Consider the following 72089-nt stretch of genomic DNA (forward strand, 5'->3'; position numbering starts at 1 on the left):
CTCCGGTTGGGGACGTCAGGACGACGCCAGCCCCCAGACCAGCCAGCATTTTAGAGCCGTCGAAGTGCATGATCCAATTGGACTTTGCGCCGTACTCTTTAAGGAGTTCGGTTTCGTCCATTCGGTGACAAAGTCAGCCAATACTTGCGATTTAATGGCTCGCCGAGGTTTGTATGTTATGTCGAACGGGAGGAGCTCAATGGCCCATTTGGCAATCCGGCCCGTAGCGTCGCGGTTGTTTATAATATCATTAAGTGGCACTTCCGAGGCTACTGTAATCGAACACTCTTGAAAGTAGTGTCGCAGCTTCCGGGATGCCATGAATACCGCATAGGCTATCTTTTGATAATGTTGGTACCATGATTTGCATGGAGTGAGGATGGTGGATACATAGTATACCGGCTTTTGAAGAGGGAAGTTATGTCCGTCAGCTTCTCGTTCGATGACGAGCACTGCGCTTACAACTTGATGAGTTGCCGCAATGTAGAACAACATTGGTTCGCCGATGTTTGGCGCGGCTAGGATTGGGTTGGTTGCCAGTATGGCTTTTATTTCTTCCAATCCAGCTGTGGCAGCGTCCATCCACTCGAAGTGTTCGGTGCGCCGAAGGAGGCGATAAAGGGGTAATGCCTTTTCTCCTAAGCGGGAGATAAAGCGGCTTAGAGCCGCCACACATCCAGTTAGTTTCTGGATTTGTTTGAGGTCCGTTGGGATAGCCAACTGTGACAGAGCTCGGATTTTGGCCGGATTAGCTTCAATTCCTCTATTGGAGACAATGAAGCCCAGGAGTTTTCCGGCTGGTACGCCGAAAACGCATTTTTCCGGATTGAGCTTGATGTCGTATGTTCGGAGGTTGTCGAATGCGAGCCTCAAGTCATCTATTAGAGAGTCGACATGTTTGGTTTTAACGACCACATCATCTACATATGCATCTACTGTTTTGCCGATCTGTTTCTCCAGACATGGCTGGATCATGCGCTGATATGTTGCGCCGGCGTTTTTTTAGCCCAAAAGGCATTGTGTTGAAATAGAAGGGGTTGTATGGCGTGATAAATGCCGTTGCATCTTGGTCGGACTCTACCATCTTGATTTGGTGGTAGCCGGAGTATGCATCGAGGAAACACAATGACTCGTGTCCTGTGGTAGCATCGATAATTTGATCAATGCCGGGGAGGAGGAAGGGATCCTTTGGGAAAGCCTTGTTGAGGTCCTTGAAATTGACACATAGGTGCCAGGATTTGTCCTTCTTTGGTACCATCACCAGGTTTGCTAGCCAGTCCGGGTGTGTTATTTCTCTAATGAATCTGGCCTCCAATAGCTTGGCTAGTTCCTCTCCTATAGCTTGTCTCTTAGGTTCAGAGAAACGCCGAAGAGCCTGCTTGACCGTCTTGAATCCCTTTAGAATATTGAGGCTATGCTCGGCCAGCCTGTGTGGGATTCCTGGCATGTCTGAGGGGTGCCAGGCGAATATATCCCAATTCTCGCGCAGGAACTCTCTTAGTGCGGCGTCCACGGCGGGGTTTAACTGTGCCCCGATGGAGGCTGTTTTTGTAGGGTCCGTTGGGTGGACTTGGAATTTGACTATTTCATCTGCTGGTTTAAAAGATGTGGACTTGGATCTCTTGTCAAGTATCACGTCATCCCTGTCCACTTTGGAGCATAGCATGGTTAATTCCTCGTCCGAAAGGGCTTCGGATAATGCCTCGAGGGCCAATGCGGCTGTTTTGTTTTCGGCGCGGAGTGCTGTGTCCGGATCACTAGCGAGAGTGATGATTCCGTTGGGCCCGGGCATTTTGAGCTTCATGTACCCATAATGGGGTATGGCTTGGTAGATCGTGAACGCTTCCCGTCCTAAAAGGGCGTGGTATCCACTACTGAACGGTGCCACTTGGAATGTAATTTCTTCGGACCTATAGTTCTTCGGCGTGCCGAATACCACATCTAGTGTGATTTTCCCAGCATAGCGTGCTTCCCTACTGGGGATGATTCCTCTGAAGGTTGTGCTGCTTTGCTCAATGCGGTTCCAGTCTATTTCCATTTTTGAAGGGTTTCCTCATAGATGAGGTCCAATCCACTGCCGCCGTTCATGAGTACTTTGGTGAGTCGAAAGCCATCCACAATTGGACAGAGGACCAGTGCAGCTGGTGCTCGGGCTATTCGGAATTTTGGTTCGTCACTGGCATTGAAGATAATAGCTATGTCACTCCATGGATTTACTGCTGCCACGTGGCAGATTTCGGCGAGGCTGCGGAGTGTTTGCTTGCGCCTATTATTTGATGCGAAGGTTTCAAAGACTGTTAATACCGTATTGCTATCCATGGGATGGTGCTCTGTGATATTTGGGATGAGAAGATCCTCACCACTTTTGGCAACCTGCCGGAGTATCCAACATGCTCTAAGGCTGTGTGTTGGTATGGTATCCGATGTACTATGAATTTTGCAGGGTCCGTTAAGCCATCCCTCCAATACAGTTCCATGCCCTAAAGAGGGTTTTTGTTTCTTTGTAACTAACTCGGGTGTCTTATGATAGTGCACCCTTTTACATCGGACTGGGTGTATATTCCGAGCCGGATTATCCCAAAATTTCTTTTCGGTTTTCCAGGCGCTTTCCATCGCACAGTACTTTCGTACTATGGATGCCAAGTCAGCGAAGCGTGATATGTCACGACGACTCAAGGCGTAAAGGATTCCCTTGTCTGTGCAATTATTGCAGAAAAATGAGACCACGTCTTCCTCGCGACAGTCCTTAACCTTGTTCATCACAAGGAGGAATCTGGCCCAATAATGATGTACTGTTTCATGGGGCTCTTGCCTGATGTGGGAAATATCGTTTATGTCTGGGTGGGTGGGTGGAATTGGGTCCGAACCCCTACCCAATCTGAGACCCAGGGGCCGAGGTGTTTCTGATCTTGGAATTTCGGGTTCCGGGATGTTGCCCGATAAGTCTGGCCCGCTGCCTGACTCTAGGTTCAGGACTTGGGTGATGTCCTCCCGTAAACGGGTATCCGGCTCGGAGAGCTCAGGAATCCAGACATAGTTAGTCCTCAAAATAGAAGAAGAATCGCCGCATTGTTCCTCCACCGCCGCAACATGATGGGTGACCGGTGGAGAGTTAATCTCCCTTTGATCGGGTTTAAGCCCAATCCGATCATAGTCCGTAGCGACTCCCAAGGCAGCGATGCGATCCAAGAGCTCGTTTAGTGAAGAGAGCTCCATTGGATCCATCTGCTCGGTGAATTCCGAGCCGACGTGCAGGCTGTTTTCGATGACCTGAGAAGTCATCGTCGGGGCAGCAGCCGAATGGGCAATCATGATGAAACTGCCTAGCCGGAGAGTTTGGCCGATATCCAGGGCTCCCCCGGCGGTGATGTTGTTTTTAACAACGAGACGAGGCATCCTTCCTTATGGTGATGGCACAGAGGAACTCTCAATGAAAGCACCAATGTCGGTGTCAAAACCGGCAGATCTCGGGTAGGGGGTCCCGAATTGTGCGTCTAAGGCAGATGGTAACATGAGGCCGAGGACACGATGTTTTACCCAGGTTCGGGCCCTCTTGATGGAGGTAAAACCCTACGTCCTGCTTGATTATTCTTGATAATATGAGTAGTACAAGAGTTGATCTACCACGAGATCGGAGAGACTAAACCCTAGAAGCTAGCCTATGGTATGATTGTATGTCGTCCTACGGACTAAAACCCTCCGATTTATATAGACACCGGAGGGGGCTAGGGTTACACAAGGTCGGTTACAAAGGAGGAGATGTACATATCTGTATTGCCTAGCTTGCCTTCCACGCCAAGTAGAGTCCCATCCGGACACGGGGCGAAGTCTTCAATCTTGTATCTTCATAGTCCAACAGTCCGGCCAAAGGATATAGTCCGGCTGTCCGGAGACTCCCTAATCCAGGACTCCCTCATCCACCGGGGAAGAAAAGGACGTGCAGCATTGACGCACTCGTCGTCGGCGAGCGAGGTCACACATTGACAACAAGGCCGTCCTCTCAGACCTAGCGCCCGTGTGGGATGGCCTCCGTCCCCAAGCTCGTTGCCGTAGTGCGTGCGGAGGACGACAACCACGAGCGAAGCCACTTCCCGCCGACCCTCAGGTATGCTACCTATTTTCGAACCATACCCTTGTTCTATTGCCCCATCTGCCACATCGCTGCATGTGGATCTTTTTCCACTCCACCATCTTCCCAATTTCCTATCGTCTGCTCTGCTGGTCACACAGACGAAAACCTTAATTTGCATTATTAAAGGAAACCCTACTTCATGCAGACTAATCCATGTCTAGGTTGAATAAGGAAATGAAGGGAGACTGAACTGTCCAAGATAGTAGGCATCAAACCCGCATCTAGGTTGAAAAGGGGAAAATCAGTAGCTAAGGAACGAGTCTCCTGTCTCTTGGTTAAAGAAGGGTAGAAAGGCATGACAACGCAATAGAGAATGCCCAGGTTGATCGGTTTGTTGTCCTCACATAGTAAAAAGGTGGCTAAAGAGAACAAAAATGGGACGTAATCCACATATGCTGCCTGGATATTTCTTGCTCTGGGTAACCATACCTCCCTCACCACTCTGCGTCCGTGGAGGTACATCGTGCTAGTGCGCCCACTGTCCGAATGGGTCTCCCATGCTCTTATTGCCACTTTTTTGTTGTTAGTATAACGCCAGCGGTAAAGTCAACCAATGCTACTGCTTAAGTGATGCCACATTTATCTAATGCCGCACTCAGTCTAATGCCACCGATAAATTTAAGCAATGCCATTTAATGTCTCTGGATTATTTCAGGGTTAGGTGTTGATTGTGGATGTATTAAAGATTTTTCAGCTAAGGCATTCTAATGTTGTTGCACATCTAGTATACCAACGATGAAACTTGTTACTACCTTTAGATTTTTGCACTGTTAATGCTTATAGATTACATACCTCACTTTCATGAGATAAGTCAATTTTTTTGTACACTGTCACCTAAATGCTAAGGCGCTGATGTCATTTTATTTTGGTTAAACTACACAAAAAATTATGAAGACAAGAGGAAAGGTCAAGAGTGTGCACCTCCTCCTTTGGCTATTGTACTGATTCGTTCGATCAAGTTTTTATGTTTGATCGATTATCAAGATTGGGATAGCAATTTTTCATGTCCACTCGAGTTCGAAATGATATTTACCTTGAAGGTACATGGTTTGCAATTTTTTAATACTGTCATTAGTTAATAATGCTAGTTACCGTCAGACTTTTGTATTTGGTTTAATGCTCTTGCACAGCTAGTATACCAATGCTGAAACTTGTTACCTTTACATTTTGTATTGTTAATTCTTATAAAAATCTTCCAGTGCTAGAGCTTATGGAAATATGTTTAGTAAAACCATTGTATTGTACCATATAATAAAATAACTACTCTGCTGTTGCACTAGCCACTGGATTAGTGTATATTTGTACTATTCGAATGGTGTTGCATTAGCTTATGGACATATATAAAGTGTGGCAAGCTTTCCCAGATATGTGCTCCATAAAACTATTACCTATTTTTCTAAATACTGGACGTTTGGGTACTTTAAATTAAACTACGAAAACGTCTTAAATTAAGGAACAGAGCATGTAGAGTTCACTCAAATTATCCTGGTAAAGCTAGTCAGACCTTTGTTAAAATTAATGTTCATTATGTTATCGGAGGAGGTCTGTATGTTTGTCTCTAATGCCTGTCGACTACATACCTGACATCATGATGTAATGTTAAGTCATTTCCTTTTGTACAGTGTCACTGAATTTTTAAGGCAGTGATGGCATTCTATTTTAGTTGAACTGCACAAAATATGCTTAAAAGAATAGGAAAGGTCAGGAATCGATCATTCTTTTAGAAATAACTATATATGCCTTTCTGACATCAGCCGTTGTTGCCTTATTTATTCCTTCAAACAGGTGGTTAGAAACAGTCTTGCTACCTTTTCCCATTAAGAAATTGGAATGCTTATATTTGTGAGTCTATGCTTCAACTAGTGCCACTTTTATAGTAATCACACTTTCAATATCTATGCAAACAGGGATGCTCAATTTTAGTGGAACTGCACAAAAAGTCCAACTGGTTCAACATTAGGAGCATGTTTTCTTCCAAACCTTTATATCCAATTGATGGCACTATGAGCTGTTCATTACGAAGGTACATGGTTTTCTACTATCTTGCTACTCTTTTTGTACTGTCATTAGATAGTAACACTAGTGGTTTGCGTGTGAATTTATTGGCAGGGTGGACCTACATTGGAGGTGCAGGACAGGATTCAATGATTGGATGCTCAATTTGAACGGATCGGCTCTTACTGCTGTGCACAACATGATCCTTATTTTTGTGTTCTCAGTGTTTACAAGTTACTAACAGGTCCTTATTTCTGTTCGCTCAGTGTTTACAAGTTATTGATCGAACACTAGCTAGCCTACTAATGCGCTCCTGGCAGTTTTAGTTCTGACGCAAGATCCGAAGTGGTAGTTTTTTGAATAAAAATGCCTTCCACTGAAGAAACTGACAAGCTGGTCTGAAGAAAATGCCATGCGAATCTGAAGAAAACGTTCATCCGCTAATGCGTTCGTACACATACACCGTCCGACCTACTCGATCCTACACATACACTATCCGACCTACTCGATCCTACACGGATAAATAGTGGATCACTCACGTACTACCTCCTTTCCGGTTTGCAGGGCTCAATTCAAAAAATGACCTACTCGATCATACACGAATAAATAGCAGATCACACATGTACTACCTCCTTCGGGTTTGCAGGGCTTAATTCAAAAATCTAACCAACCAAGGTAGATGATGAGTGGTGGAATCATTTTTTACAAGGAGGGAGTACCTCATCTGGATGATTCGAGTGCACTCGTTTGACCGTCATGCCGGCGTGCGACCCAACACGGACGGGACGCACCACTGATGGGACGGGACGGCACAGTCATAATTTCAGTTTTTCTAGTTTTCCACGGCAAGCTGGCACGCTAAGCCATGCCTGCTTATGCATTGAATTCTGATGACCACGATGACCGTCGTGTTTCCCGCGACACGCTAGTTCGCCTACCTTCCACCTATAATTACTATTTCTCGGGCTTCTCCAGTGGCACCATCACCCAAATCGCCCTATCCTCATAAGCCCCCACCGGCCCGACGTCGCTCATCACTTATCCTCGCTCTCGCCATGTCCGCCATGCCCCCGCCCGTCCGCGATAGGCGACACCGGAGGCGGTCACCGCCGGAACTAGTGTTTGGTTTTTCACCGGAAGGCAGACGGAGGGAGGAGGCATTCTATCGGTCTTTAGATGGCAATGCGGACTATGAGGGGTTGTTGGAGTGCGACCGCCTGGCGAAGGAGCAGCGTATTGCCGATTTGTGCCACCAGCGGGACATGGAGCAGTAGCGCACTGACGCTTTGAGTCGCGAGCAGAGCGCCCGCAACTGGGCCGACTATGTGGAGGCCGACGCCTGGCAAATAGCCCTGGAGGCTGTCGGGCACACACGCGTTCGCGACGCCGATTTTTACTACCAGCTTGTCAAGTAGGTTTCCCGCTTAGAAGCCAAAGCTTCGGTGGACCATGCCGGCATGGAAAGGGCCAACACGCGCGAGCAACGTGCCCTATCGCACCTCTGACAAGTCTGAGGCGAGGTGGAGGACGCCGGTGCCGGCGTTTAGCGTGTACCGCAGATGGCGGCCGGCATCATCTAGTTAGCTAAGAGTAAGTTAGTACTTGTACGCTACTAGAGTATTAGTGGGAGTAGATAGTTAACTTGGCTATGATGGTTGTCAACGTGGAAGTTCGGTACTCTATATGTGGATCAGACCTATTACTTTGCTCTGAATGTTGAACTTTCCGTTTGAACGTATGGAATGGGCTGTTTTTTTAATATAAATGGGTTGTATTTGTCCTCCACGGGTTTAGAGGCTGACTTGTGGGCCTACCAAGTTGACGCGTACACAATCAGGAGATGATTGTACGTGGAGAGGATGATAGCAGGGACCCGCCAAGGTCATGGCAGTACACAAGAAAGTGCCTCCTTATTTCAAGCCAATAAAAATGGCTCCTCCTAATGGATTTCTGACATTTGGGTCCCATGCCATTGTCAACATAGTCAATAAACGAGAGAATTGCACAACGAGCGGCTGACACCAGGGACCCAGCAGCTCACCCAGTTATTTTTGTTTTGGGTTAATTTGATAAATGCCACTCCAAATCTGGTGTTTCCGAGAAATGCCACTGCAATTTTCAAACTTTGAAAAATGCCATTTCATGCCATTTCCAGTGGCATTTTTCGATGTCTGGAGTGGCATTTTTCAAAGTTTGCAAATTACAGTGGCATTTCCCAAAGTTTGCAAAAATTGCAGTGGCATTTTTCAAAGTTTGGAAATTGCAGTGGCATTTTTATGAATCACCATAATTGGAGTGGCATTTATCTAATTTGTTTTTGAGACGTAAGAAGGGTGTCAACTTGGCTGTGCGGGGCACTCTGGCCTGTCTAGACAACCTTCTCTTTTATGTTTACCACAGACTAGCCCAGTAGTTTTTTTCTTTTTGAAAATGGCTAGCCCAGTTTTTTTGTGATTTGCCAAGTAAGTCGCTTTGTCAGGCCTGTTGGGCTGCAAATATTTCAAGACGAGGAGAGCTTCATTCGGCTGGCCGAGAAAATGGCCTATCAGTAATGAGAAATGGGATGTACATTTTTAAAACACATCAAACCGACAATTAGTTTCAAATTTATTATTTTTATTTTTTTCATTTCGAGATTTTAAATTGCATTGATTTTTATGCGTGGACAATTTGTTGGATTTTATATTGATATGCATTTATTTTTAAAATCAGTTTGAATGTGAACCGAAATTTCGGGATTAAAAATAATTCGGACCGCACCGAAATATGCAAAATTTCATATAATTTTTTAACCGTGGCCACAATATGGGCTGTAATGCTAACAAAAAGAATATGTGCTCCAAAAAAAACCTTAAGAATTAGCAAATGGGCTGTATGCTGTTTTCCACAGATTTGAGGCTTTCCTAAAAAAAGGTTGACGCACAAGCAGTGACTGTTGGATGTCCATCCAATGGCCGTCGTGCTTTTTCAATCTCTACTCTTCCTGCTCTAGCCGCTCAAACAAGCGCCAGCGGGACTACCTACTCCCTCCTCCCCGCAGCCGGCTATGCTCCCGCGCGGGCCTCACCACCCCACCGTACTCTCATCGCTGGCCTAGCCATCCCTCTACTCACCCACACCTGCTGTTATTCTCCGGCGACGACAGACGAACCAGTAAACCCTTGTACAGTCGTACTCCCCTCCGCGTGGGAAACAACTACCGAAGTCTTCCCTAGCTCCGTTCCCTTCCTAGGCCTCCACGTCGTCCACCTCCCTGGTGCTCTCGGCGCGGCCTGGTCAACGTGGTCAACGACCGGCATGCATATGAAGTGGACTGTATGTGGAGAGGCTGATAGCTGGGTCCATGGCCGCACGCTAGGAAATGCCTCCTTGTTACGCGCAAAATAATGACTCCTCCACCTGACATCTGGGACCCACCAAAAGGGCCTCTATATTTTGCGAAAAAAATGTTACCGCCGCTGACAGCTCGGACCCACCAGCTATATCTTCACACGCAAGGAAGTTCCTCCTTATTACGCACAAAAAAAATGAATACTCCCCCTGCTAGCTGGGATCCAGTATAGTGGGAGGCTGACTTGTGGGCCTACTAAGTTGACGGGGACGGAGGGCTTTGTCAACTTAGTCAATATGCACGATTCTAGCTCCAATGACCGTACGATGTCCATCCAACGGCCGTAGTGCTTCTTCAACCTTTGGTCTTCTTGCTCCAGCCGCCCAAACCAGCGTTGGTCGTGCCTCATGCTCCTGCCTCCCGTGGCCGGCTGTGATGCCGCGGAGGCCTCCCCGCCCCCTACTACTCCCCCTGCTGGCCAGGCCATCCCTCTACTCACCCACACCCCCTGTTATTCTGAGGCGACGGCAGCCTCACACCGCAGCGAACGAGTGAACCCTCATACTCCTCTATGCGTGGGCATCCATTTCCACGTCTTCCCCAGCTCCGCGTCGTCCCCTTCCTAGGCCTCGCCATCGTGCACCGCCCTAGTGCTCTCGGCGCGGCGTGGTCAACGTCGTCAAGGAACGACTTCCATCGGAAGAGTACTGTACGTGGAGTGGCTGACAGCTAGGTCCATCGGAAGTGCCTCCTTATTACGCACAAAATAATTATTCCTCCACCTGACAATAGGGACCCCCGGACGGGCCATCGTATTTCGCGAAAAAACGTTTCCCCCCTGACTGCTGGGACCCACCAGCTACATCTTCGCATGCAAGGAAGTGCCTCCTTATTAAGCACAAAAAAATGAATACTCCCCCTGCTAGCTGGGACCCAGTATAGTGGCAGGCTGACTTGTGCGCCTACTAAGTTGATGGGGACGAGGGCTTTGTCAGCTTAGTCAATATGCACGATTCTAGCTCCAATGACCATACGATGTCCATCCAACGCCCGTAGTGCTTCTTCAACCTCTAGTCTTCTTGCTCCAGCCGCCCAAACTAGCGTCGGTCGTGACTCGCGTTCCTGCCTCCCGTGGCCGGTTGCGATGCGGCAGAGGCCTCATTGCCCCCTACTACTCCCACCGCTAGCCAGGCCATCACTACAAGAAACATGTTAATCTATGATGGATTTCTGATGACGTTTTTGAATACTGTCATGGACGGACTAGTACAGTCCCGCTCGAGCCCGGCTAACCGTTCCTGGTATAAAATGCTAACCCTAATCCCTTCTCAGCCGCTCCTCTCTCCCTCCGCGGCCCCCATCTCTCCTCCCACAGGACTCCTCACCGCCGCCCCCATCTCTCCTCCCATGCGACACCTCGCCGCCGCCCCATGATTCCGATGACTTTCGGCGGCTATGGCCGACGCGCAGCCTACCCCCATCTTCCCCTCTCTCTGCTCCGTCCTCCCCTCCTACTAGATTCACCACTAGCGCTCTCCAGCAACCCATCCCCATTGCTAGGGTTTCGGCGCCGGCGCGGCACCGGCCAATCCTCTTCGTCTCCTGCCACCTGCTGGATGGTGCTTCTGGAATAGGGCCATGTGAGGCCGACCTCCCGCAGGATGTGCTGATGGGCGCACCCTGCAGCGGCATGTTCGGGATGAGCGCGAGCCCGACGGCCTTGTCCCGCCCGACGATGGCGGCGGCGAACGCCAGTGCTCCTCGTCTCTGAACCCGTCCAACCATCCGGCGATGTACAACTTGTCGTCATGCGCGTGTACATGGTGAGCTTCCTCCCTCTCCCCCCTCTAACCCAAATCTGGATGGCACTTGCATCTGTTACATATATAAATATGAATAAGCACCACGGTTTGGTATGCGTCTATATCGGGATGGTACCTGTAGTAAACGGTCGCTCCCCATCTGTATGCGTCCATGAGTCTGCACACGGCCGCTCCTTGGCTTTTATTTTGAACAAAACTCCTCCCTAATCTTCCTATACTCCATGTACGTGGTTGCTGTCATGTACTCAATGCCTTTCTTGTTTCAAAATTCCAATACCTGAAAGAGGCACATCATATTTCTAGTGGTGGTCCTGTTTACATGGCTTTCCTGATTTAGTTTCAGTCAAGTTTATATGAAATATAATCTCCTTTTATCTGATACTTTGGTCTAAATATTTACATTCTAATTACCATGTACGTACTAGCGCAGTATCCACATATTTTGTTGGTGTTATCTTCCAAAATAATAGTAAATGCAATCCTGAGATAGAAGTAAAAGTAGCATGTCCGCAAATAGAGTTGTACATGTAAACTTACTACAAGTGTTATAGATGATTGCTTGGAATCATAAAGATCTCAAATAAATATACAAAACAGATTCTTAACACAAATAAATATAGACTCATCAAATGTATATATACTTTGTCCTTGGTCAACTTGTGATGCCAAATAATGTTCAGTATAATAGCAACCTCTACTAACAACAGTTTACAGTTCTATGATCATTTCCCTCCTACAGTTCTAAATATCATGTGAACATACATTGCTTTATGCAAGAGAAAGAAGTATGTGTACTTTAGAAAGCAAAATGTTGAAGAAACATGTAAAAAAGATGTTGCATGGCTTTTGTTTAGGTCACTTCTTTAGAGGTTATAATCTCTATAAATCCACAAATTATACGGTTGTTTCATAATCATAACTTCTATTCAGGTCACTTCTTTATAGGTTAATACTTGATTCATCCATTTATGAATGTGCAGGAAGGACTGTAGAATAGAGAAGGGGTTCATTGTAGAACAGAGAAGGGGTTCATCATGCCATTTGGGTTGGTTTGGGCTAGCTCCGGTGACGGTGTTGTCGGCCTCAACCACAAAATTTGAAGGTATCCCCCTCCCTTCTTCCCTTTGGTCTTGTCATGTGTTCATTTTGTTTGCTTTCCACAGGATACTATCCTAGCTTGTTGGCAAACAAGCTCATTTCATTTGCTTTGCACATATGTGAATTAAGTATGTTTATACCATATAAAGTGAGCTAACCAAAGATCGTTCCCTTATCTGGTAGAGAGACTCGGCTGACTTGTTGTAGCAGACAACAGGATACTAAAATGATAATCATTAGTGCCATTTTTATTACCTTCTCCAAGCAAAATCTTGGTAGCAAATTAACTAGACTGTTTGCTTCTAGTCATGGAAACTAAATAAATTTTATGGTTCTCATTTTTCTTAGTAGAGGGGCTGTCCTTTCCGACATAATGACATACCTCAATAGATTTTTAGAACGCTCTTGGAGCTGGAAATCGCCGTTAGATTCATACCTCTAACACGGTCACTCCATTGAGTTGTGATAAATTTATTTCACCAAGTTGTCGTTCCAATTTTCAGTTTGTGAAATTGGTTGTCTGATATTTGTGAAAATTAGAACTCATGAACCATGGTTAGTAATATGTATATTATATTTTGTGGATCTAGAACTTTCTTAGGCAAGGCTATTATGTTACTAACATCTTATAATGTACTTATGCTAAGAAACTTTCAGGAAATTTATTTGTACTCGTTGTTTCTGCGAGAGTAGACAATATGCATGTTTATGACATGATGTGAAGCTCGCATATGATCATCTAACTAAGATATCTTGATTTGAATTGTTGAAGATAGTTTTGTAAGGACTTCTTAGTAAATGGTTTTTAGGACAGTACCTACCAAGCCCAGAACCATGCTATTTGTTGTGATAGTTTCCCCTGATCTTTAAGGATTTTGTTCCTCCCTGATGTTTTCCTTCCTAATCCATTTCCCTTGATGCTTCTAATGTGGTTAATCATGTTTGTAGGTATTGCATTACATTGAATTTGATGGAGAGCAACTTCTCCGAGAGAACTGAAAGAATGAGCTGTGAGGTGGAACTAAGGGGCTTTAAGAAACTTTTATGTGTTGTTGATGTAAACTGGATTGTGCTAGTTCCTAACTTTGATCCATTTTGTATTTTGTCAACATTTCACTGAGGATACTGTAAACTGTTGTATTGTATATATCGGTGGATGCTTGTATAAATGCTACATGATCTATGTATTATATCTCATTTTGGAAATACTTTGTCTTGGGTCGAAGTTGACATTATGATCAGTGTAATGCATTATGCTAAAAAAGTGCTGTCTCAAAATTGAACTGAATTTAAATGGGATAATTGGATGGACAATACTTAAATAACTTCTAAATCCATGATGGTTCTTGTGACGAAAAATAATGTACATGTAGGCAGCCACGTCATTCCAATCAGTCAATCCAAAATCCTACGTGGCATCTGTCTATGACGGCTTGTTCCATCATAGAGGCACGGGCCAAGTTTGGGCTGGGCGGGCCTAGGGGCAGACCCATGACGGTCAAAATCTGTCATGGAAGGTAAGGTGTCAAATTATGACGCGTGATACATGACAGATTTCTAAACCATCATGGAAGTGCATCCATGATGGTTTTTCCCTTATCGATGATGGAAACAATCTGTCATGGATTAACAGGATTCTTGTAGTGCATCCCTCTACTCACCCACAACCCTGTTATTCTGTGGCGACGGCAGCCTCACATCGCAGCGAACCAGTGAACCCTCATACTCCTCTACGCGTGGGCATCCACTGCCGCGTCTTCCCCGGCTCCTTGTCGTCCCCTTCCCAGGCCTCGCCGTCGTCCACCGCCCTGGTGCTCTCGGCGCGGCGTGGTCAATGTGGTCAAGGAACGGCTTCCATCGGACATGGACTGTACGTGGGGAGGCTGACAGTTAGGTCCACGACCACAGCAAGGAAGTGCCTCCTTATTACGTGGAAAATAATGATTCCTCCACCTGACAGCAGGGACCCACCAGACGGGAAACCGTATTTCGCGAAAAAACATTTCCCCCCTGACTGCTGGGACCTACCGGCGACATCTTCGCATGCAAGGAAGTGCGTCCGGGCAAAAAAACCCGATTCGCCCCCCTGACTGCTGGGACCCACCAGCTACATCTTCGCACGCAAGGAAGTGCCTGACAGTCGGGACCCACCTGGTCAAAGTGCACGTAGCGTTGTCATTCTGGTCGCGTATGTGTATGCACATACCGGTCCATGTAGAGGCGCGTATGTGTCATAGTAGAGGCGCGCACGTAGCATGTACACGTATGTACAGCGGCCAGTGTGCAAGAAAGAAAATACGGCCACGTATGTACATACGGGCAGGGTCTCAAACGCCTACTCGCACATACGTACGGCCAGGGCTCGTGTACATGGCTCGGTGGGAACGGAGAAACAACGTCATCGTCGTGTTCATGGGGAGCCAACCGGCTGGGTCGGAACGAAGTGCATCGTCATGTTCATCTGGAGGGCTTGGACAGAACAGCCGATAGAAACGAGGCCTGGCGTACCGCAGAACGGAGGAAACGGCCTTGTGTTCGACCGGCCACGGTCGAAACGGGATCCTGTTCATCGAGAGGGGTTTGGTGTACCGCAAAACGGAGGAAACGGACCTCCTACGGTCGAAACGGGGGTCCTGTTCATCGGGAGGGGTGTGGCATACCACAAAACGGAGGAAACAGACTTGTCTTGGAGCGCTACGGTCGAAACGGGGGTCCTGTTCATCGGGACAGGTGTGGCATACCGCAAAACGGGACTTCACGGGATACTGTTCATCTCCACCATCGACCCCTCCAGCCTCCACGGGCTACTTTTCATCCACCATCGACCTCCTCCAGCCTCCACCTGCGACTGTTCATCCACAGGCTCCTGTTCATCCAGCCTCCACCGCGCGCTACTCCACCGGCTACTGTTCAACCAGCCCTATCCACGGGCTCCTGTTCAACCACCCCTCCACGGGCTACTGTTCATCCAGCCCTCCACTGTCTACTGTTCATCCAGGCCTCCACGGGGTCCTGTTCATCCAGCCCTAGCCGGCTCGATCGATCGGGGTCCTATTCATCCAGAGGCAACACCACGGGGTCCTGTTCATCCACTCCCACCGGGAACTGTTCATCCAAACCCCCCAGCAACGCTCACTGTTCATCTAGAGGCAACATCGATTGGCTTCAGTTAGCAACAGTAGTGAAGGAATCGCACAATCGGGTTTAGTTAACAGCCAACGATCGATCGCTCGGGTTTAGTAACGCGTAGCCTGCAGTGCAATCGCTCGGGTTCAGTTAGAGCCCAACGCCTCGCACCCACGCGCGTGAGTGTATGAGAGAAACGCGCATCGCTCGGCCCCGACCACCCACCGTAACCAGGAACACCCCGATGTTTTCCTCGCCCTCGCTTCTACCATGGTTTTTTTCCGTCATGGACGTCCCAAAGAATGTCATGCAGCTGCGTCTCCGGCCCGCCCAGGACGAAAAGCCCATTTTCTGTCATAACTTTTTGTCATAGAAGTAGGAGCCCACCACATCTATGATACGGGGTTTTGTCACAATTATCGTCACAGAAGTGTCATAAGTATGATACAAAAAAATTTCGTTGGCCCAAAATGTCACGGATGTGTCTTTTTTGTAGTGTACTAGTTCAATCAGTTTCGATAGTAAAATGCAGTTTCAACTGTAAAGTTCAGTTTCTTCAGTTAAGTTCAGAATGAACAATATTTACAACACCTGTCCGAGTGGCCATGGTGCGGCTAATGCGTTTTACATCTAGCACTTTTTGGTAATGTATTTTACATCATCTATTGCAGATGATCTTAGAGTACCACTTCAGATTAAGATTGTCTGTCTTGTCCTGCTTTAGCCTCACCGCCATACACCTCACCGGAGCTGCTGCAACGACGGAACCATCCATCACAGTGGAGCCGTACCCTCGGGGCCGTTCCCAGAGGCCTCAGATCTTCTTCCCCGCTTCCAACAGTCACACCAGCATCACCATCCTCCACGTCCAATCCAATGATGTTGAGGTCAACAAGGCTATGTCAAAGAGGTTGTACACTCGTCACATCACTTTGTTACTCTGCATTCATGTTGATCCCTCAGGCATCCTTTGCGATGGAACTACTATGGTACTACTATTCGTGCATTTGGTTAGAAGGAGTGGAGAAAAGCAAAACTGGAGTATTTTTTTCCTTTGTTGTCTCTTTCAAAGAAAAAACGTAGGAATTTTAATATCCACTTGGATGTCCTTTTCAAATTAATATGCATGAAGGACATGACTAATTGCATTACTGGCATAATAAGATTCTTATTTTTTTCATATTCATGTGGTTTGACTTTAATTTGACCATGTTTCTCCATTCCTGTGTTCTTCCAATTCATGTGAACCAAACACCCGGGTTGACAGAAATCCTATGTTTCCAAACGCTCTATTTTGCACATGCATTCCTACCCTATTCCTGTGTTTTTCATGTCCCATGCGTTTAAAGAATCCTCCAATTCTAAGGAGCCCTTAAAGATTTACTTCATTTTCAGATAGGCATCAAAGAAAACGCTGTCTGTTATGTCGTGCTCCTGCCGTGTTGTCATCCACCCAACCTGAGGTGCACCATCGATGGAAGCGTTCACTGTAGCAGAGATTCCCCCTACAGACTTTCTTTTGCCGCCTCAGATCATCTTCCCCGTTGCCGGCAGCCACGCCAACTGCATTACCATCATCGACTGAGCAGATGAACCCGAGGACTACACAGTTCTGGACGAGAGGTTGCACTCTTTCGTGTTTGCTTACATTATATATCGGATATTATTACCTACTGCTTTATCATTCAAACTTGAGTTTTAAAATGCCCGTGGGGCACATATCCAGGCAGCAACAAATAGTATATGTCTACTATCTGGTTCATCTGGGGTCTTCTATGTGGTTCATGTTGGGTTGGCAACAAACAGTAGATGATCCATTGTCTCTATTTTTAAATTGAAGCTATAATCTACCTGCTATCATTAGTTTTGGGTCTATCCACTCGTTTGCTACCATCAGTCTTGATTTTTGCATGCACCCCTTAGGCCTTACATAATATAACTATGTTTTTTTATTATGCATGTTTGTTGGAGTTATTGGCCACGGGTAGCCTCATCTGCCCCCCATGGCATTTCAAGACATCGGGGCCAACTGCGCCCCTCAAGTATCGAAGATTGATCGCCGCCTTCTTGTGGCCGGCTGGTCTAACCAGCCGGTTGCCAGAAGGCGGTGAACCCCAGAAGACGACCATGACTTGGGCCGTCTCCTAGCAGGCGGCCCCCAGCTGGGCCATCTCCTAGCAGGCGGCCCTAAGAGCACTCAAAGTCTGAGCCCCCATGAATATGATGAGACAAGGCATGGCTACAGAGAAGCCTGCCAACCTTGAATTCCGGGCAGGTCGCAGCCACAGTGAGTCTGTAACATCCCAAATTTTCAATTTGGAATGTTATACATTAGATCATAAATGCAAATCATATTTTATTTTGCTTTTGGTTTTGATCCTAGAATTTCTATGCAACTCAAGGACCCACGGAGAGAGTTGGGGATTTCGTTATTTTCATATTTGAGTTTTCTCAAATTTTGAGAATAGGATCATTTGATTTTGTTATTTTATCGTCAATTATTTCTATTACAAAAATATGAGAGAGGGAATAAAATGACTTCCCCAAAATAGAGAAATATTTAGGATTTAATAATAAAATCAAATAAGATTTTATTTCGGAGTTTTTCGTTATTTTATTTGCATTTAGGAAAAATGTGTGTTTTTCAAAATTGCATTTAGGCCCCAAATAAATGTTCACCTTGTGCGGATTGATTTTAGAAGCCCGGGAAAATTTATTTCGTGATTTTTGGAGTCCATTTAGTATTTCTTTTTATTTTTCTTCTGCGCATAATTATTTAAAAAAACGAACCGACCTAACAGGCCGTGTCCGACCCGGACTCCGGCCCGACTAGGCTATATAAGCCGGGGGAGGCCCAGCCCCAGCCAAACCCTAGCCGAGCCGCCCCCAGCGCCGCCCCACCACCGCGCCGCCTGCCGCCGCCCGCCGCCGACACGCCGCCCGAGGTCGTCTCGATTTCCGCGCTGTTTTTTTCGAAAAACCGTCCGTTTTTTCCGTTGTTTTTTTTTTAGTTTTGGTTTTTTAAATAGATCGGTTTTTCCGATTTATTTAAATAGCGAGCGTTCGTCCGTTCGTTCGTTCTAACGAACGTTCGGTTTTTCTTTTCCTCGGATTTAATCCACGATTTTTCTGATCGCGATTCCTGATCCGATTTTCTTTTTAGTATAACTTTTCGCTCGTTTATCGGAATCAGGCGATTCAAGCGCCTGGAGTTTTGTCTCGAAACCCTCTATCCATTTAACCAACTTAAACAAGTTTTTGCTACTGTAAAATTGGCCTTAGATCCAGATTAGTAGAACAAAGTTGTTTTCTTTCGCCGTTTGACTTTCATTGCTTCGTTCGATTTGATTCTTTTTGCAAACCGGAGTTCTTAAGTTGAACCTTCTGGTTAGATCTCTTATTTGACTTTTACCTATGCATTAGATGAGTACTTATTGTATGCTTGTTTGTTTGTCTGCGATAGAATACCCGGAGTGCGCCGCTTATTACTTCGAATCGCTAGGTTTCCCGGATCATCAGCAAGGCAAGTAACACTTTGATCATACCTTTCCTACTACCCAGTTTTATTGCATTAGATCAATCCTAACACATTGCATGATTATGATCTAATTAAATTGTGGGATGGGGAGTAGTTGAGGTAGTACCTATTACCTGTTTATTATCAAACCTTTGGGAGTTACTTCTACGTTTGCTTATTATGCCATGCTATGCTAGTAGACGTGGATTGGGTGAGTGATATCCATTACAGATGTGAGTTTGTTAATTAATGGTTTATCTAAGGTGGCAACTTAAACACACATCTGGGTGGATTGAGGCACCTGGGTATTCCAGGACTTGCCTGTTTTCTTTGGACCGCCACCCAGGCTCAAAGGGATCATGAGACTACTCATACTAGAAACTTCCGTGTGCAGCCACAAGCTATTATGGGCTCTAGCATAGTTGACTAAGTCGTGCGAACTCTTACAGTGGTAGACTAGCAGATGTAGGGGATGCAGGTGGTACGGTCTACCCGATCGTAAGGTGCTAGCACTTCTGAAAGACTATGTCGCGATCATCCGTCTTCTCAAACACCATGTAGTGCGAGAAACCAAACGGAGGCGATCGAGTCTTGTGGGGAAAAGTGCGCAAACCTCTATAGAGTGTAATAAACTAATCATGGTTAGACGTGTCCCCGTTATGGACATCTTGAGTACCTAGTACCTGGATTATCATGTGAATCTCAACATGTTACTCTAAATTAATTTTGTTGGGTTTTGTTTAATGATGATGCTTAATTGGGATTGAGGATGCTATCAACCATTCTCAATGTTTAACAACTACCATGATAGTTAAAAAAATTATTCCTTTGTAGTAGGGAAAAATTGGCTTTACGCAAAACAGTAACCATAGAGCTTTCCACCAGCCAAATATGCATATAGTATAGCTGTTTCATTCCATTACTCTCTATGTGTTACCTTGCCAGCATATTCCATGTGCTGACCCGTTTCGGGCTGCAATGTTAATGTTGCAGACTTTTTAGACGATGATTAAGGAGTTTTTAGGTCGTGGTTCTATACTCAGTTATGCCGTTGGAGTTGATGGACTCACTTATCTTCCAAGCCTTCCGCTGTTATCGTTATTAGATGGCCTTAAGCCATATTTATTGTAATAAGTTTTCTCTTGAGACACTCGATGTAACAAGTGTGTGATTGCTACTCTGTTATAAATCCTCCGAGTACTGTATGGTGTCAGCATTACTGATCCAGGGTTGACACCGGAGCACAGAGATCAGACTGTTTGAGGTCTGGTCGCTACAGAGATGGTATCGGAGCACACGCTGACTGTAGGACACGGCCACTAAGCTAAAGACCTAGATCATTATCCTCTCTTTTCTCTTCTGACTCCTCATCTTTTCTACTCTTTTAGGATGGCGGATGCAAGGAACAAGTTCACACAACCGGATGAAGATACACCCTTTGGACGTCACTTGAAGGAAGTCACTAGATACCTGAACATAGGAGTACCAAGCTTCACCGGAACCTACAATGCCACTTTACCTGAAGAAGAGCGCTGGATGATTCAAGTTCAAGTTCCGGGAAGGACGTTCATTCCAGTCACTAAGCCCATAGAGTTTTTTTTGATGCACCAACTTGGAGTCTAGGAATGAGCATGGCAGCTCACATCGCCATGGGACACATTGGAGAAGTCTACTGCAATGATCTCAAGGATACTATCTACCAGATTTGTGGGGGCCGAGATGAGCACTGGGAGATGATCAGCACCAGAAAGGATAGATCCATTGCAGCTTTTATCCAGGAGTTAAACCAGCACATTCGAGGACAGGAGAACCAGATGTGCTCCGACATGATAGATCTGAAGAAGGCAAGGACAAGAATCAAGGAACTAGAGGAAGAACTCAAGGTTACACGTGAAGATTATGAAGAAGAAATTGAAGTATTGGTGGATAAGAATGCCGACCTAACAAAGAAGATCGGGATATTTATGGGAGGCCCTACACCAGTAGATGAAGACAAAGAACCCAAGGAGATACGCCCGGAAGACTACATCATCATTGATGACACCGATTCGGATCCAGATGATAGCGATGATGACTATATTGATGAAGCCAGAGCAGATATCATGGAGTCTGCAACCGAAGAATATTTCTAGTAGACCACCTCATAAGTAGTAGTAGTCCACCATGTAAATATAGTAGTCCGAACACTTTTGTGATAGTTAGATCGATTGTATGCCCTTGTTTGATTGAATGAAGTGAATTGTTTGCTTTTGCCTCATGTGCATATGGGTAGTGTTTTCTCTTTAGACCCCCTCTATTCTTACATCTCATCTTTTCTAAACCCTTAGATGCCTCCAAGACGTGACCCCGGATTTACCTTTCCACCAGAGCTCACCCAGTTGATCCAGCAGCAGAACACATTGATGCAATTGCTAGTCCAGAATCAGAACCAAGGGAACAACAAAAACAACAACCCACCACCACCACCTGTTGATCACTTAGCCCGTTTTCTTAGGCTAAATCTGCCGGTGTTTTCCAGTAGCACCGAGCCGATAGTAGTAGATGATTGGCTCCGCAGGACAGCTAGAGAGTTGACCACAGCAGGATGCACGGATGCGGAGAAGGTGAAGTTTGCCGCACATCAGCTTGAAGGACCCGCAGCATCATGGTGGGAAAATTTCACAACCACTTTCCCTGTCGACACTGTCACATGGGACCAGTTTTAGCAGGCCTTTCGTACTGCCCATGTTTCAGCAGGAGCTATGGCCATGAAGAAGCGTGAGTTTCACAACTTGCACCAAGGAGGACGGACAGTTGGCCAGTATGTGGAGAACTTTAGTAAGTTAGCACGTTATGCCCCAGATGACGTTGCTACGGATGCAGCTAAGCAGGAGAAGTTTCTGGAAGGACTGAATGATGAGTTGAGCATGCAGTTGATGGTAGCAACCTTCAACAACTACCAGGAGTTGGTAGACCATGCTCTTATGATTGAAGGCAAGCAGCAGCAAATTGAGAATCGCAAGAGGAAGTATGGACAAGGAAAGTACACTTCAGGAGCTCAGCAGAGGCCACGTTTTACCCCTAGACCGGGAGGACATTTTCAGCATACCCATGGAGGAGGTAGCTCGCACAATCACAATGGCACCAGGAATGGTAATGGAATGGAGGAAGCAATGGCCAGAATCGCACCAACCCATCAACCCCAGCCAAGAAGGACCTGAGCCAAGTCACTTGTTTTAAGTGTTCAAAGACCGGACATTATGCCAATGAATGCCCTGAAATACAAAATGGAAATGGCAATGGAAGCTCTGGGAAGAAGCCGAACCCTTTCAACAGGGGACAGGTGAACCACGTAAACGTGGAGGAGGTTGAAGCTCGGCCTGATGCAGTAATAGGTAAGTTTTTGGTTAAGTCATTTACTGCACTCGTTCTTTTTGATACTGGTGCATCGCATTCATACATCTCAAGGGGATTTGTGGATAGGTATAACCTGTCAACCCAAGCCCTTAGGTCACCCATGTTAGTAACCTCGCCTGGAGTAGAATATATGGCTAGTCGATGATGTGATCGGTTACCATTAAGGATTGGTAACTATGTTTTTCCCTCAGACCTAATAGTATTGGAATCTCAAGGATTGGATGTGATATTAGGCATGGATTGGTTATCAAAGTATGAAGGGAATATTGAATGTGCTAGTAAGTCAATTTTGCTTACCACCCCAGAAGGGAGAAGGATCAAGTATGTATCCCGACATGTGCCAAAGAGGACTCAAGTAAATTTCTTAACAGGAGTTGTGCAGGAGGAAGTACCAGTAGTGAAGGATTTCCCTGAAGTATTTCCAGAAGAGTTGCTAGGCATGCCACTGGATAGAGATATTGAGTTTTGATTGAGCTATTGCCAGGCACCGGGCCAATATCAAAGAGACCGTATAGGATGCCATCAAATGATTTGGTGGAAATTAAGAAGCAGATTAAGGAGTTACTGGATAAGGGATATATTCACCCAAGTTCTTCGCCTTGGGGGTCGCCAGTACTTCTAGTGGAGAAGAAGGATGGATCGTTAAGGATGGTTGTTGATTATCGAGGATTGAATGAAGTAATGATCAAGAACAAGTACCCACTACCAATGATTAATGATCTGTTTGATCAATTGCAAGGAGCTAAGGTATTTTCCAAGAATGATCTGCGATCAGGATACCACCAGTTGAAGATTCGAGAACAGGATATTCCTAAGACAGCTTTTACCACCAGGTATGGGCTGTACGAGTATACCGTTATGTCATTTGGTCTGACTAACGCACCTGCATATTTTATGAACATGATGAACAAAGTGTTTATGGTGATAAGTTCATCGTGGTGTTCATTGATGATATCCTGGTTTACTCGAAGAATGAAGAAGAGCATAAGGAACATTTGCGATTGGTACTTGGAAAGCTCAGAGAACATCAGTTGTATGCCAAGTTCAGCAAATGTGAGTTTTGGTTGAAGGAAGTAGGATTCCTCGGACACGTTATATCTAGAGAAGGAATAGCAGTAGATCCCACTAAAGTTGATACCGTGACCAAGTGGGAAGCACCAATCACCATTGGAGAGATCCGAAGTTTTCTTGGACTCGTAGGATACTACCGGAGATTCATTGAGAATTTCTCAAAGATTGTGAAGCCTGTGACGGAGTTATTAAAGAATGAAACCAAGTTCATATGGACGGAGGAATGTGAGGCTAGTTTCCAGGAGTTGAAGAAACGATTGGTTACTTCACCCATGTTGATTTTGCCAGACCATACCAAAGATTATGAGGTGTATTGCGACGCTTCACGTCGAGGACTTGGAGCAGTGCTTATGCAGGAAGGGAGAGTTGTTTCATATGCCTCAAGACAACTGAAGCCTCATGACTTGAATTATGCTACGCATGATTTGGAGTTAGCAGCCGTAGTGCATGCATTGAAAACATGGAGATATTTTCTGATTGGAAATCATTGTGAGGTGTACACGGATCATAAGAGTTTGAAATACATCTTCACACAGAAGGAGTTAAACCTCCGACAAAGGAGATGGTTGGATCTCATCAAGGATTATGATATGAAATTGCATTATCATCCCGGAAAGGCTAATGTAGTAGCTGACACATTAAGCCGTAAGAGCCACGTCAATACATTAATGACGGGAGGAATATCAAGGGAGTTAGCAGAAAATCTTCGTGAACTATGTTTGGAAATAGTTCCGAGAGGCTATGTAGTAGCATTGGAGATTCAATCTACATTGATGGATAAAATCAGAGAAGCTCAAAAGACTGACAAGGAGATTGCCTCTATTAAGGAGAAACTTAGCAAAGGAAAGGCTAAAGGATTTCGTGAGGATGAGCACGACACCCTATGGTTTGAAGACCGTGTTTATGTGCCCAATGACCCGGAGATTAGGAAGTTGATTCTACAAGAGGCACACGATTCACCATATTTGATTCATCCAGGAAATACCAAGATGTATTTGGATTTGAAAGATATTTTCTGGTGGACCGGAATGAAGAAGGATATTGCAGAGTACGTAGCAGTTTGTGATGTATGTCAGAGAGTAAAGGCAGAGCATCAGAAGCCAGTAGGATTGTTACAACCATTGCCGATACTCGAATGGAAGTGGGATAAGTTAGGCATGGATTTTATCACGGGATTACCCAGGACTCGTTCAGGCTATGACTCGATTTGGGTTGTAGTTGATCGATTAACGAAAGTAGCTCATTTCATCCCAGTAAAGACTACCTACACCAGTGCAAAGTTGGCAAAGATATACATGACCAGGATCGTATGTCTGCATGGAGTTCCGAGGAGTATCGTATCAGATAGAGGAACCCAGTTTACCTCAAAGTTCTGGAAGCAGTTGCATGAAACTTTGGGAACCAGGCTAGAATTCAGTACAACTTTTCATCCACAGACAGATGGACAGACCGAGAGAGTCAATCAGATTTTGGAGGATATGCTGAGAGCTTGTGCGCTAGATTACGGATCTAGTTGGGACGACAATTTGCCATATGCAGAGTTCTCTTACAACAACAGTTACCAAACCAGTTTGAAGATGGCCCCTTTCGAAGCCTTGTACGGAAGGAGGTGCAAGACACCATTGTCGTGGGATGAAGTTGGAGACCGCCAGTTGTTTGGACCTGACTTGATTAAGGAGTCTAAACAGAAGGTGAAGTTGATTCGCAATAGGCTCAAGGTAGCCCAGTCCAGACAGAAGAGTTATGCAGATTCTAAACGCAAGGAGACCGTTTATGAAGTCAGAGATAGAGCTTATCTTCGAGTATCTCCACTTCGAGGAACAAAGCGTTTTGGAGTTAAAGGAAAGTTAGCGCCACGATTTGTAGGACCATATCGAGTTTTGGAGCGTATGGGAGAAGTGGCCTACAAGTTGGAATTACCCGAAGGATTGTCAGGAGTTCCCCGATTGTCAGGAGTTCCACATTTCTCAGCTGAAGAAGTGCCACACGGAGATGGCTGACATACCGTTGAGAGACACAGTGCCATTGGAAACTATTCAGTTGGATAACGATTTGACCTACAAGGAGAAACCAATTAAGATTCTCGAGTTTGCCAGCTGAGTTACTCGCAACAAGGTTATCAAGTTTTGCAAGGTTCAGTGGAGCCACCACACGGAGGACGAAGCCACCTAGGAACGAGAGGAAGATTTGCTCAAGGACCACCCTCACCTATTTTCTAGCCAACCCGAATCTCGAGGGCGAGATTCATCTTAAGGGGGGTAGGTTTGTACCATCCCAAATTTTCAATTTGGAATGTTATACATTAGATCATAAATGCATATCATATTTTATTTTGCTTTTGGTTTTGATCCTAGAATTTCTACGCAACTCAAGGACCCATGGAGAGAGTTGGGGATTTCGTTATTTTCATATTTGAGTTTTCTCAAATTTTGAGAATAGGATCATTTGATTTTGTTATTTTATCGTCAATTATTTCTATTACAAAAATATGAGAGAGGGAATAAAATGACTTTCCCAAAATAAAGAAATATTGAGGATTAATAATAAAATCAAATAAGATTTTATTTCGGAGTTTTTCGTTATTTTATTTGCATTTAGGAAAAATGTGCATTTTTCAAAATTGCATTTAGGCCCAAATAATTGTTCACCTTGTGCGGCTTGATTTTAGAAGCCCGGGAAAATTCATTTCGGGATTTTTGGAGTCCGTTTAGTATTTCTTTTTATTTTTCTTCCGCGCATAATTATTTAAAAAATGAACCGACCTAACGGGCCGTGTCTGACCCGGACTCCGGTCCGACTAGGCTATATAAGCCGGGGGGAGGCCCAGCCCCAGCCAAACCCTAGCCGAGCCGCCCCCAGCGCCGCCCCGCCGCCGCCAGCGCCCGCCAGCGCCGCCGCCGACACGCCGCCCGAGGTTCTCTCGATTTCTGCGCCAGTTTTTTTCTTTCGAAAAATCGTCCGGTTTTTCCGTCGGTTTTTTTTAGTTTCGGTTTTTTTAAATAGATCAGTTTTTCCGATTTATTTAAATAGCGAGTGTTCCTCCGTTCGTTCGTTCTAATGAACGTTCCTTTTTTTTCTTTTCCTCGGATTTAATCCGCGATTTTTCTGATCGTGATTCCTCATCCGATTTTCTTTTTAGTATAACTTTTCACTCGTTTATCGGAATCAGGCGATTCAAGCGCCTGGAGTTTCGTCTCGAAACCCTCTATCCGTTTAACCAGCTTAAACAATTTTTTGATACTATAAAATTTGCCTTAGATCCAGATTAGTAGAATGAAGTTGTTTTGTTTCGCCGTTTGACTTTCGTTGTTTCGTTCGATTTGATTCTTTTTGCAAACCGGAGTTCTTAAGTTGAACCTTCTGGTTAGATCTCTTATTTGAATTTTATCTGTGCATTAGATGAGTACTTATTGTATGCTTGTTTGTTTGTCTGCGATAGAATACCCGGAGTGCGCCGCTTGTTACTTCGAATCGCTAGGTTTCCTGGATCATCAGCAAGGCAAGTAACACTTTGATCATACCTTTCATACTACCCAGTTTTATTGCATTAGATCAATCCTCACACATTGCATGATTATGATCTAATTAAATTGTGGGATGGGGAGTAGTTGAGGTAGTACCTATTACCTGTTTATTATCAAACCTTTGGGAGTTACTTCTACGTTTGCTTATTATGCCATGCTATGCTAGTAGACGTGGATTGGGTGAGTGATATCCATGACAGATGTGAGTTTGTTAATTAATGGTTTATCTAAGGTGGCAACTTAAACACACATCTGGGTGGACTGAGGCACTTGGGTATTCCAGGACTTGCCTGTTTTCTTTTGGACCGCCACCCAGGCTCAAAGGGATCGTGAGACTATTCATACTAGAAACTTCCATGTGCAGCCACAAGCTATTATGGGCTCTAGCATAGTTGACTAAGTCGTGCAAACTCTTACAGTGGTAGACTAGCAGATGTAGGGGATGTAGGTGGTACGGTCTACCCGATCGTAAGGTGCTAGCACTTCTGAAAGACTATGTCTCGGTCATCCGTCTTCTCAAACACCATGTAGTGCGAGAAACCAAACGGAGGCGATCGAGTCTTGTGGGGAAAAGTGCGCAAACCTCTGGAGAGTGTAATAAACTAATCATGGTTAGTCGTGTCCCCGGTTATGGACATCTTGAGTATCTAGTACCTGGATTATCATGTGAATCTCAACATGTTACTCTAAATTAATTTTGTTGGGTTTTGTTTAATGATGATGCTTAATTGGGATTGAGGATGCTGTCAACCATTCTCAATGTTTAACAACTACCATGATAGTTAAAAAAATTTATTCCTTTGCTGTAGGGAAAAATTGGCTTTACGCAAAACTATAACCATAGAGCTTTCCACCAGCCAAATATGCATATAGTATAGCTATTTCATTCCATTACTCTCTATGTGTTACCTTGCCAGCATATTCCATGTGCTGACCCGTTTCGGGCTGCAATGTTAATGTTGCAGACTTTTCAGACAACGACTAAGGAGTTTTTAGGTCATGGTTCTATACTCAGTGATGCCGTTGGAGTTGATGGACTCACTTATCTTCCAAGCCTTCCGCTGTTATCGTTATTAGATGGCCTTAAGCCATATTTATTGTAATAAGTTTTCTCTTGAGACACTCGATGTAACAAGTGTGTGATTGCTACTCTGTTATAAATCCTCCGAGTACTATGTGGTGTCAGCATTACTGATCCAGGGATGACACCGGAGCACAGAGATCAGACTGTTTGAGGTCTGGTCGCTATAGGGTCGCACCAGCTGGCGATCCCCCGCACAGCGCGACATTGTTGCCCTTCCCCCCGTGACATCACTCAAGTCAGAGGGGACCCCGCTCCCACGACGGGCTGTCGGTACGGCCCGCAGGCGACGGGCCCTACCAGCCCGTGAGAAGCCAGAAGGTGGCAAGCTCGGCCAGTCGGCTTGCGGGGAGGCGGGCCTCCAGTAGGCGGCCCTTCCCCCTCCTAAGATTTTGTGCGCCATCAACCAGAAGAGATGGGGAATGGCTACAGTGGACGACCGCCAGGCGGCGGAACCGTAGCCACGCCTTCCCCGACAAAGCAAGCGTCATTAGGAGCACAACTACAGTGCTTGGCCGCTGGCAGGACCCGCAAGCGGCGGCTCCGGCCCGTCGGCCAAGTACAAGACAGCCGGCAGGGCCCACCAGTCGTCAGGCTCCAGCAGTCAGCAGAGGGGCCGACCAACAAAGGCACCACCTACTTGGGCCCACACCCGGCCAGTTTACCATTGTACCCCTGGGGGGTAGGCCTATATAAACCCCCAGGGCACCCATGCAAATGGTTCAGATCTTTAGAGAAACACACACATATATAGAGGAGGAGAGAGCTAGCCCTACCCTTCTTCCTCCTCTAGAAACACTACTCACGGAGCAACTTGTAGCTACTTGTTGAGATAGTGATCATGAGGAGATCCCGCAGAGCAGGACTAGGGGTTTTATCTCCTAGGAGAGCCCCGAACCTGGGTAAGATCCGCTGGCATGCATATCTTTGCCTCATCCTGTTTCCTGGCATCGGCAACGTCTTATTAGCCCCCTCCATGATAAGCCATCCCTTGGCATATGTCGCACGACAACCTCGACATTTGGTGCACACCATTGGGCTAGGTGCACCGTCGTCCGGAGATCTATTCTGGACGGGAACCCTCTTCCTCCCCAGCGAGCGTAGCCAGCCTGGCACGCCAGACGGCATTTGCACCGACGCGCTGCATGGTGCGGAGGTTGCCTGCGCAGCAAGCTACCTCGCCGACCTTGTTAGCGAGGTCCGCCTCTTCGACGAGCCTGCGTCTGACGTAGGCACAGATGTCCCCGAGAGTCACCTCGTCAACCTCTTCGGCCAGCTCCACATCGCCAATGAGCCGGCCTTCGACTTGGAGTCGATCGGCTCCAGCGACCCGATGCTTGTCGATTCTGACACGACATCCCTCGATGCTTTCCCCGCCAACGTGATGGTCATCAACGATCCGCTCCCACGCGCGGAGAGCGGCAGCAGCACCATCATGGAAGGTGCTTGTTATCAGCCACAATGGGGGCTACGGAGGAGCCGGCCAGGACCCATTACAGGTGGCAATGCGGGATCTGTCCACAACCATTGCTGCGGATGCGTATGCCGAGATGCTGGAAGTCTGCCGCATTTTGCTTGTGGAGAACGCCAAGAAATTGGCTACCACGAGACGCCTCTCCGAAGCCTTCCAGTGTGAGGTTGATCGCACTATCGATAGCACACTGACTGATGTTGGGCCCAGCCGAGCAGGCACGGTCAGGCAGCGAGGCGGAGTCATCGCCAGCATGTTTGGAGTGGACGGCCCGGTCTATGCCACGCCCATGGAGAACATACGCACTGCCTAGGCGGCAGCAGATGAGCTGGACCACCTGGAAGGCGACGAGCGACGCTACATGATAGAGCATGTTCAGCAGCTTATCGATGCGGCTGCTGCGCAGCAAGAAGCCGGCTGTCGTGCTAAAGAGCTTCACCAGCGGGCTGAGAACCCACCCCCTCGCCAAGAGCACGGCGCGACCACTCGGACGCCGACTGGTGGCGCCCGTGACAGACGAGACAAAGAGCCAACTTCCAGCCGCAGCCGGACTCGCATCACCATCGAGTGTGACCAACACGGCCGCCCTCGGGTAGTCGAACAACGGGGCGATGATCCGCTGCCGCTGCCTCCTCGAAGGGAGAGGCGCGCCTCCCCGCCGCCTGTTGATCATCCGACTCTTGTCGACCGGCTGGGCCGCCGAGAAGGAGTCGGCGAGAACGACGCCCGCCACCGGATCGACCGGCTGGCTCGATCCCTAGCGCTTGAAGAAGAAGACGCGATGGGTCCACCTTGTTTTGGCCCCCACATTTGTCACGAGCATTTCCCCAAGGGGTTCTCGCTCCCAAGGGACATTCCCAAGTACAACGGCTCCGTGAAGCCAGAGGGTTGGCTGGTGGACTATTCCACGGCCGTTAGCATAGCAAACGGCAACAAACGTGTTGCCATGAAGTACGTTCTGCTCATGCTCCAGGGTACAGCTCAGTTGTGGCTGAACACCCTCAAGCCCTACAACCTCAACAGCTGGGTGGACTTCACCGCAGTGTTTACCCAAAACTTCACCAACACCTACAAGCGGCTTCCCAAGCCTTGCCAGCTCTCACCGTGCGTCCAAGGCCCCAATGAGTCCACCCGCAATTACCAAACATGGTGGGCAGAGCTAAGCAACTCCTATGAAGGGGTGCACGGGGTCCAAGCTATCGAGTACTTCACCGCCGGGTGCCGAGAGGGCACCTTACTCAAGCACCATCTTCTTTGCTATGAGCCGGCCACACTCGACGAGATGCTGATCATAGCAGATAAATACGCCACAGACAACTCCTCCATGAAGTCAGAACTTTGGGTGGACACTTCTGGGAAGGTGCTCCCCCGGGCCCCTCGAGCACCGGCTGTAGACAATAGTCGGCGCCAGAGCCCCCCAGCCGAAGCCGGCAGGTGGCAATGGTTGAAGATCAACAACCCGAAGGGTAGCCACCCCCAAGCGTCAGAAGGGCGGCAAGTCGGCTTGGTTGCCCGCCTTATCCTTTGAGCAAACCGTCGATGCCCCCTGCAAGTTCCACAGCGGCGCGAAGCCATCCAACCACATGACCCGGAAGTGTCACTGGCTTGTCCGTATCGCTAAGGGAGCACGACTGCCTTCTCCGTCTATTGGCCCGCCGGCTCCGCCTCCCCAGCAGTCGGCCACCCGTCCAGCAGTCGTCCAAGTCCAAGATGATTACCCCGAAGAGCATGGCGCTTATGTCATCTTCACTAGTATGGCCAGCGATAGACACAGCCGGCGCCAGCAACACCACGAAGTGAATGCGGTTGCCTCCACTGCTCCAGAGTTCATGCATTGGTCTGAGAAGCCCATCAGCTAGAGCCGGGATGACCACCCAGAAGTGATGCCCTCTCCAGGTTTCTATGCCCTGGTATTGGATGCCACCCTTTCAACGGAGAGGCGAGCTGCTCGTTTCTCCCAGATCATGATAGATGGCGGTAGTAGTATCAACATCCTTTACCGAGACACCATGGAGAAGTTGAAGATCAAAGAGAAGCAGCTGTTGTCCAGTCAGATTGTGTTTCACGCCCGGCTTGTCCTGCTCACCAATCGGCAAGATCAAGATAGACGTCCTCTTCGGAGACAAGGATCATTTCCGCCGTGAAGCCATTTGGTTCGAGGTGGTTGACCTGGAGAGCCCGTACCATGTGCTCCTAGGCCGGCCAGCTCTCGCCAAATGCATGGCGGGGCCTCATTATGCCTACCTCAAGATGAAGATGCCAGGAACTAAGGGCATTATCACAATCAGTGGAGACTATGAAAAATAGACCGCCTGCGCTGCAGCTAGCAGACGGCTGGCCGAGTCCCTCGTGATTGCGACAGAAAAGAAGCTCCTAGACCGGGTGGTGGGCATGGCCGGCAAGCAGCCAAACATGTCTCCAGAAGCCAAAGAGTCAGAGACCTCGGGGGTCCTTCAAGCCGGCAAAAGAAACAAAGAAGATTCCCTTGGACCCCGAGCACCCGGAGAGGTACGTTGTCATAGGTACAAACCTTGACAGCAAATAGGAAAGCGAGCTCGTCGATTTCCTCCGTGAGAATCCGGACATCTTTGCATGGTCCCCCAAAGACATGCCGATTGTTCCGACGGATTTCGCCGAGCACAAGCTACATGTAAGAGTAGATGCTTGTCGGTGTTTTGGGAACAGGGGTCCCCAGACTTGCCTACCTACGGCCCACGGTGTGGTGCTGCAAGCGGGCCTGTACGGCCCAACTTCACCAACAAGCATTCAAGACCCTCGCGAGGCGGACGACACAAGACCTCCTCAGGAGCGGCCTCACCAGGCTGGCTCGCGAGGGACGGAGAGATCAAGGCCGGGCAAACCTCGCGAGGTTCCAATGACGTGAGCCATGACGATCGAGGCCAGGTGGGTGCCAGACGGGTGCCAGTGCTCACAGTGTCCTTGTTTCCTCTTTGGTGTTAAGGAGGCAAGCACAGACGAAGAGTACCGACGCGTCAAGCAAATGTTTCCATATCGGTGCAACGAGACCAAGACCAGTAGGATGCAAGGACGGAAGTCACCGTGGGGCCCAAGACAGTGTCATCACTAGAGCCTTTGGTAGGCAAAGACTACTTTTGTCAGGATAACTTGTACTAGCTGTCCCCTTTCAAATTGGCCGTTGTTGGCTCCCTTCCCGCTCAATATTTGGGGAGAGGACCAGGGCCTCTATAAATAGGATTAGCCACCACAGTAAAAGAGGGAACCATCTTCACATCCACCAAGCACAAGAACACCTCGCCTCAGGAGGCTATTCTTCCCCTTGTACTGTTCATCCTCAGCCCAAGAGGCAATACAGCACACCACACTGGAGTAGGGTATTACACCGCAATTGTGGCCCGAACTAGTATAAATCTTTATGTCTCTTGTGTTGCGAGTTCGTCGAGCTAGGCTTTGAGATCGCGAAGTGCTTGAGGGTGTGATCGGTGAGGGAGAGATCTTCGTGCGCACCCTAGTGTTCGAACCTTAAGGGTTTTGCCAGAACCCGAAATCTGACATTTGGCGCGCCAGGTAGGGGTGCGCCGAAGCGTTCTTCTTTGTCGACCCATGCTTCGTCACTCCACCAAGCTCATGGCCGACGCTAGCCGAGCTCGCGCTGTGCGCCGGGCCGCCATCGCCGCCCGTGTTGCTCAGACGGCTCTCGTCGGAGGGGCTCCCCATTGTTCTCCGTCACCCGCCGCCAACGCCGTTACCGGTCCGAGGGCGAACGAGCAGCAACGCCAGGACAGCCACACCGCCACCCTGTTGCTGACTCCCACTGGCTTGTCATCTCACGCTCGCTGCCCCCCTGCCCCGTGGATGCGCAGGCCGCACTGCTCGTGGCACGCGAGCTCCTGCGTTATCGTCCGGTTGACGACCTCTACGAGGACTGGCTGGACCGCATCGCCAAGCTCGTTAGCGCCACAGGGTGCTCTCCTGCACCGTCCCTCTCACTGCCTCGCCCTCCACCAGCTGCGGGCGACATGGCTCACAGAGCGCCTCCGCCTCCTCCACAACAAGATGGAACCCTTGCACCGAGGCATGCGTCTCAGGGAGTACCTCAGCCTTTCCCACGCCAAGGCGATGTCCTCGCTCCAAGATGTGCGGTCCAGCGCCGCGACCCACCGCGCTGCGTGCCAGCACATGAGGAAAGAAGCTGCCAAGAGATTCCCCGTCCCCAAGGAAGTGCTCCACCACTCCCAGCTCCGCTATGCCAGGATTGCTTGCTGCGACAGGGCCATGCGCCATGTTCCGCGGCGATGCAGGGGTACCACGACCAGGCTCCACCTCCAAGACAGGCCCCGGTGACCATGGCCGGATGTCGCGCCTTCACCCTCGAGCTGTGTAGCGTCGCCTGGCCAGGCAAGTTCAAGCCAGACCTGCCTCCGCACTAGGCCGGCACCCCCGACCTCGCTGAGTTCTTGCAGCTCTATGAGCTGAGCATCGAGGCGGCCAACGGCGATGAGAAAGTCATGGCGAACTGGTTCCCCATGGCTCTCAAGGATGGTGCCCGCTCCTGGCTCCTAAACCTGCCTCCTGGCTCCATCTCTTCTTGGGACGAGATGCGCGACCGCTTCGTCGCCAACTTCCAAGGCACTCACGACCGCCCCCCGGCCATGGGTGACCTACGCCGCGTCAAGCAACAACCAGGGGAGACCCTCCAGAAGTACATCCAGCGCTTCAACAACGTTCGTATCAAGATCCCCAAGGTGACGGATAAGGCCATCATCTCGGCGTTCTCCGATGGTGGCTGCGACATCAAGATGAAGGAGGAGCTCGCCATCCATGAGGAGTTGTGCACATCCCTGGAGCTGTTCAACCTGGTGACCAAGTGCGCAAGGGCTGAGGAAGGGCGCATTTCCCTTCTCGAGCTCCCGGCTGCCGACCCGGAGGAGAAGAAAGCCTAGGTCAAGGACATGAAGCGCAAGGGAGCGGCCATACTCGCGGCAGAGCCGGACACGAAGTGCGGTAGGGACCAGCCTAAGTCATCCAAGGGCAGCCGACCGTTCTGCGCCTTCCACAACATACACAACCACACCACCAACGATTGCCAAGAGCGCAGAGCCATGCGTGACGGACGCTTCAGTCGACGCCCCGAGCGCAACGACCGAGGCTACGACTGAGGTGGAGGACGCTGGGATAACCGAGGCCCACGCCAAGAGTGGCGCGACCAACCATGTGAGGACCGCTGGTAGGATTATCCTCGCGAATGTGCCTGGAGGGATCAGCCTCGCGAGGACCATCCTCAGGGCAATGCTGGGCTTCCTCCACTACCGACACCAAGAAGGAACGACGACTGAAGGAGTCCTGGATTAGGGGGTCTCCGGACAGCCGGATTATATCCTTTGGCTGGACTGTTGGACTATGAAGATACAAGATTGAAGACTTCGTCTTGTGTCCGGATGGGACTTTACTTGGCGTGGAAGGCAAGCTAGGCAATACGGAATGTATATCTCCTCCTTTGTAACTGACCTTGTGTAACCCTAGCCCCCTCCGGTGTCTATATAAACCGGAGGGTTTTAGTCCGTAGGACAACAGACAATCATACCATAGGCTAACTTCTAGGGTTCAGCCTCTCTGATCTCGTGGTAGATCTACTCTTGTACTACCCATATCATCAATATTAATCAAGCAGGACGTAGGGGTTTACCTCCATCAAGAGGGCCCGAACCTGGGTAAAACATCGTGTTGCCTGCCTCCTGTTACCATCCGCCTTAGATGCACAGTTCAGGACCCCCTACCCGAGAGCCGCCGGTTTTGACACCGACATTGGTGCTTTCATTGAGAGTTCCTCTGTGTCGTCGCCGTTAGGCTTGATGGATCCTACAATCATCGATTGCGATGTAGTACAGGGTGAGACTTTTCTCCCCGGACAGATCTTTGTGTTCGGCGGCTTTGCACTGCAGGCCAACTCGCTTGGCCATCTGGAGCAGATCGAAAGTTACGCCACTAGTCACCAGGTCAGGTTTGGAAGCTTAAACTACACGGCCGATATCCGCGGGGACTTGATCTTCGACAGATTTGCGCCTCTGCCTTGTGCGTCACACGGTCACGATGAGTACGATTTAGCTCTACCATCGGACAATGTTCAGGAGATCGCACCGGCAGCCGCTCCGACCCTCAATTCGGAGCCAATTGCGCCTTCCATGGATGGGTGGATGGACCATGCCACGGAAGCCTTATCCTCATCGGCGATCGAGCCGGACATTGACCTTACGCTGCATGAGAGCCGTGTTGTCAAACTGCCGGATCCTTCTCCGGCCACGGGCTTCGAACCGCCTACGCCCGTTCCTAGCGAACCCGATTGGGCGCCGATCATGGAGTTTACCTCCGCAGATATTTTTCAGCACTCACCCTTTGGCGACATACTGAACTCATTAAGGTCTCTCTCCTTGTCAGGAGGATCCTGACCAAACTATGACCGGCAGGATTGGGATACGGACGACGAAGAAATTCGCGGCCCACCCACCACCCACTTAGTAGCCACTGTCGATGACCTAACCGACATGCTCGACTTCGACTCCGAAGACATCGACGGTATGGACGACGATGCGGGAGACAAAGAGGAACCACTGCCCACAGGGCACTGGATAACTACTTCATCACATGACGTATACATGGTGGACACACCAAAAGAAGATGACGACGAGGAACGGAAGGACGCAACAAAGGGTTGTCCCCTCAAGAAGCAGTCAAAGTGGCGACGCAAGCGCTGCTCCAAATCCCTCCTCGGCAGAAACAACGATCATACAGACCCAGCATTAGAGCAGGGTGAACCATCGCCGGACCACGGCAACACGGAGAATCAAACCGAACAACCCGACTCTGTCAAAGACAATAGTCCGGACGACATCACACCGGACAGACACCCGGAGCAACAGAATGCCCATCAAAGGCTCGTTGCCACCGCGAGGAGTCTAAAAAAGCAGAAGCAAAGGCTCAAGGCTGCGCAAGACACACTCAGAATTAGATGGAGTAAAGTGCTCAACACAGCAGCTAAGTACGGTGGTAATCACCCAACCAAGAGCTACCCGAAGCGGAAGTTGCTACCTGAATTCGATGAGGAGGCCTTAGATCCCCCGCAACCAAAAATTAAAACGGCCATCTGGCCGGATAGACGACCTCAAGGCCAACATAGAGCGGCAAACAACACCGCACATAAGCCAATACGCGATCCACGCGAGGGCTCGCACCAAAAGGACAGCGCAACCAGATCCATCTATGGACCACGCAAGCGCGCTCCAGCATACGATGCAACACAACAAACATCTGAACACCATGGTACACCCAGATACAGGGGTGCGCACACCCCCTATGTTTCACCGATGAGGTGCTGGACCATGAATTTCTAGAGGGATTCAAACCCTTAAACATAGAGGCATACGACGGAACAACAGACCCTGGGGTCTGGATTGATGACTCTATCCTCCATATCCATATGGCTCGAGGAGATGATCTCCACGCCATTAAGTATTTACCCCTCAAACTCAAAGGGCTAGCTCGGCACTGGCTTAAAAGCCTCCCCGAAAGCTCCATTGGAAGCTGGGAAGAGCTCGAAGATGCTTTTCGGGAAAAAATTCAAGGGACTTATGTCCGACCTCCGGACGCGGACGATTTGAGTCATATAACTCAACAGCCCGGAGAGTCAGCCCGAAAGCTTTGGAACATGTTTCTTACTAAAAAGAACCAAATAGTCGACTGTCCGGACGCCGAAGCCTTGGCAGCTTTTAAGCATAGCGTCTGCAACGAATGGCTTGCCAGACACCTCGGCCAAGAAAAGCCGAGAACAATGGCAGCATTAACAAGCCTCATGACCCGCTTTTGCGTGGGTGAGGACAGCTAGCTAGCCAGATGCAGCACCAGCGACACAAGTACATCCGAAGTTAGAGATGGAAATCGGAAATCACGACGCAGCAAAAATAATACGTGCCAGAATAAACAAGACAGCCCGAAGAGCACGGCAGTAAACGCCGGATTCAGAAGCTCTTGTCCAGGTCAGCGAAAGCCGCCCTCTAAAGGCAGTAGAGACGAACTGTCCAGCTTAAACAAAATTCTAGACCAAATATGTCAGATCCATAGCACCCCTGGTAAACCCGCTAATCATACCCACAGAGAATGTTGGGTCTTCAAGCAGTCCAGCAAGCTCAACGCCGTACACAAGGGGGAGGATACACCAAGCGAAGACGAGGATGAGCCTCTCAAGCAAGACACTGGGGAACAAAAGAAATTTCCACCAGAAGTCAAAATAGTGAACGTGTTATACGTGATCAAGGGAAGAAACAAAGTGGCACTCCCAGAGAAATATGCCCAAGGGCCTATCACCCGAGTCCTGCCACTGGTCGTCTCAACCGATCACTTTCGACCATCGGGATTATTCAGTAAGTATCCGGCGTGCAGGATGGCTGCCTTGGTATTAGACCCAATAATTGACGGATACCGTTTCACACGAGTCCTGATGGACGATGGCAGCAGTCTAAACCTAATATATCAGGAACAATCCACAAAATGGGGATAGACCCAACGGAAATTTGCCACATCAATACTACCTTTAAAGGAGTAATGTCAAGCCCAGGGGCTCATTGCACGGGCTCCCTGCTACTAGAGGTTATATTCGGCGTCCCCGATAACCTCCGTAGCGAAAATTTAACCTTCCACATTGCTCCGTTCCAGAGTGGCTATCAAGCACTACTTGGACGCGAAGCTTTCGCTCGATTTAATGCAATACCGCATTACGCTTCCCTCACGCTTAAGATGCCCGGTCCATGTGGCATCATTATAGTAAATGGAAATATTGAGCGATCCTTGCGCGCCGAAGAGAGTGCGACTGCCATGGCAGCTGCACACTAAAAACGGCCTCACCAACTAAAGCATTTGATAGGTCGTCAAGACCACGGACACGGTTAGACGAGTCCGGCGCAGCTACATGTAATTCATACAGGTTTGATGGCCACACCCCTATTACAAATACAAGGGGCTCAACGCGCATAGACAAGTGGCAATTTTTACTCATCTTGAATTATACATTGTTTCTTTAAACCTACCTTTTTGCACGACAACTGTTCACCTAAGTTTCTCTCTTTTACAGATGACCATCATGCTACACCCGTCCAGGATACGGCACAACGGAGACACAGGCGCAGACGTGCAGTAGGGACCCGTTCCAAGGATTCTTTTTAGATTAAGACACTGCGTAAACCTTTTTTATTGTCTCTTGTTGATACACATCCCTCGGATTCTCGGTATAGTTGAGAAGGATGCTGACGTCTTGGCATGTGCCCACGTCAGAATAATGCACGTACCTGGACACCAGGGGCTTCTTACAAAGGGCATTGTTTAGGCCCGGTTTATACCATAAAGACCGAATACCTTAGGGAGTGTTCGGCGTCGTGAGTTTGGCCTTATATGCATCAGCTCCGAATCATGTCTTTGGTCAAATGTTGGGTTTTCCCGACTCCTGTGTTTTGCTGCCTTACATTCCGCTCTATCGGCTAAGGCGGCACCAGGAGAACTACTGCGATTGTGCTGTGGTTCATCCGGATGGGCACCTCAGTAGAGAAAGCCGAAAACTGACTGTCATGATATAGCATGAGACTGGTCAACCACTTGACGACCTATCGGAATGTTAGAATTCCGCCGCCTTAACGAAGGGCCGTTTCCTGGCCAGGCATGTACGCACCCTGAATTCGGGAGAGTGCGGAGCCACCAGGGGCTATATAGTAGCCCCACTGTTAAACTCCTATGGCTAAGTGAAAGTGTGAAAGCATTATAGTTCGGTTGCCTAGTTTGCTGCGTCGTCACCTCCTTATTAGGACCAAGACATTGGATTAAGTGTGAATACGCGTCTTTTGCGAACACACCCGCATTATATGCGTGGGGGCTGAAGCCGACGACTGCAATCTTTCAGGTTATACACATGTATACATAAACGGCCGCACATGAAGCATCATATTACTTTCGGGCAAAAGTATAAATACAGCCTTAATAAATTTCATAAAAACATTGTGTTTACAATGGGAATACATGTCACTCAAACATAATATTCTTCGAGCACTGGGCCTCTATCAAATGAGCGCCCTCGAGAACTTCTTCGAAATAGTGCTCGGCAGCCACTCGGCCTATGGCCGAATCCTGCGCCGCAACAGTGGTAGCATCCATCTCCGCCCAGTATGCTTTGACATGGGAAAGGGCCACCCGCGAGCCCTCTATACACGCCGACCTCTTCATCGCATTGATGCGTGGCACCGCTCCAAGGAACTGCTGCACTAAGCTAAAATAGTTGTTCGGCTTCGGTTTTTCCGGCCACAAATGATCTACGAAGGACCTCATGGCGAGTCCGGACAACCTGTTGAGTTCGGCCCATTCGGCTAACTGATCAGTCAATGGAAGTGGATGCTCCGGAATGTTAAACTGTGACCAAAACAACTTGTCCACTCCACGATCTGTTTGATCTCGGAAGTATTTGGCCGCATCGACAGCGCTCGCTGCCAAGTCCATATATGCGTCTGCCGAACTCCACAACCGATCCAAAGGGGCATACCGCGGATCTCCAAACTTCCTTTGCAGCAAAAAGGGATTCCCAGCCGCAATATCTCCGGCTTCATGCAGCTCTTCCTTCTTTGCCCTCATAGCAGAGCGGGTGTCTTTGGTTGCCACCGCGGCCTTTTCAAGGTCCGTCGCCTTCGCTCGGTTTTCTTCTTCAAGGAGCTGGAAGCAGTCGGCAGTGTCTTTTAACTTTACATCCATCTTGGCAATTTTATCTTTGCTCTCGCAATGTGCAGCCTTTTTGGCTCTTAACTCTTCGGCCGCCTTTAAAGCGGCCGCATTACTAATCCTTGCTTGTTCCTTGGCTCGGACAAGTTCCGCCCGAAGGGTCTCCACGGTGGCAGCTCCATCTGCAGTCACAACATATTAAAGATACTAGCGTTACGCTGCTCTTACTATATGACATTCACCAGAAAACATTACTTACCATGTGCCTCGTCAAGCTGCTTGTTAACAAGCTCGATGTCGGCATCGGCCGCATCCAGTTGCCGCTTTAGCTCGGCAAACTCATTAGTCCGGCTAGCAGCCGTAGCTTCCACCACCTGCACATAAAGGCGGTTTGGTTATTACCTGGGACTATGATCCTCTATTCGCCGCCGTTCACGACGACAACCAGAGTCTCAGGGGCTACTATCTACACAAGGCACACCTAAAAATGTGCGGTACTATCAAAAAGTATATCATTTCACGTACCTCAAAGTCCGTCAGTAGACTCATAAAGGCTTCATGCAATCCTCTTTCGGCAGATGAAATTCTTTCCATCACTGTACCCATCAACATACGGTATTCTTCTGAGATGTCTGCTCGCTCCAACAGCTCCCGCAATACGTCCGACCGCATACCAGACGGTGCCGGACTCTTTTGGTTGCTCTCTTCAAGAGCCGGACGCTGGGGACTTCGGGTGACTATAGGATTATCTTCTGGACTCACCGGATCTGGAGAGGCCCTCCGCGGCGACACTTCAAGGTCGCCCGCTTCTTGAGCGGGGGAGTCCGGGGGAGGTGTTTCACTCTCCATCATCTCCGGAAGAAGATCCCCCTAAGACGAGCTCTATTGAGAAGGGCTAAGATTCGAACTGCAAGATAAATGCTTCGGTTATTTTCCTCAGAGGTAAGGTAGTATATCTCCACTATTAAAGTACTTTTTGATTACTTACAGCTCGTTGGAGGGCTGATCCTCGCGCGGACTTTGTGCGGCAAAAGCACCCTCCAAGGCAGGACCCTCTGGTGGAGACTTCTTCTCCCGTTTGGAAGCCTCGGTTTCCGGATCTTCAGAGGCAGTCCTCTTCCTTCCCCGAAGTGAGAGAAGGTCAGATTCTTCCCCTTGGCTATCCTCCTTCACGGAGGTGCTCATTCCCTCGGTTGGCATTGGTAGCAATGGGGGCCTGCTTTCGACCTCATTATTCCCCCTTTATCTTCCTTTGAGGGCTCCGGGCAAGGTGCTAGCTCGAGCATCTTTTCCAGTACCGGATTCTCCAAACCCTCAGGAAGGGGGGCCGAACACCGAATCATCTTTGCCCTTGTTAGTCAGTCCTGGTCAAAGAGCAGTTTCTCAGAATGACGTCATGGTAAATGAAAGACGGTGTGTTTGGCTAAATGATTACTTACCTGGTCGGCGATATGGTTGCTGCTCAAGCCCACGTCCTCGGTAGTATCCGGACACTCTATCTGGGGTCCGAAGAATGATTTGTACATCTCCTCGTGCATCAGGCCGAGGAAATTCTGGATAGTGTGCGGCCCTTCTGGGTTGAACTCCCACATGCGGAGGGGCCGGCATTTGCAAGGCTGGACTCGACGAACCAGCATGACTTGCACCACCGTAACTAGATTGAAATCTCCTTCGAAGAGATATTGAATGCGGCTCTGCAGTATTGGCACATCCTTGGCTGGACCCCAGCTCAGTCCTCTGCTAATCCATGACATCAGTTGTGGTGGAGGGCCCGAGCAGAAAGTGGGGGCAGCCACCCACTTGGCACTTCTGGGAGCTGTGATGTAAAACCACTCCCGTTGCCATAATCCGGACACCTCTAGAAAGGAACCTTTTGGTCATGGAGCTCCTGCTATCTTTCATATTGATGCGCCTTCACACGCTGCATACTGCCCCTCGACCATCTTCGGCTTCACGTCAAAGGTCTTGAGCCACAGGCTGAAGTGAGGGGTAATGCGGAGGAAGGCCTCACACACGACAATAAATGCCGAGATGTGGAGAAAGAAGTCCGGGGCTAGATCGTGAAAGTCTAGACCGTAATAGAACATCAAGCCCTTGACAAAGGGATCCAGAGTGAGGCCTAGACCTTGGAGGAAGTGGGAGATGAACACAACATTCTCGTTGGGTTCAGGAGTAGGGTCGGCCTGCCCTCGGGCAGGCAGCCGATGCGAAACCTCGGCGGTCAGGTATCTGGCCTCCCTCAACTTCTTGATGTCCTCTTCCGTAATGGAGGAGGGCATCCACCGGCCTTGAAGACTAGATCCGGACATGATTGAAGGTCCAAAGCACCTGACCTGGGCTTTGGGTGTTAGAACTCGAGGCGGGGGAAGGATTCGATTGAGCACGGGAGGGAAAAGAGTAAAAGCCTTGTCCCTTTATAAAGAGGGTGAATATCAAGCGTCCTCCTAGTGGCCGTTTGGGACTTGCCTAAAATCTAGGAGTCCTAGGTACGGTTGGGTTACCCACGACCGTATTCATGAGAATCCCGTAATTAGGGGAACACGATCTCTGCTTTGACAAGACATGTCAAGAAACTGCCTTGCGTTATGTGCGAAGCTGGTTAAAGAAAAACGGTTCGAATAATCACCGGGCCATGGCTTAATGTCATGTTGCCAAAACAAGTCAGCAGATTAGATTTGTGGAAATATTATTCTCTCTATGGTGGTATGGGGAACTTATTTTGCAGGGTCGGACAATATCCTTGTATTCAAATTCTTCCGTGATGTATTCGGAGGAGGAACCCGCCTTGCAACGCCGAAGAAAACACTGCGCGCTGGACTCATCATCATTGAAGCCTGGTTCAGGGGCTACTGAGGGAGTCCTGGATTAGGGGGTCTCCGGACAGCCGGACTATATCCTTTGGCTGGACTGTTGGACTATGAAGATACAAGATTGAAGACTTCGTCTCGTGTCCGGATGGGACTTTACTTGGCGTGGAAGGCAAGCTAGGCGATACGGATATGTATATCTCCTCCTTTGTAACCGACCTTGTGTAACCCTAGCCCCCTCCGTAGGACGACATACAATCATACCATAGGCTAGCTTCTAGGGTTTAGTCTCTCCGATCTCGTGGTAGATCAACTCTTGTACTACTCATATTATCAAGAATAATCAAGCAGGACGTAGGGTTTTACCTCCATCAAGAGGGCCCGAACCTGGGTAAAACATCGTGTTCCCTGCCTCCTGTTACCATCCGCCTTAGACGCACAGTTCGGGACCCCCTACCCGAGATCTGCCGGTTTTGACACCGACAACGACCACCACCAAGATGAGGGGGGTGGGGGATTCCAGGAGCCACATGCTATCGCCTGCATCTTGGGCGGAGCTCAAGCCCCAGCCTCACAGTGTATCTTCAAGCAGTTTGCTCGTGAGGTGAACGCAGTTCTTCCCAAGCTCGAGGCTACACGCCCGCTCAGGTGGTCCAAGTGTGTCATTACCTTCAGCTCAGCAGATCAGCTCAAGTGCGTGGCCACCGCTAGTGCTCTCCCAATGCTTTGTTCACCCGTCATCAACAACGTGCAAGTCACCAAGACCCTCATCAACGGGGGCGCAGGGCTCAACGTCCTGTCCGTCGAGATGTTCGACAACCTTCAAGTGCCATACGATCAGCTTCAGCCTACCAAACCTTTCTCAGGAGTGACTGACGGTTCCACCACGCTGGAAGGTCAGGTCCGCCTCCTAGTCACCTTTGGAGAACGCAACAACTACCACATCGAGCTCATCGACTTTGACATCGCCCACATTCGTCTGCCGTACAATGCCATCCTCGGGTATCCGGCCCTGGCCAAGTTCATGGCAGTGATGCACCATGGCTACAATATCCTCAAGATGCCAGGAAGCGGTGGGATCATCACAGTCCCCTGCGAAGAAAGAGATGCGGTGTGCTCCCTCGAGCGCGCCTTCCAAGCAGCATCAATCGAAGATCCCGGCAACAACGCAGCTCAGTACCCTCCTGAGGTCGTGCCCAAGAAGAAGCAGCTATTCCGTGTCGGACCTCGGGAGGGCAGTGCCGCAAGCGGTACCTCGTCAGGATCAGCGCCCGCACCTGGGGCGCCTTCCTCTATCGCATAGGAAGGCGCGTCCAGCGCCCTCCTCGGGCAGGGCTTGGGGGCTCTATTCTAGAGGGCCTCAGACCTTGCCAACATTACGAGGGAGGCGCTCAAGAACCACTTGGAGGCATGTTTCATGGCACGTCTCCCTCAGGAGGACACCAGGCAAGGAGCGCCCGACGCTCGGGAGTTCATCACCAAGGTATCTCAGGAGCTTCCGGAAGCAAGAGCAATACGCGGCGACCGCCGCCCACCTGGCATTGCACCCCACCCAGGCGAGGGTGCCGAGATGCGCATCTGCATCAACATACCAGGGCTCAACCAAGCCGCATCTCAGGAGCGCTTCTGGCCTTCGCATGTTGGGCGCTGCAAAGGTCCACCTCACAGCTACGTTCGCATGCTGTTCGGCATGCCGAGCGTGGCTGTTGCCTTCCAGCGCAATCTGCGCAGCGTCATGGCGGGTCAGGAGGCCAGGCACCACACGGTCCGGGCGGAGATGGTGACTGTTCTCAGGGAACCGCCTGGACCCCCAGAGCCTCTCGAGGCTCAGGACCCCGGTGGCCCGTGAGGAGCAACCCCTTCGCCGCGTACCTTCAGCTGCCTAAACACCCCTTCATCAATGGAACCAGGTGACATTTTCCAAGTTTATTTAGCTGGGAGCACATTCAGGGCTGCATTATTCCCAGGCCGCGTGGGTCCGTCCCTGTGGAATGTATCCCTTATTTTTTACGTCTTTAGCTTACCTTGCTAGGGGCGCCCCTCGGGCCGCATCATCCCCAAGCCGCTCAGGCCGGACCCAGTGGCCCGTATCGTTCATGCATTTACCAGAGCTAGTTTGCTTTCCATGCTTAATCTATCTATGACTATCACCTGCTTGATTGTCGGCCATCGCGTGAGCCGTGCGCCGATCGTCTTTCTTCAGGACCCTTCGCATGAGAGGGTTAGTTACGGTGATTGTGCTCGGGTCCGTCCCTGCAGCGTCGATAAATCCAACGGCCGATCTCTGTCTGGCGGGCCGGCCCCGATCACGTCACCTCCTGGGGCCGTTGGTGCTTGGCTTTCTCATACGATAACCTCAGGAGATTCGTTGGGCGCAGGTTGTCTGACCACCTCGCAGGACCAACACAGCGAACAAGAATCAAGACCAGGCGTAACCCGCCTTGAGGTAGGGCCTCGTGAGTCCCGCGCTGGCTAACGAGTGCCCAGACACACCTCATCTAACCCTGCCGTGCAAGCCACGTGTCAGGGCAGGGCTGTACACGCCGCGGGGCTCTCCGCAGTAGAGAGTCCCCTTCCACGTATTAGAGGCGGACCCGCAATCACCATTGCGATTGATGCCCTTCCTCGCACTAACTTGCAGGAATTTCTTGAAGGCTACAGCGGGAGGTACCGCGGACTCTCTCTCTTTTCCCATGCGATTCGCTTGCGCGTTAAAAGGGGGGCACCTGAGCAGCGCGAGTCAGGAGCTCTTACTGGCTCTCTAGCCCTCACCCTCTAGCCTTGACCACGACATCGCGACCTGGCATACTAGCGGCGGGTGAGATCGCTCGAGGGCCGGGACCTGAGGACGTAGAGCACCAGGAAGAACGTGGCAAAGAGGGGAAGGCACGCACAGGCCTAACCTAGCTACTCAGCAGTGGCCGACGCCCATGCCTGGCGTCTCGCGAAGGACCAACCCTGGATTGCCAAGATAAGTTTCCTGCTCGGGTCAACCAACCGTTGTAGCTTAGAGTTCTCATTTGCGTTACCCCGCTGAGGCAACATAGTCTCCCTCTCTTACCTCTCGGCGGTCACTTGCGCGCCAAAGGGGATCTCCTGAGCATCGCGCCTCAGGAACTCTTACTGGACCTCGGGCCGCTCACCTCCTGGCCTTGACCACAACATCGCGACCTAGCATACTAGCGACAGCTGAAGCCTGCCTGGGGACCGGGACCTATCGGTGTAGAGCACCACGTCATCGCGAGGTTGGAAAGGGGAAGCTGGCCCGGAACGGAGCATGCACACGCACAACTTCATAATAAGGATAATATCAACAAAGGACATTATAGACGCCTTACACGCCCTAGCGGGGTAAGTTTTGATTCCTCGCAGGGAACAAAAGGAAAGGAATCCCTAGGAGCTCTATCTAGACGTGCCGGACAACACCGACGCCATCATCAACAATGGGCCACGAGAGGCCGGCACCAACCCCATTCAGATCATCAACGACGGCGGCCGGACGCTGCAGCCCTGCTCCGGGCTAGGCGAGAGCTTGGGGCACATAGCTGTCATCGCTCGTCTTCGGAGTCTCGTAAATCTCAGGAGAGTCGCTGGACCACCAGGACTCACCGCTATCACTGGAGTTGCAGGCGAGGCAAGCGGCGGGCCCAGCGCCCGTCGCTGCGCCGTCCTGGCGACCTCCTTTAGGGCAGCACTCCAGGCAGTGGCCTTCCTTGTCGAAGACTTTGAAGAAGAGCATGGAGGCACCGTCGTACTCGAAGTGGATCGCGAGGGCACCCTCCGCGCGGCATACTTGGGCAATCTCACCCCAGTCTCGGGTCATGAAGATCCTCCTGGAGGCAACGACTTCGATTTCCGCTCCATCACCGGGTCATCGCAGTCGGCGCGCTGCAGCCAAAGCTCGAGGGGCCCCCTTGGAGGCATCTCTGTGGAGAAGAAGGAAGGGAAGCGAATCCAAGTGCTCGGGGGCATCGCCGCCCACAACACGAACTCGCGCGAGGAGTCCGCAGTGTGGACCCTTGGGGCGACGGCGTCCGCCTCTGCGGCCACGGCCCTGGCGTGGGCGGCGGTGCTGATCGCTCCTCCCTTTAGAATCATCGGCGTGAGCATACAAGTGCAACAGGTACCCAGGAGGTGGCCTTTCATACCATGACCGCGACACCACCGGCCTCACGACCATCTCTCGACGATGGGACCTCCTCTTCTTCGGCGGGAGCAGCTCGGGCTCGTTGAGGGGAGCCTTACCCTTCTCCGCGGCTGAGAACCTTCGAATCGGCTCCATGACTGCACCAGCAAGGAGTGGAGCAAGGAAGGAGAAGAAGTGGGAGGGGCAGAGGAGAGACGGGAGATTGGGCTCTGCCCCACACCTCCCATTTACAGCCAAAGGGAGGCCAACCGCTGGCCTCCATGATCTAAGGTAATAATGATGGTTTTTCCTTGCATGCAGCAGGGACTCGTCAAGTCGGGAAGTTATCGAGGCTGCGTGAGGAAGCGGAGACGCCCATGTCCAATCAACCGCCATGTGTTGACCAAGGCCGCAGGCTATTGGGGCCCGCGGCACTCCGCACTTGCCCCTTGGCTTTGCCTCGAAGCCAAGCCCGAGCATGCCTTGGGCCCGGGGGCTACTATCGGTGTTCTGGGAATGGGGGTCCCCAGACTTGCCTGCCTGTGGCCCATGACGTGGCGCTGCAAGCAGGCCTGTATGGCCCAACTTCACCAACAAGCATTCAAGACCCTCGCGAGGGGCCAAGCCTCGCGAGCCGAACGACACGAGACCTCCTCAGGAGTGGCCTCACCAGGCTGGCTCGCGAGGGGCGGAGAGATCAAGGCCAGTCAAACCTCGCGAGGTTCCAATGATGTGGTCCATGATGATCGAGGCCAGGCGCGTGCCAGGCGGGCGCCAGCGCTCACAGTGTCCTTGTTTCCTCTTGAGTGTTAAGGAGGCAAGCGCAGACGAAGAGTACCGAGGCGTCAAGCAAAGGTTTCCATATCGGTGCAATGAGACCAAGACCAGCAAGACGACAGGATAGAGGTCACCGTGGAACCCAAGACGGCATCATCACCAAAGCCTTTGGCAGGCGAAGACTGCTTTTGTCAGGATAACTTGTACTAGATATGCCCATTCATATTGGCCGTTGTTGGCTCCCTTCCCGCTCAATATTTGGGGAGAGGACCAGGGCCTCTATAAACAGGATTAGCCACCATAGTAAAAGAGGGAACCCATCCTCACATCCACCAAGCACAAGAACACCTTGCCTCAGGAGGCTGTTCTTCCCCTTGTACTGTTCATCCTCAGCCCAAGAGGCAATCCACCACACGACACTGGAGTAGGGTATTACACCGCAACGGTGGCCCAAACCAGTATAAATCTTGTGTCTCTTGTGTTGCAAGTTTGTTGAGCTAGCCTTTGAGATCGTGAAGTGCTTGAGGGCGTGATCGGTGAGGGAGAGATCTTCGTGTGCACCCCAGTGTTCGAACCTTAAGGGTTTTGCCGGAACCCGAAATCCGACAATGCCAAACCAGTCAAGTAGCCCCACCGCCAATTGTCGAAGGAGAAGAGGAGAATTTTTGGAGAAGAGATCACCCACCTGTTGGCAGTCAGCTTCATCATGGAAGTTTTGTTCCCGGAATGGCTTGCCAACCCAGTCCTTGTGCTGAAGAAGAACAAAAGTGGCGCATGTGTATTGACTACACTAGTCTCAATAGAGCCTGCCCCAAGGATCTGTTTGCCTTGCCACGGATTGACCAAGTGATAGACTCCACAGCCGAATGCGAGCTGTTGAGTTTCTTGGATGCCAACTCAGGTTATCACCAGATCAAGTTGAATCCGGCAGACCGCCTGAAGACCTCCTTCATCACACCATTTGGAGCCTTCTGCTACCTGACGATGATATTCAGCTTGAGGAATGCCAACGCCACGTTCCAGCGTTGCATGTAGAAGTGCCTCCTCAAGCAACTCGGCAGGAACGCCCATGTCTATGTGGACGATATTGTGGTAAAGACGGAGAAGCATGGTACCTTATTGGAAGACCTCACAGAGACCTTTGAAAATATGCGCCAGTTTCAGATCGAGCTCAACCCAGAGAAGTGCGTGTTCGGAGTACCAGCCGGCCAGCTCCTTGGTTTCCTGGTCTCAGAACGCAGCATTGAGTGCAACCATGTTAAGATCAAAGCCATCGAGAGGATGGAAGTACCCACCCAACTGCGAGATGTCCAAAAATTCACCGGTTGCTTGGCATCCATCAGCCGCTTCATCAGTCGGCTGGGTGAGAAGGCCCTTCTCCTGTACCAACTCCTAAAGAAAACCACTCACTTCGAGTGGAATGACAAGGCGGATGAGGCCTTTCTCCAGCTCAATAAGATGTTGACCACGCCGCCTGTCCTGGCCGCGTCGGCTGCTAAGGAGCCCATGCTCCTGTACATCGCCGCCACCAGCTGGGGGGTCAGCACAGTCATGGTAGTTGAGCACAAGGAAGACGGGAAGGTTCTGCCAGTCCAGAGACCGGTGTATTATTTGAGTGAAGTATGGTTGGCTTCCAAGCAGAACTACCCCCACCACTAGAAGATGTGCTATGGAGTGCTGTGACGCCCGGGTACTTAAGCTACAGTGAACCTCTACTAACGATGCCACGTCACCTCGATTACAGTGGCTAATCTCGCGTCAGATCGAAATCCAGTTCAAATTTCAAATTTAGAATAAAGGCAATTTTCAAATATTAAAACAAAAATGTTCAGGGTGAGCCAAATAATGCATAAGTAAATATGGCGGAGGAACTACACTTTTATAAAATGTTAAAATGAACTAAACTAATTAAAACAGTAGCTAAAACCATTGATTAAATGCCTTTCGTATTTTGTAGAATATTAAACTATATTATTTTGGGATGAAACATTTTTGTGGTTGTGCCATAATTTGTAACAACAATTTAGGTGCCACTTTGGTATTTTATTGAAACTAAAATAAATTGGAAGTTAAAAGAAAAGAAAATAAATAAAAGAAAGGAAAAAAAACGAAAACTAACAAAAAGGAAACGGAGCCCCCCCCCCCACTGGGCCGTGGCCCAAACGGCCTTGGCCCACCAGGCCACCACCTAGGCCGGCCCACCCCACTCCCCATATCCTCCCCGTCGGCCGAAACCCTAGGGCAACCACTCCCACTCCCCCCCACGACGCCACTCCCTCTCCCCTCCCGATCCAATCGGGATCGAGGAAAAAACTCCCCCACCTCGATCCAATCTGGATCGGGACGAGACCCCCGCTCCCCTTGCTCCTTCCCCTCCTCTGCCCGATTGGATTGGGGCACGGCGCCCCGTCCCCATCTCCCTGTCGCCTCGACCACGCCCCACGGCGCCCCAACGCCGGTGCCACCGCAACGGCGCCGCCCGGTCATCGACGCCCGGAACGCCCCGCAGCCTCGACGCCGCGCCCCTGCCTCGGGTCGTCATCCACCCGTCGCCTCGCCGGCGCCGCCCGTCATCACCGCCACCTCGTCGCGCGTCCCCATCCTCCTCCTCGCCGGACCACCTCACCGGAGCACGCGCCGCCTCGCCGGACTCCCCCACCGGTCTGCTCCCACGCCGACGATGTCCCCGTCCTCCCCCACGAGTCCCGCTGCCCCGTCCCTACTCCTCGATGTGAGCACGCGCCCCACTCCTCTCTCTCCCTCGCCCGCAACCGCGCGAGCCCCGCCGTGGCCGCGCCTTGGCCGTCCCCTGCCGTTGCTCTCCCTTCGCCCCTGGCCTCTCCTCTCGCACCTGCGCGCACCCCGCAGCCCACCTCACGCGGCGGCCTGTGCGCCCCCGCCCGCGCCAAGCGCCGCTGCTGGCCGCACCGTACGCACCCAGCCGCGCCGACCCGCATCTGCCCCGCGGCCACCCTGTCGGCCACCACGCCACCGCCCTGGCCGGCGCCCCACCGGAGCCCCGGTGGCCTCGCCCCGCTGCAATCCCTGCGGGCGAGCACTCGCCCAGTCGGGCGCCAACGCCCGCACCCAGCGCCCAAACCCGCTAGGCCTTTGGCCCACTGACAAAGGGGCCCCAGCCCCAGAAACGTTTTAAAAAAAAGGGAGTTTAAATAAATAAATAAATAAATAAATAATAAAAATAAAAATAAAAATAATTAATTAATTAATAATAATTAAATTAATTAATTAAGGAATTAATTAAGTTAATTAATCTTGATTAGATTAACCTAATTACTAGTTAACTTAATTAACCTTGATTAGGCTAACTGTCAATGACATGCGGGACCCACATGTCAGTTGACCCAGTCAATGCCCTGTTGACTGCTGACGTCATCATGACGTCAGCATGCACTATTCTGGATAATGTTGAATTAAATAAATTAAATAAATTCTAAAAATGATTTAAAACTTTAGAAAATCATATCTTTTAATCCGTAACTCGGATTAAAATATTTTCAACATGAAAGTTGCTCAGAACGACGAGACGATTCTGGATACGCAGTCCGTTCGTCCGCCACACACCCCTAACCTATCGAACTCGCAACTTTTCCCCTCCGGTTCATCAGTCCGAAAACGCGAAACACCGGGAATACTTTCCCGGATGTTTCCCCCTTTCGTCGGTATCACCTACTACCGCGATTGGGCACACCTAGCATCGTTACTTGTCATGTCATGCATCGATTTGCATTTGTTTGCATGGTATTCATTGTTTCTTCCCCCTCTTCTCTCCGGTAGACTACGAGACCGACGCTGTTGCTGCCCAGTTCGACTACGGAGTTGACGACCCCTCTCTCTTGCCAGAGCAACCAGGCAAGCCCCCCCCCCCTTGATCACCAGATATCGCCTATTCTTATCTATACTGCTTGCATTAGAGTAGTGTAGCATGTTACTGCTTTCCGTTGATCCTATTCTGATGCATAGCCTGACATTGTTGCTACACCTGTTGATACCTTACCTGCAATCCTAAATGCTTAGTATAGGATGCTAGTTTATCATCATTGGCCCTACATTCTTGTCAGTCTGCCTTGCTATACTATCGGGCCGTGATCACCTGGGAGGTGATCACGGGTATATACTATACATACATACATACTATACAGATGGTGACTAAAGTCGGGTCAGCTCGAAGAGTACCCGCGAGTGATTCACGGATTGGGGGCTGAAAGGACCTTTGTCCCGACGGCCCTCTGGGTGGATCTTTGTGGTGGAGCGACAGGGCAGGTTGAGACCGCCTAGGAGAGAGGTGGGCCTGGCCCTGTTCGGCGTTCGCGGATACTTAACACGCTTAACGAGATCTTGGTATTTGATCTGAGTCTGGCTATGAGCCTATACGCACTAACCATCTACGTGGGAGTAGTTATGGGTATCCCGACGTCGTGGTATCAGCCGAAGCACTTCAGACGTCAGCGACGGAGCGGCGCGCGCCGGATTGGAACGTAAGCCTGCTCTTGTATTAAGGGGGCTAGTTCTGCTTCCGGCCGCCCACGCAACGTGCAGGTGTGCTATGGGCGATGGGCCCAGACCCCTGTGCGCTTAGGTTTAGACCGGCGTGCTGGCCTCTCTGCTTTGCCTAGGTGGGGTTGCGACGTGTTGATCTTCCGAGGCCGGGCATGACCCAGGAAAGTGTGTCCGGCCAAATGGGATCAAGCGTGTTGGGTTATGTGGTGCACCCCTGCAGGGAAGTTAATCTATTCGAATAGCCGTGATCTTCGGTAACAGGACGACTTGGAGTTGTACCTTGACCTTATGACAACTAGAACCGGATACTTCATAAAACACACCCTTCCAAGTGCCAGATACAACCGGTGGTCGCTCTACCTCAGGGATATGAGGAGGGGACCGCCGGGTAGGATTATGCTATGAGATGTTACTTGGAGATGCTACTTGGAGGACTTCGACCTACCCTCTTCTGCCTGTTGCAAGACGAAGGTGACCAGAAGCGTAGTCTTCGACAGGATTAGCTATCCCCCTCTTATTCTGGCATTCTGCAGTTCAGTCCACTGATATGGCCCTGTACACATATACCCATGCATATGTAGTGTAGTTCCTTGCTTGCGAGTACTTTGGATGAGTACTCACGGTTGCTTTCTCCCCCCTTTTTCCCCCTTTCCCTTCTTTCTGGTTGTCGCAACCAGATGCTGGAGTCCAGGAGCCAGACGCCACCGTCGACGACGACCCCTACTACACCGGAGGTGCCTACTACTACGTGCTGCCTGCTGACGACGACCTGGAGTAGTTAGGAGGATCCCAGGCAGGAGGCCTGCGCCTCTTTCAATCTGTATCCCAGTTTGTGCTAGCCTTCTTAAGGCAAACTTGTTTAACTTATGTCTGTACTCAGATATTGTTGCTTCCGCTGACTCGTCTATGATCGAGCACTTGTATTCGAGCCCTCGAGGCCCCTGGCTTGTATTATGATGCTTGTATGACTTATTTTATTTGTAGAGTTGTGTTGTGATATCTTCCCGTGAGTCCCTGATCTTGATCGTACACATTTGCGTGCATGATTAGTGTACGATTGAATCGGGGGCGTCACAAGTTGGTATCAGAGCCGACTGCCTGTAGGAATCCCCCTTCCACACTCCTTGGCCGAAGTCAAGTCTAGACATTGCAAAAACTTTTACTAACTTGGCTGTGTGCCTTACGGGCGCACGTCGCCATCGGGTGGTACTAGGATCTTTTATTCCTCGACCTATACTCTGGGACTCTGAACTCTCTTCTATTCGGGTTAAAATAAATTTTTCTAAATCTAACATTAGGATCTCGTTATCACTCTCACCCGGAGATCGCTTTATTACTGATGATCGTCTGCTGCATGTGAAGACCCCGAAGATACTCTCCGCTGTTAACCCGAGAACTTGTGTTCATCGCGATTGCAATTCCCCTTCCACCGTCAACCCTTATGAATAACTACTTGCAGTTGTTATTCTTACATTCATCCCCAGTTTGTCTTGTTATTACAAGGTGCCCTGAAAAACTCGTCGTTGCTTCGATAATCCTTTGAGCTTACTGCCTTGCTGTTCTTTGTCACCTGAATACCCCTACGGATAATTTCTCGCACTTACCGAGTATCCACTCATCCCCAGTTGATTCCTGTATGTCACCAATCCTCGAAATACCATTCGATCTTCCGAAAATCCTGAGCATCCTATTGCTCTTGAAATTCTTGATTGCTTGCATTATGGTTAATCCCATAAGTCTAGTAATCTTGTTGACATCCATTGTCATTATCATTTTGAGTCCGTTGATTCGATTTGTTGCGAATGCTCGCAATCCTCAATCAGGTCCTAGAAATCATCCCTCCGGCTCAGACGTCATTTTGAACATGAGCTGGTCCTCGATCAATCAAGTTGTCGTCGGATGTACCCCTAAGTCTATTCAACTTATCCATCCTCGATCAGAGCATTGCTTTTGATCCCCTGATCTGGGAGTCATAATGGTTTTGGCATTTGAACTTTGAATTAGTCAGATGATTCTATAATCAGATCTCCTTGCATTCTTTTTCCTCTGGTTGAGAACCGATGCTCACATCAAATCCCTTGTGGACCATCGGTTCCTTTGTTGGATTTTATCCGACAGTGTCCTTCATATTAAATAACCTTGTGAGCCTTTTCCATGGGTATATAATGCCTTTGGTAAATTGTATCCTCTGCTTTGTGAATCATGCTCTACTTTCGAGCTTGTATTATTTACTCCGAAGTTTGTGGTATATGTTCCTAAGATGCCCCCATGGGTTGAACCTATGCCTTCCCTAATCCGTGTGAACCCGAAAGATGTCACGGGTCATACTTATCTGGTATTGCACCAGGTAAAAACTTTCAACAACTAATGTCATTTTCGAAATACGAGAGGTGAATGAAAGGTTATGCGTTGAACAAGTGGGAGTCGACCTTGAACCATTGTGTTCATGCCCATGGACACGATGTAGATCCTATCATGGAAGCTTCTTGTAATAATAACTATTTCCTTGATAACTAACATATGGTATCTGTGAGATGACCCCTTTCAACCGTGGTTCCGACCATGATTGTTCTTCTTTGATCCCATTTCTCGGACAAGTTAAAACAATTGTCTTCTATGGATCAATACACCAGTCCACCTTTACTTTCATCTTGTGTCGAGTATTACCCCCCTGGTATCTCGAGATTATCATGGAACTGCATAACTTCTTATGAGTTCTTCATCAAGTACTACATTCTCACCGATTACAATTTTTCATGGGCTTCGAGTTATTAAACACTCAAGGACATCGATAACTGAATCGAGTCCGCATCGCGATTAAACAACTCTTAGTAATCTTCTTTGCTTACGAGTTTGTACGCGATCACGTCTTCCCTAACCTGATCGGCTATACCATTACCATGCTATATTTTAACTGTGCTACCTGGTCCTTCTTCCCGGAGCACAATTTTCGACGATGAACTAACCTTACGTCGATCCTCATCGCCATATCATTTCGCCTTGAACAACAAGCTTGGTTTCGAGTTTGTGTCGTACCCTTGGTTCCAATAACCTTTCACTTCATCATTACTTGACTTGATGTCGTCGCCGATCGATTACATCTTCATGAACTCTCGCGATAAATGTGTCGTGAATATCATCAACATTTTGAGCTCTTCCAAGAGATCTATTGAAAAATTCGTGATGAGAAATACCATCCTTGCCCTCGATGAGTTGTGTTATCATCGGCCACTTATTGCCTTCCCTCCAACACAAACTTGTTCGTGTTTCGTGTTATACCTTGAGTTCCTTGCTACCCGGCATTGTTCTCCTTTACCTTGGAGTATTACCACCCTTATGTCAAGAATGCCGTGGGAATTTCACCACCTCTTAAGAATTCTTGGTATATTGATACTTCTCACCATCACCATTCTTTCTTGGTCCTTGTGTTGATTCCAACCGGGGTACCAACAGGTGAGCGGTGCTGTTTGGATTCCGCCCTTCTAGCAACCCTATTGCTTTGAAGTTAATGGTCGACCGTTCTTTCTTAGACTATTAATTATTGAATCACCATTCTGACATTGGTCGTGCAACCCAACCCATATTTCGGGTGCACCGTTCAACCAATGTTTAGTTGTGTATGTCTTCCTCGAGCTTACTTCCTTATATCATTTGATATGACAAATGTTATCTCCTTATCCACATACTTGTGGAGATCCATCTTTTGGATACCTCGATGTGTTATCACTGAGTCAATCAGCCACCTCCTCACCTCTTCTTGATTTAATGATGAACTATTGTTTCAGGAACCCACTCCCCTAGTTCATTCCCTGAGAACCTTGAAATATCATTTCGTCTATTTGTGTTGCACCTTTTCTTCTCGGACATCCTGAGTCTGAGGTATCATGACACCAATCGGATCTGAATCTCGGTCAGATATGATGGTTGGGACAATTTTCCAAGAGTTATGATGTTGGCCCTTTGATGACCTGGTAACTTGATGTCATGCCTATCACCCCCCCCCCGGCTGGAGGACCTATCATTATAGTTACCTTTTTAACAAGGTTAACCATTCTTCCATGAGGAAATTGTAAGACTTATTCTTCAAGTTATTCCTGTTGGATCCTTTGTGTTTCCAAAGTCTGATCTTCATAGGATGACCATGTCAATGCTATCTCGAAGCATGTCTATGGTACTCTGAATTTCAACAAGAACATTTGTAGCCCAATGCTAGATGCTTCCTGCTCTATTATCCAAACACCGTTGTATGGATAATGTCATGAAAATCTCTCTCCCCTACCTAAAGAGTTTTCTACGTAATATCCTGTCATGGATATCATACTCAGCTTGTCCTTGGGAAGGATATACCCTTGAAATATGTTGAAATATGTGTTTAAACACAATTCTCTTTCCATTGTTCTAATTAAATAGGATAGACACTTTCCCTTTCCATTGGTTTGTTTAAACCCTTTCTATGATCTATATGATATAAGCAGTAATAATTCCCTGCTTGTGCAAACACCTTGGTGTACAACTCTGTCAGTAAGACCTTGTTGCTATTGTTGATGACATTCCGGTAGCCACCGATGGACGAGAACTTTGCCTATTGGTCCGCCTCGTTTCGACGAGCAGGAAAATGGTTCTCTTCGTCCCTCGCCCTTGGTACCGACGTTGTTGCCGACATAATCGACATGCCACCCTCTGACATGCCTTGCTTACATGATCGTGCAAGACGTCACCCCTCTTCCTACTTTTAACCCACATGGTGGGCCCATAACCCACAGTTCCACAGGATCGAAACCTGACTCACCTGTAAAATCCTGTTTCTAATGGTTATTCCCATGCTTGGCTTTGTATTTAACTCATGGGCCACCTTCCTAGTGCTCTATTCTGGTATCAGACGCTATACTTACTCTCGCTGCTCTGAACCCCTTTCTCACTCTGGTTCGAACTTCGAGCAACTATCTATCTGCTTGGAACCTCTTATTGTACCTTCGAACCTCACTCTCGATGTGTTTTATTTATTCAACTCGAGAGGTACTCATATACTCATTCATGGATTAATCCCAGATTATTACCCTTATGGCATTCTGTCGTTGTCGATCTGCCCCGTTACCTATTCGTAAGTACGATGAAGATCCCGAAGAAAGGATGTCGACTTCATCATGATGACCGGCAGCAAAGTAATGAAGACATCAATGTAATGGATCGACCCCTTCGAGAAGAGCAACTATGACCGAGAAGAATCGTTAGAATTTCGTAACCAGAACTCTCCCCCTTACTCCCGGTCCTAAATCTCGGGACGAGATTTCTTGTAGTGGAAGAGAATTGTGACGCCCGGGTACTTAAGCTACAGTGAACCTCTACTAACGATGCCACGTCACCTCGATTACAGTGGCTAATCTCGCGTCAGATCGAAATCCAGTTCAAATTTCAAATTTAGAATAAAGGCAATTTTCAAATATTAAAACAAAAATGTTCAGGGTGAGCCAAATAATGCATAAGTAAATATGGCGGAGGAACTACACTTTTATAAAATGTTAAAATGAACTAAACTAATTAAAACAGTAGCTAAAACCATTAATTAAATGCCTTTCGTATTTTGTAGAATATTAAACTATATTATTTTGGGATGAAACATTTTTGTGGTTGTGCCATAATTTGTAACAACAATTTAGGTGCCACTTTGGTATTTTATTGAAACTAAAATAAATTGGAAGTTAAAAGAAAAGAAAATAAATAAAAGAAAGGAAAACAAAAAAAACGAAAACTAACAAAAAGGAAACGGAGCCCCCCCCCCACTGGGCCGTGGCCCAAACGGCCTTGGCCCACCAGGCCACCACCTAGGCCGGCCCACCCCACTCCCCATATCCTCCCCGTCGGCCGAAACCCTAGGGCAACCACTCCCACTCCCCCCCACGACGCCACTCCCTCTCCCCTCCCGATCCAATCGGGATCGAGGAAAAAACTCCCCCACCTCGATCCAATCTAGATCGGGACGAGACCCCCGCTCCCCTCGCTCCTTCCCCTCCTCTGCCCGATTGGATTGGGGCACGGCGCCCCGTCCCCATCTCCCTGTCGCGTCGACCACGCCCCACGGCGCCCCAACGCCGGTGCCACCGCAACGGCGCCGCCCGGTCATCGACGCCCGGAACGCCTCGCAGCCTCGACGCCGCGCCCCTGCCTCGGGTCGTCATCCACCCGTCGCCTCGCCGGCGCCGCCCGTCATCACCGCCACCTCGTCGCGCGTCCCCATCCTCCTCCTCGCCGGACCACCTCACCGGAGCACGCGCCGCCTCGCCGGACTCCCCCACCGGTCTGCTCCCACGCCGACGACGTCCCCGTCCTCCCCACGAGTCCCGCTGCCCCGTCCCTACTCCTCGATGTGAGCACGCGCCCCACTCCTCTCTCTCCCTCGCCCGCACCGCGCGAGCCCCGCCGTGGCCGCGCCTTGGCCGTCCCCTGCCGTTGCTCTCCCTTCGCCCCTGGCCTCTCCTCTCGCACCTGCGCGCACCCCGCAGCCCACCTCACGCGGCGGCCTGTGCACCCCCGCCCGCGCCAAGCGCCGCTGCTGTCCACGCCGTTCGCACCCAGCCGCGCCGACCCGCATCTGCCCCGTGGCCACCCTGCCGGCCACCACGCCACCGCCCTGGCCGGCGCCCCACCGCAGCCCCGGTGGCCTCGCCCCGCTGCAATCCCTGCGGGCGAGCACTCGCCCAGTCGGGCGCCAACGCCCGCACCCAGCGCCCAACGCCCGCCCGATAGCGCCCAAACCCGCTAGGCCTTTGGCCCACTGACAAAGGGGCCCCAACCCCAGAAACGTTTTAAAAAAAAGGGAGTTTAAATAAATAAATAAATAAATAAAATAATAATAAAATAAAATAATAATTAATTAATAATAATTAAATTAATTAATTAAGGAATTAATTAAGTTAATTAATCTTGATTAGATTAACCTAATTACTAGTTAACTTAATTAACCTTGATTAGGCTAACTGTCAATGACATGCGGGACCCACATGTCAGTTGACCCAGTCAATGCCCTGTTGACTGCTGACGTCATCATGACATCAGCATGCACTATTCTGGATAATGTTGAATTAAATAAATTAAATAAATTCTAAAAATGATTTAAAACTTTAGAAAACCATATCTTTTAATCCGTAACTCGGATTAAAATATTTCAACATGAAAGTTGCTCAGAACGACGAGACGATTCCGGATACGCAGTCCGTTCGTCCGCCACACACCCCTAACCTATCGAACTCGCAACTTTTCCCCTCCGGTTCATCAGTCCGAAAACGCGAAACACCGGGAATACTTTCCCGGATGTTTCCCCCTTTCGTCGGTATCACCTACTACCGCGATTGGGCACACCTAGCATCGTTACTTGTCATGTCATGCATCGATTTGCATTTGTTTGCATGGTATTCATTTTTTCTTCCCCCTCTTCTCTCCGGTAGACTACGAGACCGATGCTGTTGCTGCCCAGTTCGACTACGGAGTTGACGACCCCTCTCTCTTGCCAGAGCAACCAGGCAAGCCCCCCCCTTGATCACCAGATATCGCCTATTCTTATCTATACTGCTTGCATTAGAGTAGTGTAGCATGTTACTGCTTTCCGTTGATCCTATTCTGATGCATAGCCTGACATTGTTGCTACACCTGTTGATACCTTACCTGCAATCCTAAATGCTTAGTATAGGATGCTAGTTTATCATCATTGGCCCTACATTCTTGTCAGTCTGCCTTGCTATACTATCGGGCCGTGATCACCTGGGAGGTGATCACGGGTATATACTATACATACATACATACTATACAGATGGTGACTAAAGTCGGGTCAGCTCGAAGAGTACCCGCGAGTGATTCACGGATTGGGGGCTGAAAGGACCTTTGTCCCGACGGCCCTCTGGGTGGATCTTTGTGGCGGAGCGACAGGGCAGGTTGAGACCGCCTAGGAGAGAGGTGGGCCTGGCCCTGTTCGGCGTTCGCGGATACTTAACACGCTTAACGAGATCTTGGTATTTGATCTGAGTCTGGCTACGAGCCTATACGCACTAACCATCTACGTGGGAGTAGTTATGGGTATCCCGACGTCGTGGTATCAGCCGAAGCACTTCAGACGTCAGCGTCGGAGCGGCGCGCGCCGGATTGGAACGTAAGCCTGCTCTTGTATTAAGGGGGCTAGTTCTGCTTCCGGCCGCCCACGCAACGTGCAGGTGTGCTATGGGCGATGGGCCCAGACCCCTGTGCGCTTAGGTTTAGACCGGCGTGCTGGCCTCTCTGCTTTGCCTAGGTGGGGTTGCGACGTGTTGATCTTCCGAGGCCGGGCATGACCCAGGAAAGTGTGTCCGGCCAAATGGGATCAAGCGTGTTGGGTTATGTGGTGCACCCCTGCAGGGAAGTTAATCTATTCGAATAGCCGTGATCTTCGGTAACAGGACGACTTGGAGTTGTACCTTGACCTTATGACAACTAGAACCGGATACTTAATAAAACACACCCTTCCAAGTGCTAGATACAACCGGTGGTCGCTCTACCTCAGGGATATGAGGAGGGGACCGCCGGGTAGGATTATGCTATGAGATGTTACTTGGAGATGCTACTTGGAGGACTTCGACCTACCCTCTTCTGCCTGTTGCAAGACGAAGGTGACCAGAAGCGTAGTCTTCGACAGGATTAGCTATCCCCCTCTTATTCTGGCATTCTGCAGTTCAGTCCACTGATATGGCCCTGTACACATATACCCATGCATATGTAGTGTAGTTCCTTGCTTGCGAGTACTTTGGATGAGTACTCACGGTTGCTTTCTCCCCCCTTTTTCCCCCTTTCCCTTCTTTCTGGTTGTCGCAACCAGATGCTGGAGTCCAGGAGCCAGACGCCACCGTCGACGACGACCCCTACTACACCGGAGGTGCCTACTACTATGTGCTGCCCGCTGACGACGACCTGGAGTAGTTAGGAGGATCCCAGGCAGGAGGCCTGCGCCTCTTTCGATCTGTATCCCAGTTTGTGCTAGCCTTCTTAAGGCAAACTTGTTTAACTTATGTCTATACTCAGATATTGTTGCTTCCGCTGACTCGTCTATGATCGAGCACTTGTATTCGAGCCCTCGAGGCCCCTGGCTTGTATTATGATGCTTGTATGACTTATTTTATTTGTAGAGTTGTGTTGTGATATCTTCCCGTGAGTCCCTGATCTTGATCGTACACATTTGCGTGCATGATTAGTGTACGATTGAATCGGGGGCGTCACAAGTGCACTTTACCGCCAAGAAGTTAAAGCCATATTTTTAAGAGCACCCTATCACGGTTGTTTGCACTGATCCGCTTGCTGAGATCATAGGCAGCCAAGATGCTTCAGGCCGAGTGGAAAAATGGGCCATCGAGTTGGCTCCCCACACCATCTTCTACCAGCCTTGCACCACCATCAAGTCCCAAGAACTGGCCGACTATCTCGTCGACTTGGCCGAGACCCAGTACCTGCCGCCAGCGCCGGACTCCACCCATTGGCAGATGCATTTTGACAGTTCAAAGATGCACACCGGTTTGGGAGCCGGCATCATCCTCACCTCTATCAAAGGCGACAAGCTCAAATACACATTGCAAATCCATTTTGCCGCCTCCAATAATGTGGCCAAGTATGAGTCACTAGTACACGGACTCCGGCTTGCCAAAGAACTCGGTATTCACCGTATTTTGTGCTACGGTGACTCCGGCTTGGTGGCCCAGCAGTCATCTGGCGACTGGGATGCCAAGGATGCAAACATGGCAAGCTACCGCTTCCTCGTCCAGCAACTCAGCAGATATTTTGAAGGGTGTGAATTCCTTCATGTGCCACGAAGTGACAACGAGCAAGCGGATGCTTTGGCACGGATTGGCTCCACCCGGCAAGCCATACCAGCTGGTGTATCCCTTCAGCACCTCCTCAAGCCGTCCATCAAGCCCTCGCCAGAATCAGATTCTATCTTCGTGTTGGCTGCTCCTGAAATAGTCAGATCCGACTCCAAAACTTCAGCAGTCGGCCCAGGGACTTCGGCAGGCGGCCCAAGGACTGCAGCAGTCGCACCCGGCCTGGGGACTTCAGATCCCGGCCCGGGAGCTTTAGCAATCGGCCCGGGGATTTCACAGTAGGCTTGGGGACTTCAACGACACAGCAAGCGGCGGCCGACTCCAGCCCACCACCTCCCATCCCAACCGCCCCAGTAGAAGTGGCAGTACTGACAGTGGAGGAAGTCTCAGCATCTTGGGCTCAGCCCATCCTCAACTTTCTGGTGAACAAGGAGCTGTCAATCGACGAGATCTCGGCCTGACAGGTGCAACGTCGGGCAGCAGCATACACCATCATCAACAGGGAACTCGTGAGGCGCAGTGTCACTAGTGTATACCAGCGCTGCATGGAACCGGAAAAGGGCCAGTCAATCCTCAAAGATATCCACCAACGCGAGTGTGGCCGCCACGCGGCCCCAAGATCACTTGTTGCCAAAGCCTTTCACCATGGTTTCTTCTGGCCGAATGCTCTAGAAGATGCCAAAGACTTGGTCAAGAAATGTAAGGGATGTCAGAAGTTTAGTTCCAAGCAACATTTACCGGCTTCTGCACTCAAGACCATTCCCCTTGCTTGGCCTTTTGCCATCTGGGGATTGGACATGGTGGGACCATTCAGGACAGCATGCGGCGGCATGGCTCATCTGTTTGTTGCCATGGACAAATTCACCAAGTGGATAGAAGCAAAGCCAATCAAGAAGTTGAACAGTCCAACTGTTGTGACTTTCATTGCAGACATCACCACTCGGTACGGCATACCTCACAGCATCACCACCGACAATGGCACCAATTTTTCCAAGGGCACCTTGGCCCATTTCTGTTCGACACAGGGCATCCGACTGGACTTAGTGTCCTTGCCCACCCATAGTCAAACTGTTAGGTCGAGCGAGCAAACTGCCTCATCTTGTCCAGAATCAAGCCCCGATTGGTCGAGCCATTGGAGCGTTCGGCCAGCTGCTGGATCGACGAGCTGCCGGCCGTCCTCTGGAGTCTGCGCACTACTCCGAACAAGTCAACCGACTTTACACCCTTCTTCCTCGTGTATGGAGCCGAGGCGGTCATCCCAACTGACATTGAGTTTGACTCACCTCGCATCACTATGTACACCGAGGCGGAGGCAAATGAAGCACGAGAAGACGACGTCGATCTGCTAGAAGAGGGCCTGCTGTTGGCACTCAGCCGGTCCGCCATCTACCAGTAGGGTCTACGCTGCTACCACAGCCGGAAGGTCAAGCCAAGATCCTTCCAAGAGGGAGACCTTGTGCTCCGGCTGATCCAGCGAACAGCCGGCCAGCACAAGCTCTCGGCCCCTTGGGAAGGCCCTTTCATCATCAGCAAAGCCTTGGGAAACGACTCCTACTACCAGATCGATGCTCAGAAGCCCAGGGCACGCAAGAGGGACGACTACGGCAAGGAAACAGAGCGCCCATGGAATGCAAATCTCCTTCAAAGATTTTACAGTTGATGCAGTATGCACCACGCTACCTTCTATATTAAATACGAAGACTTCGGGTCCCTCGAGGAGCACTCAGGGGCTACCCCTCTTTTATCTATATGATAAGTATTTTTCCTGCAAATGTGTTATTCCATTTCTCCGTCTGAAACTGAGCTCGATCAGTCAGCCCGGGGGCTTGCCACCTTGTACTATGTCGGTGTTTCCTGCAGTCGGACAAGTAATATGCCAGCACCTAAGCCCTCTCTTGCCACAAGGCATAGCTCGCAGTGCGGCTGTTCCCTTGGCAAGAGGTAAAGGCAAGAAACGATGCTCACATGAAAAATGGCTAAGGACCAATACATCGACATAGGACAGGCCGGCCCTTCGCCTCACCGACCGGCTGCTAAGCAGCCGGCCAACCGGCTTCTTACTTAGCTTGCAACGTTCCAATTGGTCAAAGTACTTGTCCTCCCACAATGGTGAAGTACTTGACCAAGCTGCAGTGCGCAGAGCGGCTGTCCAGCTGGCAAGTAGGTACCAAGGGAGGGCGGAAAAGGAAAAAACCAAGGAACAAAAAAGCAAGAAAAGTTGGAACTCGGCCAAAGCACAACATGTGCGGAAAATAATTTACATACCAAAAGGCCCTCGACCAACATTCAACATAGTTTGAATACACCCCGCGGGTGGAATTGTGCAAATTTAACAAAAAAATTGTGGAGAAGACAACTAAGCAGGAAAAGCTACGATAAATTGGCGGCCTAGACCAAAGGAGCAGCAAGCGAGTCCGGCAGATTGGTGGAGTCGGGGGCGCCGACTGGATGGAGTGGCCGGCTGGCGAGTCTCAGCTTGGCCCCTTTCAGCAACAGTCAGCGTTCTTGCACACGGCTTGGTGCTGGAGGCGCGGCTGATCTGAGGCTGGCCATCTGCTCCGACCTCCTGCGCGCCATCTTCATCATTCTCGTCTTCCTCGTCCCCCCCTTGTCGCTGGAGGCGATTTCCTCCGCCGAGTCTTTGCCATCATCCAGGTTCAGTCTGAACCATTCTGGCGGCGCTTCAACGCCGTTCTCGTTCAGCTTAGGGATGAAGTCACCGGTGTTGGTGTACTCGGCGATCGCCTACTCGCGTATGGTGAGGTCACGCTCCACCGCCACCAGCTCGGCGACGGCTTCCTGCCGAGACGTGGCCAACTGGGCTAGCTCTAGACCAGGATACCACGCCTTGGCGAACTCCAAGTCCCGCCGCACTCCAGCTCGAGCCGCGGAGCCCATCCACGCCTCAAGACGGCCGGCTGCCACTTCCTACCAGTCGGCGGTCCAATTGTGGGTGCGTGGGGCTTGCCTGTCTGGCCAGAGGGCGGTGATCGCCTGAGCCCCAGCATGCTGCAGCCGCTGCAGCATCCAGTGCGCTGGCTGGAGACGAGCTTGAATGCTGAGGAGCTGCTAGCCAAGGGTCCGAGGGGCGTTGGCAGCAATGTCCGCGCCACTCGCCCGTCGTTCCTCGCAGCGAGCCTCAATAGCCTCGTTGGCATCGACCGAATGGTCGGGGAAGAAGTCTGCACAAGCAAAACAATAAGTCAGGAGTCCGAAGCTAGAAGCCGGCTCGCTCGATAGCCAGCAGTCGAGAGAAGAGAAGAAAGCTCACCGTCGACTATATCTTCAATCTAGCCATAACCAGCGGTCAGCGCTGCCTATGTCTCGACCCAACCCGAACGCCCGGTCTTAAACTCAGCCAGGAGACAGGCTTCATTGTCCTCCACCTGCTTCAAGGCCGCCTTGTGAAGTTTTGCCTGGTCCGCCAATTCCTTAACCAGGCGATCATGCTCCCGGGCCGCCCTGTCGCACTCCTCCTCCATGGCGCGCAGCGCAGTGTTGGCTTCACCCAGTTGCTACTGCAAGGCGGCGTTGGTTTCTGAAAGAACAAGAGAGGAAAGATATCAACAATTAAGAAAAAAGAGAAGTACTTGCTGGGAGATCCGGCTCGACTACTCAGCAATCGGCTCTTATCTCGGGGACTACAGCCCATGGGTGCGCTGACGTGCCCCCGCAGAGAGAAGAAGATGGAGTGATTACTCTGGCTTTCAGCCAAGTCGGCGGTCCGTCGGTCTAGCTCCCGACAACAAAAAGAGAAGTAAGTCAGAAGGTCAGGACCCACTATGAAGTTCCAGGCCGCCTGCTCAGCAGCCGGCCTAGAAATCGGGGACTACACCCAGTGTGTGCGCTGGCGCGCCCCCACCGAAAATTACAGGAAACAAAAACAAGAAGCAAATCACGTACCCGAACGGTGGCTCGCGTCTTTATAAACACCTTCATGCATTGTGAAAGGGCGGCGACTTCGGCTCTGAAGTCGGCCTGGACGTCCTGCGCCACCTTGATCAAGGCGCTCGTCCCGCCTCCATGCACCCACTCTGTCGGTGCAGCGTTGGTGGCTTCGGCCTCAAGAGCCGACGAGCTGGCGCTCCCAATCTCCATCGGCCTTGGTGCTGATGCTGCTTTCTCCACACGGCGGCGCACTGGTGTGCGGGCTATGGGAGCCGGCCCTACTACCAGCTTGCCTCCGGCTGGCGGCACCAATGGGGCAGCCGACTGGATGCTCTGCGCGTCTGCGGCTAGCGGTTGCGGAGGCGCTTCTATCTCCGGCAAGATGGCATCGCCGCCATCCCTCTCCATGACCAGCTTCTCGTCGCTGTCTCCTCCAGCTGGCGCCGGGATCTCTAGTGCTGACGGCGCAGAGCATTGAGGGATGATGAGCTGCGGGGTCTGGTTACGTGCGGCATCCTCCGCCCGTTTCTTCGCCGCAGCGTCGGCTTGGGCCTTCGCCACGACGTCTGCATACACTTGCACCGCCTTGGCTGTGGCCGCCTTGTCGGCCTCCGCCTTCTTGGAGGCGGCTTCTTTCTCCTCCCGCACTTCCCGTGCGTTCCTTTCCCGCGCCTCTCGTAAATCGGCGGCCGGGTCTATGCGGCGGGTACTGGTGGAGCCCTCCGACGCCCTGATGACGAAGGCTAAGGTCGACCGCTCAAGAGAGAGCGGGGCCCTGCACAAAAAAGGTAAAAAGGAGATTCAGAAGGAATCGACAAGATAAAAGAATAAAAGAAGACACAAGGAAGGTTAAAAACTTACCCGACACCATCGGAGGTTGCTTGGGGGTTTCTGGAACTTGGCCGCCTTCGCTGTGCCCTCACGCTGCTTAGTCGTGGTGGCCGTGTTCTTGGCCGCGGCGGCCGAGTGTTTGGGCTTCTTGGGGTGGCTGCCGAATAGCAGCGCGCCTCGGCATTTGGGCCCACCTCCTGGTGCGGTCGGTGTGGCTGAGGAGCTTGGACTCGCCTTATCGGAAGGCGGCGGACGGCGCAACACCTCCTCCTCATCATCATCATCATCCGGCCAGTCCTCCACACCGCCTCCTCCTACGGAGCCGCCTGCTCCGCCACCACCTGTGGCATCGTCCTCCAGGGCGGCCTCCCCCAAGTCGGGGTCCACCACATCGCTCACATCCCGGTCCGGCTGATAGTCGATGTCGGCCTCCGATTGAGAAGGGAGGATCTGCATCATGGTCAAACTGGTCAGTCGGCAAAACAGAACCTGGCAGGAGGGAGAGAAAAGAATCAAGACCTTACCACAGGCAGTGGATTGGCGTGGGAGTACGGCCGCTTGCCTAACCGCCACCCCTCCTCGTCGATCTTGAGGTCCGCGATCTCATTCACCAGGAGGGCCACCTCTGCAGTCGGCATCTACTTGGCGCACATCCGGCACGGGTTGCGATGCCCGCTCATCTGGCTCATCATATGAGGCCGGCCTTGAAGTGGGGGATCCGGCGCACCACGAAGGCGACTAGCAAGTCGGACGCCTTGAGGCCCTCCGACTCTGTCATCACCTTAAGGCGGGCGATGGCGGCGGAGGCATCATCCAACAGTGGCTTCGGCTTGAAACCCCAATTGACGCGTGGCACGGCAGGCAGACCTGCCACATAAGGCGGCAGGTTGATGAAGTCGTTCGCCGGGTCGGCGTTCTTCACATAGAAGTACGACTTCTGCCACAGCTTCACCGACTGTATCAACTTGATGGCTGGAAAGGCGTTTCCAGGACCCAGACGCCACACCACAATGAAAGCTCCGCACTGGGCCGCCTCCTCCTTGGTGGCGGTGCCGAGCTTGGTGTAGAAAAAGGCCCCCAGAGCTCGATGGTGGGGAGTACGCCAAGATAACCCTCGCATAGGGTAACGAAAGCCGACAACAGCACCACTGTGTTTGGTGTGAGGTGGTGCGGTTGGAGTTGTTAGAAGGTCAAGAAAGAGTGGAGGAAGTCGCTCGCCGGCAGGCCGAAGCCACGGAGGAAGTGCGAGCGGAAGATGACGCGCTCGCCTTCCTCTGGCGCCGGCGAGATTTCATTGGCGGGCGGCACGCGCACCCTGACGCGGTCTGCACCGGGCAGTCGCTGTGTGTTGCGGAGGAATGTGAGGTGGCCTTCATGGATGTTGGAGCCGTCCCAGTCGCCGGAGCGCTCCATGACGGCTCGAGCTCGACGAAGGAGAAGGGTGGTGACTAGCGTGCGGGCCCGTGGTGGATCGGAGAGAGGGCTCGGGAAGAAGAAGCTTGACGGCGGCAGCAAGCTGCGACAGCACTTCGGTGGAGCGTGGAGTGCGGCAATGGAGAAGAAGAAGAAAGGGCGAGAGGGCGCGTGCGCCTCTGCCCCTCTCCTCATCCCCCTACTTATAGCCCCCCGCTTCGGCCGTAGCGGATCCGTGCGCGTGTCGAGGCCCAGTAGTGGCGGGCTCGGCCTGCAGCGACGTCCCATCGAGCGTGGGCTGGCAGGCTGGCCCAGCCAGCTGATGCCGCATGGTGCGTGTGGAGCGGGCGGCAAGCCTAGGCGCCTAGCTAGTGTGCCGCATGGCTCCCGCCGCGACGGTTCAAATTCCACCAGTCGGCTTGCTTGGCCAGGGGCGACTCCTGGCAGTCGGCGCCCCAGAGGATGCACAAGACAGGCAACCAAGACTTCATGGAGTAGGAAGCTGCCGGGGCACCCCGCTTTCTCAGCCGCGGTGACCCACCAGCTTCGGGGACTACTGTCGGAGTTATTGGCCATGGGTAGCCTCATCTGCCTCCCATGGCATTTCAAGACATCGGGGCCGACTGCGCCCCTCGAGTATCGAAGATTGATCGCCGCCTTCTTGTGGCCGGCTGGTCTAAGCAGCCGGCTGCCAGAAGGTGGTGAACCCCAAAAGACAGCAATGAGCTGGGCCGTCTCCTAGGAGGCGGCCCCCAGCTGGGCCGACTCCTAGCATGCGGCCCTAAGCGCCCTCAAGGTCCGAGACCCCATGAATACGATAAGACAAGGCATGGCTATAGAGAAGCCTGCCACCCTCGAATCCCGGGCGGGTCGTTGCCACAGTGCCTCATACCAGCTGGCGATCTCTCGCATGGCGCAACACTGTTGCCCTTTCGCCCATGACATCACTCAAGTCAGAGGGGACCCCGCTCCCACGACGGGCTGTCGGTACGGCCCGCAGGCGGCAGGCCCTACCAACCCGTGAGAATCCAGAAGGCGGCAAGCTCGGCCAGTTGGCTTGGGGGGAGGCTCCAGCAGGTGGCCCTTCCCCCTCCTAAGAGTTTGTGTGCCATCATCCAGAAGAGATGGGGAATGGCAACAGTGAACGACCGCCAGGCGGCGGAACTGTAGCCACGCCTTCCCCGAGAAAGCAAGCATCATTAGGAGCACGACTATGCTGCTTGGCCGCCGGCAGGACCCGTAAGCGGCGGGTCCGGCCTGACGGCCAAGTACCAGACAGCCGACGGGGCCCACCAGTCGGCGGGCCCCAACGGTCAACAGAGGGGCCGGCCAAGAGAGGCATTGATGACCTGGGCCCACACCCGGCCTGTTTACCATTGTACCCCTAGGGGGTTGGCCTATATAAACCCCCTAGGAGAGAGGAGAGAGCACACACATATATAGAGAGAGGAGAGAGCTAGCACTGCCCTTCTTCCTCCTCTAGAAACACAACTCATGGAGCAACTTGTAGCTACTTGTTGAGATAGTGATCATGCGGAGACCCCGTAGAGCAGGACTAGGGGTGTTATCTCCTAGGAGAGCCCCGAACCTGGGTAAGATGCATCGGCGTGCATGTCTTCGCGTCATCCCATTTCCTGGCACCGATGATGTCTTATTATCCCCCTCCGTGATAAGCCATCCCTTGGCATATGTCGCACGTCACCCCCGACAATGTTAGTTATTATACATAATCGTACTGAACATGTAGAGAAAAAGAGAAGGCCATTGTGTGGGAATATAATGTCATGCAAACGCCGCTCCATGGTGTGTGAAGTGGTCCCCCTCCTACCATTCCAGATTGTATTCCAGTGGAAGATAACTGTTCAGATGGGGATTCAGAGGGAGCCGAGCACTCCTATTTACCACCTGAGGTGTTTTCTCTAACCTGGCATGCTGATGTTGGTCATATCATGCATATGGTGCCTCGCATTACTTACATTATACATCTTATACGTCATCAGCTTAGTTTAGATTTGCTTTGTGTGAATGCCACCTGTTTGTTTTCTATATCATATATGGAAATTATGCAATGCCATCTTATTTAGCCAGGCATCATATACGTGAATCATGTAATGCCATCCTATTTAGCCAGTCATCGTATATGGGAATTGTATTGTGCCATTTTTTCATAATGTATTCCATTTGTCAACAATGTTTATACATTCATCTAGTCTTCCTGTGCATCAGCCATTTGACTCGGTCATGGGAAAATCTGGAGTGAAAACAAGGTCTTCTGAGCAGTCAGTGCTACCTGTCGATGCAGATTTCTTGCTGGTTATAGATAGCTCCTCAAAGGAGGATTCAGAGACAGATGACCAGTCGTATTCCCCCTCGAGGTGCATGCTCTAACTTGGCAGGTTTATATTTCTCATATCATGCATATGGTGTCTTGCATTGCCATGCCATCTTCTTAGATTAGACATTCTTTGTGTGAATGCCTCTCGTTTGCTTTCCATATCAGATATGTGAATTATGGAATGCCATGTTTTCCAGCCAGTTATCATATATGTGAATTAAGCACCGCCATGTAGCCAGGCATCATATATGTGAATTATCTCATGCCATCTTTTTTTCTTTACGTATTCCATTTGTCGACAATCTGTGTATGTTGAACTACTCTTCATGTGTATCAGCCATTTGAGCCGGTTATGGAAAAGTCAGGAGTGAAAACAAGGTCTTTAGAGTAGGCAATAGTACCTGTTGAAGCATATATCTCGATGGTTACAGGTAGCTCCTCAGAGGAGGATTCAGAGACAGATGACCAGTCCTATATCCCACCTGAGGTGTATGCTCTAAGTTGCAATGTTTATATTTCTCATATCATGCATATGGTGTCTTGCATTGCTTAGTTTAGACATCATATGCACAATATTGAATTCCATCTGCTTAGTTTAGAGATCATACATGAGAGTGCCAGCTGCTTAGTAGATGAATCAATTACGTCAATTATATCATGCCATCTCGTATACTTAGACAACATGTATGTGAATTATTTCATCCCAACCTATTTTAGAAAGACATCATATAGTTTTGTCATGTCATCTTGTTTAGATACTCATCATATGTTGAGTTATGCAATTATATCCTGTTAAGTTATCCATCATATATCTGAAATTGTGTGATGCTATCCTATTTAGTTAGGCATCATATATGTGAAATTGCGTCATGCTGTCCTATTTGGCTAGACAACATATATGTGAATTACCACATCTGTCTATCATACAATGTCTGTACATTTAATTTTTTTTCTTGTTTATCATCCATTTCAACTGGAGGGGTGATGGCAGTATCTAAGGGAGCAAAAACCCATTCTTCACAAAAGATGGTGCTACCCGTCGATGTAGATAGAACGATGGTTTTACTGGCCCACGAACTAGCCCCACCACACATAATTGAGACTCTTCCATATTGCACACTTACACCATTGGATAGAGAACCAGCTACAACCCATCTAACCCCAACCCCAGCGGATAGTAACCCACTTCTAGTTGACACAACACCATGTCCACCATAGAGTACCCCCACATGAGCAGTTTGTAATGCAACTGCAGTGCCCAAAGCACAAAG

Source organism: Triticum aestivum, chromosome 4A, assembly GCF_018294505.1.
Source record: "Triticum aestivum cultivar Chinese Spring chromosome 4A, IWGSC CS RefSeq v2.1, whole genome shotgun sequence".
Classification (NCBI taxonomy): Eukaryota; Viridiplantae; Streptophyta; class Magnoliopsida; order Poales; family Poaceae; genus Triticum; species Triticum aestivum.